The sequence below is a fragment of the Rhinopithecus bieti genome, unplaced genomic scaffold (genome assembly GCF_001698545.2).
Source record: "Rhinopithecus bieti isolate Rb0 unplaced genomic scaffold, ASM169854v2 scaffold_4907, whole genome shotgun sequence".
Taxonomy (NCBI): Eukaryota; Metazoa; Chordata; class Mammalia; order Primates; family Cercopithecidae; genus Rhinopithecus; species Rhinopithecus bieti.
The window spans coordinates 236,770-307,969 of record NW_016804501.1 but is presented as its reverse complement, the minus strand read 5'-3'; the positions used below and the strand labels follow the sequence as shown (position 1 = coordinate 307,969).

The following is a 71,200-nucleotide window of genomic DNA, read 5'->3' as shown; positions in this document are numbered from 1 at the left end:
CCCGGGGAACTGCAGGTGCCCAGTCCCTGGGCCTGGCAGGAGCATGATGTGGGGAGAACAGAGAGGAAGTGAGCGGGGAGGCCCCATGAGTCAGGGTGTGGCAGGGCCCTGGGGTTTATGACAGAGGTCATGGGGTCGCTGAATGCGGGGAGAAGTCATGTGAGGGCCTCACACAGAGGTGGCCGCACAGAGTGGGTCGTCACTGGCCCCTCACTGAGCGCTAGAGAAGGGGACGGAGGGAGGGCAGGTCTGGAAGCCTTGCAGGAATGAGGTGGAGCTGTGAAGACAGGGGAAGAAGGTTGGTGGTAGGTGCCTTCAGGACGCAGGATCTGCGGCTCGGTGACTGTTGGATGGGGAGAGGAGATGGGCATCCAGCATGTCCCAGGTTTCCGGTGTCAGTGTCGGGAGGCTGAGGCAGGACACTGGAAGAGGAAAATGTTCTGGGAGAATCACGAGTGCACCTGGGACTCAATGAGTCTGAGGTCCTCTGAGATGACCCAGGAGCTGTCAACAAGGCAGGGACAGGGCCAAGGCCAGGGTGGAGATCAAGGGGTGTCAGCAGAGGGGCAAGGACTGCATTGGGGGGCTTCCCAGGGAGCGGGGTCCTGCGATCAGTGGGTCACCCTAGGGGGCCTTGTTGAGTCTGGCCTTCAGGGGAGCTGTTTCCGCAATACCCCAGGCACCACTCAGCATTGCACGGGGCAGGGCTGTCCTTGAGTTCTAAGTCCTGGGACCTGGTGTTCAAACTCAATGGACTCACACACCCCACAGAGCCCATGTGCCCAGCCAGGGAGAACATGGGGTCTCTGACCACAATTGGGGTGCAGCCAAAGGGCACCCAGCTCCCCCTCAGCCCCTCACAGCATGAGGTTGGGGGTGGAGTGGACCTGCAGCCCCCAGCCCCACACTGCTGGTGTGGAGTTAGGAGGGCACGGGAAGGGGAGGGCCCAAGGGCCGAGGACCCGCAGGTGCAGAGTGAGGAGGGGCCGAGGCATCCAGGATAGAGGGAGGCCAGGCTGGAGGGCGGCTGAGGGTGGAGAGAGGCCGGCTCCTCACTTGTCTGCCCCCCCGGTGTTTGAGATGCTTTCAGTACCTGTCTCTGCGGACCTTATTCTGTGGCCATGATTCTGGGAGGATGGAATCCTGAGGCCCAGTGTGCAGGGCCCCTGAACAAAAGACCCACGGTGTTCGGGGTCAGGCTGCGTGTGGGATGAGGACAGGAAACGCAGGGCACAGTTGGGGAGGAGCCCAAGGAGACCATGGACGTGGCAGGAAAATCCCAGGCATGGCCCAGCCAGGGCCCCTGAGTCTGCGGGACCCTGAGGTGGGCGCTCCCTCAGGGACCACCCAGGGCATCAGCACGGCTGCCTAAAGTCCTAAAAATACCTGGCTGGAAGGTGTCTGCGGTCGGCTCCCTGGTCTCCCCTTCCCCGTCATGACTTCCCAGCTCCTGCTTTTCCCAGGAAGGACAACCCCCCATCCAAAATCCCCCAGAGGCATGACCTGGGAGGGGGAGCAGAGACCCCAGGGCGCCCTCCAAATGAGACTCCGGAAATTTTCCAATCCATTTCCTTTAAAATAACTCTAAAAAAGTTTGATATATTAATTACATAAATAAATAACATACACCATATTACATATCCCATATGTCAATATTTACGCATGCATTATGTAAATAGATTTATGCCATATATTTATACATATGTAAGCATATATATGCGACGGAAATGTACATATGACATAATATAAATATTTCATCCCTCATGTTGTTTGGGAGAATTGCCTGTTACTAAAAGTGGGACCATAAGCGGATCCAGAAAAGTATTTTAACACTTGGAGCTCTTTAGACACAAGAATTACGTTGCTATTTAAATTTCAAACACGTTTTTTGTTGTGGGGAATGTAATCTGGCAATTAGCAAATACTTCCAGGCATCAAGTACTCACTCCATGGAGAAACGGGACGCAGTGAACGGTGAGTCGGAGTAGAAAGGACGCTGGAGTTTTCCCGCTGTACTTTTAAATGTGGATGGTGAGAAGGGAGTGGCTGTGGTCTCGGCGTTACTGGGGACACAGAGGATGGGGCAGTTTCTAAAATACCAATGTTTATAATACATGGGGAATTACATTTCTGCAACCGTTTCTTTACATTTTAAATGAAAATACTTGATGTGAACAAGTGAGGAGATAAGAGTGAGGGGGTGGAGACTTCATGGAAATGTTTTAAAGCCCACCAGCATGGAGGTGGTGGGGGCGCCTCCAAGCACAGGTGGCAAATCCTGGAAGACAGGAGCAGCAGTTAAGGGGGTTGCGGGTGAAGTTGGGGGGCGGCTGATTGTGTGGGAGCTTGTGGTGGGTGGGAGCCCGCCCTAGCCCAGACCCAGGATCTCCGGAGGATGAAGGACAGCAGATGTGGGAGGTGGGGCTGGTCCCACAGGGCTGGACGGATCCAGGCTGCCAGGTCTGAGTTGGCCAAGGCTGTGGAGCCCCCTGTGTTACTGAAACCAAAGACGATTCTACCTCCCCAGGGAAGGCACGGGAGCCCAGCGAAGTTCGAATCTCTCATGAGCACCACACTCTTCAGAAAATGCAAACACAGAGTCTCTCCCTGTTTAAAAACTTCTTCCATGTTCGGTTCCGGAAACACATCCTTAGCCTGCCTTCTGGGGACGGTTCCACGGCGTGATAAAGGTTTCCGACTCGGACTTTCAGGACAGTGGGAAGGCATCACAAGCTGTGACAGAGGAGCGGCGATCCACCCACGGGGTCATTTCCTGGACATTTGTGAGGCTTAGGATATGCCGGGCCTGGGACCAAACGCCTGCTGCACTCTCTCCTGCAGCCAACAGAGACCCTAGACAGCAGGCACGGCCCTCAACCCCTTTCTCCAGATAAGAAAACCAAGGCTTGGACCTGCCCGAGGCCCCAGCCAGCGCCTCAGCGGGGCTCCTGGGTCCTGGGGTCCTGGGGTCCAGGCCGGGTGAGCCCAGAGCCTGCTGCTCTTCCATGGTTCTGGAATTAGAAAGCAACAGACACATGCTCTGAAAGCGGTTCAGCCCTTTGTCTTTAAAACAGCACCGATGTGGACGGTTCTGGGAGTTCCGGGGGGAGACAAAGTAACTGAGTCTTCCAGAGACTCAGTGAAACCTGCAATAACTCTGGTCCGTCCACAGACTTGGACAATTTCCATCCAATTAATTACCAGAACAAAACGCAGAATCAGAAAACATCTTGGATCACATGACTGGTTCGCAATACAATTTAACTCGTTCCACCTCCGGAAATTAGAAGTCCCATTAACAGCCTTTTAAGTCTGAAACAGCTGATTCCAGCTGAGCCTCCTGAATTAGCAGCACACGCTGGCTCTCTCTTCTCGGGGCTCCTAGGGAGAGGCACAGTCACTCAGAAAATGAGGCCAGGGTGACGAGTGACACAAACGGACCCACAGCCTGCGACACAGGGGACACGTCCACATCCCGTGGGAGCAGGGTGCACCCAGCTGTCTTCCCATGGGCATCTGTGAGCCCCTCCATGCACTGGCTTCCTGGCACCGTCCTCCCTGTGGAACCTGGCAGGCTGCCAGGAGAAGCTCAGTGGGCATCACAGGTGCTGGGTGGGGCCTCCCATCTGCCAGAGGCTTTGATGAGCCCTGGTGACAGCAGCCTGGGAGTCCTGGAGGGAACAGCTGGGGGGCTGTCTCTGCTGCAGGCCACACACCTGGCTTATCTGGGAGTCCCCGGTTCCCTCACTCTGTCCACGTGGTCTGGTCTGGGCTGACTCCACCCCAGGTCAGGTGTGCTCCTGTGACCCAGACCTATGAGAGTAGAACATTCCATTCCCATGGCCTGGGCGATGGGTTCAGGGGTGGGCACTTGACTGGCCCTACTTGGAGAAGTCAGTCAGCTTCAGTGGACTTAGCCCCAAGGAGACACTGGCCTGGGAGGGCCCTGGACACAGGAAACCAGAGCCCTGAGGTCATGCCTGAGCTGCAGGATCACGCTGTGCCTGAAGCTGTCCTGGCCTGAGGATTTCAATGCATTTCCTCTGGTGCCTGGGCTGGTCTGGGGTTTCTGTCACCCACAGAGTCCTGACTCCTGAGCGCCCCCTGTGGCCTGTAGAAGAGGGTGGATGTGGACAGTCTCACACCCAGTGCAGCCGCCTGTGGCCATCCAAGGACAGTGATGTGGTGCTGAATTCACCTCCTGTGTGACATCAGGACCCTGCTCCCCAACGGGGGCCTCCTCCCCAAAAAGGTCTCTGGAGCCTTTGGGTTGCTGCTGTTGACACATGAGATCAGTCCTGCCGTCTGCTGCTGGCCCTGCTGTTGGTCACTCGGCTCCTGGCCACCATGCTGGGGTCTGAGCCCCACGGACGTCCCCACCTCTCAGCCCAGGCGCAGGAGGGACACAGGGAGTAGAGTGGGGTGATGCCTCCTTCACCTCCCGAGGCCCAGGAGTGAGTGCCAGGACCATCTGTCCTCGCCCTCTGCCTCCCTGGGTGTTAACGCACCTAGGCAAAGTGTACAGTTCATTGCTAAGGCCAGGGCCATGGGCTCTGCGTTTCCCTGCCGAGTCCCTGGGCTTTGCGGCCCATCACAGGCTTGAGGATCAGCACCTGCAGCCTGTGGTGGTTGTTTTCTAGTCTGTAAAGCGGATTTGGGTTTTAGAGCTGACACTTTGTCACCGGGAGCACAGCCTGTTTTCTCTGTTCCTTTCCTTTGTGACTCAGAGGCCCTCTGCGCCTTGGTGGGAGGAAGGGGAATCGTCCTTGTTGCTGACGACCTGTGACGGTTACTGGCTGGAAGGGGTGCGCATTGTGCCAGGAGCTGGTCCCTCATTCAACCTCACAGCAGCCCTCCCAGGCTTACTCACTGTGACTTTCACTCCCATTTCACAGACGAGGTCCCTGAGGCCCAGGGAGGCGGAGTGGGCCGCCCTCCCAACTGGAGCGTGGAGGGGATTTGAACTCGGGCCTCGGGGCAGAGCCTGTTGCTGGCTGGGCTGGGCTAAGTTGACTCCCCAGGGCCGTCAGCCCCACTGCATCCTGACCGCTCAGGAACCGTGGCCAGCACTTTCCAGGCTCGAAGGCATGGGAGCTCACAGCATGCCCACGGGTAGATGTCATCGTCCTCACCCTGTGCACTCACCGTGTCCGTCTTTGCAAGGTGAGGACCCTGCCGGGTCCTACTCTGGGCACCGAGGTACAAAGGGCAGCCCTCCTGCCCTGCCCTGGGAGGCTGCTGGTCTCCACCAGGACGCAGAGGGAGGTGGGTGAGGCCACAGCCCAGAGAAGGAGGGCAAGGTGGCAGGGGTGGGGTGTAGAGGGGTAGGACTGAGGGTGGCAGTGACACCGATGAACCCCGGGTGAGGAGGGGCATGGACTCTCCTGCACATCAATGGGGAGCCACAGAAGCTTGTAGAGGAAGGTCATCCTGCCCCAGGTCCCCCAGGGAGCTGAGGTCTCAGCCACATTCACCCTCAAAGCTGGGCCCTCCGCCCCCTCCCGCCCTGGGAAGCGTGGCCTCTGTTTTTGGTGAGGTCACAGCTGCAGGGAGGGCCGGGGGGCCGGATGCTTCAGACTGCAAACAGCTTCGCCCAATACCCCCTGTTGCGGGGCAGAGGCCAGAGCTAGAAATAGACCCACGGTGACCCCCACCCCAGCCACACAGTGCCGGCCTCCTGACCACAGGTCCTGGGCCACCTCTTCCTGCTCACGTGGGAGGAAACCCTGAGTTCGGGGGAGGCTGTTCCCCAAACAAGGCCGCCTTGTGTAGCTCTCTGAGGGCCTTTTATAATCTTCCCTCCCCCGGGACAGCCCAGCTGCAGCCCCTCCTCACCAGCGACCCCTGGGCCCTTCGCCTCGGGGCCAGGCAAACAGGGAGCAGACAGCAGTGTGTGAGGAGGAGAAAAGAGCCGGACTACAGGGACCCCAGCCGCCTGCCAGCCCCTTCCCTGCAGCCTCTCCTCCCAGACGCCGAGGACCCTGAGCTGCCCCGTGCAGGGAGAGTGGCCAGGCAAGGCCCTGTGGAGCGCAGGAGCTGTGGCAGCAGGAGAGCCGGGAGGAGGCTGTGGCTGCTGCCCAGCCAAGCAGAGACACCGGCTGTATGCAGTCCTGGGCCACGTATTGGGTGTGGTCTTAGGAAATGCGAGTGTACACGTGCGTGCCTGTGTGTGCACATGTGCATGTGTGTGTACACAGCCTCCGCCCACATATCATGTGTGTGAATTCAGGAAAAGTGTGCGTGTGGGTGCATGTGCCTGTGTGTGTTCTCATGTACACAGCAGAGCGGTGGGTCTTTGCCATCGCTGCAGGCTGGAACCCCTTGGGGGTGTGGTGGATCTGGAACTCTGACAGGGAATGGCCAGGGGAGCGGATCCCTTGGGAAGCAGCCCGGCAGCGTTGCCCAGAGCTGAAGATCCACTTATCCCGATGCAGCCATTCCACTCTGGGGTGTCTACACCACAGACAGGGGCATGTGTGTTCACCAGAAGGTGCTTTTAGCAGCACATTCGTGAGCGCCAGACTGGAAATTGCTGCAATGTGCATTAATCGTGCGGTGGGTACATGAGCGGAAATGGCCATGCTGGGCCTCCCTGTCCAGGGGAGCCCTGACCCCCTCTCCCTTGCCCCGAGGAGAGGCTGAGAAGCAGTTTCCAGGCCTGGGAGGGATCTGGCCATCCTGGGAGTGACTGGGGAGGAAGGAGAGTGCTGGCTCAGTCCACAGTGACTGCACAGCTCTCCCCGCCACCTCCTCCTCCAGGAACAATAAGGGCCCTTGTGTCTGCCTCCCCCAGGGACAGTGCCCCAGTGAGTAACAGAGCCTGGCCTGGGAGGTGGCCCCAGGGCAGGCCTGGGTCCCAGTAGTTAAGTCTGGCCTCAGCCCTGGGGCTCTGGGCAGGGCTGAGGACGCCCCCGAAGGGCTGCAGTGAGGGGATGGAGCTCTCTGTGCACCAGACTGGACCTTCTGCCCCCTCCCCGGACAGCCAGCTCTGCCATCCCCTGAAAAGGGTCCCTGAGCTGTGGACAGGCACCGTATCATGCTCTGCTGTGTGGTCCTGAGGGGCACCACAGATGTCCCTTGCGTCCATCCAGGACTCACCTGCCTGTCTGTATTTCTCTGCCAGGTCACCCCTACTTGGTGCACGTGATTCAGAGGTGGGGAGCCACGCCTTCCAATCAGCATATTTCCTACTGTGGTCCTGGGATTGGCTCAGGAATGGCCATGTGACCCAAGCTGGTCCAATTAGAATGTGCCTGGGACGTTTTCCGAAACCCCTGGGAAAGGGAGGCTTTTCTCGCAGTTGCTCGGTTAAGAGGAGCTCTCAAAAAAAAAAAAAAAAAAAAAAAAAAAAAAAAAAAAAAAAAAAGGAAAAGAAAAGAAAAAACGAAAAAAGAGGAGCTCTCTGAGGGCCATTTCCAGGCCGCCTTCCCCCATCAGGGACACAGGCAAAGTGCAAGAGCCCTGAGCGTTTCCCGGGCTACAAAAATGTTTTAATTTCTTTTAAAATTAGAAGAAAATAGGAGCTCTTAGGTCAAAGAAAGCATTTTAATATAAAATATTAACCTATTCATCTTTGTACCGGTTGTAAAATAGAAGTTTAAAGGTGATTTGATGGAGGAAGGAGCCCACGAATGCCAAAGGGCCCAGGGCCCATGGAAGCCGCAGTGCAGCTCTGTCTGTCTCTGCCACTGTACGGGAGGGCGCCTGAGATGAGGATGGGGAAGGCAATGCCCAGGGCCGGGTGAGGGTGACGCCGGGGCGGTGCCAGTCGTCCACAAAGTCCTGCTGTGTGTGCACTGGCATGGGCAACCTCATCAGAGCCCCACAGCACCTCACCATGGTCATTTCACAGACGGGGAAAGCGGGATCTGGAAAGGTTAAGCAATGCAACCAAAGCCACACAGCTTGAAAGTGGTAGAGCTGGGTCTTGAGCACTGAGTTTGGCTGCAGAGTCTGAGCTGGGGAACCGCTGAGCTGCTTTCTGTCTGAGGGCAAGTTGAGCCTGGACCTGTCCTGATGCTGCCAGCCGCTTCTTATGGTGCTCGGGGGAGGGGGTTGGTGAAGCACCTTCTGTCACTTGCTTCCAAGAGAGCCCAGATAACACATACGGAGTAGAGGCAGAGGAGATCTGGGCAGTGGCTGCAGCAGCCAGGAAGCAGACCCTGCTCCGCTGGGACATCGGACTGTGTGGGCTCTGCAGCCTTCACCATCCTACACTTTTGCTCTGGGGTCTGGTGAGTCCTCCCCCTGCAGCAGGAGAGCAGGGTTCCCCAGAAGGTGAGTCCCACAGCTGTCCAGGTGTGTGACGGCGGCTTCCTGTGGAGGAACCAGACATTGTCAAATTGAGGGGCCTGGCTTCTTGGAGGTTTGCAGTGTGTGGCAGGTGTGGAAAAACTTGAGGACAAGGAAAGCCCTTTGGAACAGGATTAAGCAGGTGGCATGGCGGTGGTGGTGATTCCAGTACTGTATGTGTGTGTGTGTGTGCGTGCGCGCATGCACGTGTCTGTACATATGCATTCATGTATGTATGTCTGGGTCTGTGTGTGTGGGTCGCTGTGTGTGCATACATATGTGTGCATGCATATGTGTACATGCATTGTGTGCCCGTGTGTGCGCACATGTGTGTGCACCTGTGGAGCCAGTTCTGTGAGTCCCCCCAAGGGCCAGGAGGCCGTGGGCAGGGCTGGTCCTGGAGAGCACTTCGTTTTCTTTTCCACGCACTTTGGCTTCCCCTGCTGAGTGCACCCCCGCACTTGGCTGGCTGCTTTCACCCCAGCCCCACTCCTCCTGTGCCCAAGAATACCTCCTCCTCGTCTCCTCCTCAGCCACACAGCTGGTGCAGCACAGCAGACTGCACTGAAATGCATCGGGGAGCAAAAGGGAGGTGAAGTCAGACATCCCATCCGCTCCTGTCCTCGTCCTCAGGTCCACTGCCAAGTTCCGACACTGCTGACCCCCCACACTGGGGGCAAACGGCCTCCCCGAATGCGAATCTCACTCCCGATTTGCCGTCACTGAGAAATTCTTTCTGGAAGGTGTTTATTGTTTCTCATTCACTCTGCAAAATCATCAGTGTAGAGAGGAGGCCTTAGGAGTTTCCAGAATAAGGAAACGATGGAGCAGCGTCTCCTGTGGGTCCTCTTGGGGTGGCTGAATGGAATGCAGAGAAGGGAGGAGAGTGGAAAATAGTGCACACATTTTGGGAAAATTTCGAGCAGTTTTTCAGGAGCCTTGAGCCTTGGAGGAGGCAGAAAGGAAAATTGTTTTCAGCTTTGTGTACACTTGTTCTCTGAGGATAGCACTTGTCTCTCAGAGGCTGACTTTCTGAAGACTTTGTCAGATTAGAAGCCTGTATGAGAGCCTAGTTAAAAATGCAAATTCCTAGGTTCCAGCGCAGACTCTGGGATCAGAATATGGAGTGTGAGAGACCTAGGTACTCGCGTCTCAGCAGCCTCCCACATGACTCAGACGGTCACTAACGTGGGAAGACCATGCTCCTGAAAGAGCTGAGGGCGTCTGCGAAGACCATGCCCCTGAAAGAGCTGACGGCGTCTGCGAAGACCATGCTCCTGAAACAGCTGATGGCATCTGCGCAGCTGAAGCATTGTTTGTCCACTCGCTCGTTCAGCAAACGTCACTGAGTCTCTGCAGGTGCCAGCACTGTTTCTGGTGCTGAACCAGGGCCCCGCACTCACAGCATTCACCTCCCAGTGGAGGAGACAGCTTGTATCCACGGGAGTCCCCCAGCACTCAGAAGGGACATGACGGGTTCACTGAAGAGGGCTTAATAAAGGGCAGGGGTCGGGACTGAGGCTGTTTATGCCAAGATGGCAAAACCCAAGAGGTCTGTGGGTGGCGACGTCTGAGAATCTAGTGGCTGCCTGGAAATTCCGAGGCTCACCAAGAGCAAACCTGAATTGCTTTCCAGGCCACAGGTCTGTGAACAGCATGGTGCAGAAGCAACTGCCAGAGGCCGCTCCACTCCCCAGGGGCTGGTGTGGGAGGCGGCCGTGGCACCAGGCGCTGCCGCATCCTGCAAGTGCACTGCCCCGTTTCAGTCATGGATGGCATCCAGAATTTCTCCAGCATACTTGGACCCACCAAATCATCAGAGCAGCACAAACGGCCAATCGGAGGCCCTGGGGACAGGACCCAGAGCTGGGAGGTGCACAGGACAAGCCTGGCTCCCTGCATACCTGGGGGGTGGCCTCGCTCTGGCCCCTGTGTCTCCGACTGCCTGTCCTGGAACACATGCCTGCCGTGGTGTGAGGGTGCACAGGGAAGCCTGAGCCCTACCTGAACTTCAGAGACCAGGGGCATGGGAGGATCCTTGGGCTGATATCAGAAACGAGGGCATCAGTGCTGGCGAGAAAGTAAGGGGAGGCCTTGGCCCCCTGCAAAGGATCCCGTGAGTCCCCAGGTAGCTGCTCCCAGGACATGGCACTTGGCCCCCCTCATCCTCACGGTCTCAGACCTGACTCCTCCACATAGCCAACACTATAGGATGTCAACCGTGTCTTTAAATCTATGAGGCTCCCAAACAAACTGTGCTCTTCCCGCCCCAGTCCCTTCCATTCCCAGAACATTCTCGGAGCTCTCACACAAGTGGGACCGCCGTGGTCCTCAGCCGACAGTCCTGGGGTGCAGCCAGAGACCACACTGCAATCTCAGCCCTCTCCTGCCTGCCTGCCTCCACTCTAGTCTCCACCCCCACTTGGTGCTCTGTCCCACGAAGCTGTGACTCCAGGAAGGAAGTGGCTAACTGGTCAGGAGAAAGCCCACTCCAGGCCGTGCATTCAGGAGCTTTCCATGGAAGGAGCTTTCCATGGAAGGAGCTGGGTACACAGGTGGATGAGCAGGACACCAGCCAGGGGCTGGAAGACACTCCAGGGTCTTGGCAGTGGGAGCCTCCAGGACCCTGAAGGTTTATCTGAGCCACTGTGCAAGGGGGTGCCTGGCTCTGTGTGGAGACCTCCCCTTCCCCCAGGACAGAGCGAGCTCCTTCCGGTGGGATTTCCAATAAAGCTACTCAGAACCTAGACGAGTTTCCAACCCAAGGGATTCGTCATTTCACTAAAATGTATTTACTGAGCACCTACTGTATGCCACGTGCCATGCCCGGTGTGAGAAACAGAGGAACAAGAAGGGCAGGGCACATCCGAGGAGCCTGTGTGCTGGGAGGCGGACAGGGCAGGTTCCAGGAGCGGGACGGGGCCACGTGACTCCTGGCTGGGAGGTGCACAGGGCGGGTTCGAGGAGTGGGACATGTGACTCCTGTTTGGGAGGCTTGAGCTGCAGAGGAGGCTGGTGCCACCTTCCTTGGAGGGAGGACAGGAGGACACAAGTTTGTGGAGGAGTCACGAGTTTGGTTTGGGCAGATGCAGGTTCGGCAGCCGCGAGGGCCCTGGATGGGTCTGTGTCTTCTCGCAAAGGAGCTGTTTATGACTCCAGTTATGCACCCACGAGTACTATACCAAGGTCTGTTTCCCAGCTGCTGTGAAGCTGGATGTTTCTGGTGAACAGAGCCCACATCCCACGTGCAGCAGAAACACACGTTCCATGGTTCTGAGCTGAAAGGGAGCAGCCTGGGCAGAGCACATTGTGGGGAGGAGGCCTCTGTTCCCTGCTGTGCCGGGCCGGGGTGACTGGCAGTTGATAAACAGCCCCGCTCCTAACAAAGAGCCCTGGAGCGGGAGCTGGCACGGTCGACGTGCCATTTATCTTAAGGCTTTCAGGGAGGAAAAATGTTTTTTAAAAAAGCTGCCGGGAAATGGACAATTATTAATGAAACTCTTTTATCAGTGACTTCACTCATTTGCGAGGCGGGAGATGCTGACATACAAGAGTGAGGCCAGGTGTGCTTTGGAGGGGGCCGAGAAGGTGGCCAGGAGCACAGCGTGTCCCCTTAGCTGTCACTGGGTCTGCAGGCCCGACGCCCTCTCTGAGGACAGCGTTGGGAGTAAGGGCCGCCGTGAGCTTCATTTAATTCACCTGACATCTGGGGAAGCCTGGGGCTGGCTTGCAGAGCCCATATTTACGACAAAGGGGTGTTGTGGGACCACAGGCTCTTGGCTCCCTAATGGTTCACTGGAAAGTCACTGACATGAGGAAGATTGAGTAATAGGAGAAAATCACACACATTTACTTAACACGTATGCCTGGGAGTCTTTGGAATGAGGATCCAACCCAGTGATAAGGTATGGAAGCTTCCACACCATCCTGAGGCACGGCGAGGAAGGCAGAGGACTCTAAGCACTGCTGGAAACAGGTCACGCTGCAAAGTCAGGCTCAGTGGCAAGACAGGGAAACAGCGGGAGAAAGGAAGACGCTTGGCTGGCACAGGCAGCCTTGTTATGGAGATGAAGCGTCCCTCGGAGACATTACATGGGAAGTGTTTCTTTTCAGACTCTTAACAGCGTCAGACTCTCAATCTCTCCCAGATCTGGGAAAGGCATGGAAAGTAGAGGAGGCCTGGCTGCATTAGTGAAGATTCTCTATCAGAGGCCAGTGGCAGCTGTTTCAAATTATGTCAAGCAAATGTATTTTGGGATCAAATATTTTAATTTCCTCCAGCATTCTCTGCAGTTCTCTGCTGGTGTAGATGGTTCTGCCTGAGAGCCCAGGCAACAGCTCAGATCTCAGGACTGCATGAGGCAGCTTCTTCCAGGAGGCTCAGAGGTGTGGATGAGAAATGCCAGACTCTGTAAAATATTTGAAGAGATATATTCCAGGCCAAATGTGAGGGCCATGACCTATGACACAGCTTCATGAGGTCCTGAGAACGTGTGCCCAGGAGGTTGGGTTGCAGCTTGGTTTTATACATTTTAGGGAGACATAAGACATAAGTTAATACATGTGAAGTGTACACTGGTTTAGTCTGAAAGGTGGGACAACTGGAAGCAGGGTTGGGGGGCTATAGGAGGTCATAGATGGGTTCAAAATTTTCTGACTGGCACTTGGTTGAGAGACTGAGGTTATTATTGAAGGACTTGGAATCAATAGAAAGGAATATATGGGTGGAGATGAGAGGCTGTGGAGACCAAGGTTCTTATTACATAGGTGAAGACTCACAGATGACCACCCTTAGAGGCAAAAGGTGGCAAGTGTTTCCTATTCAGACCTTTAAAAGATGCTAGACTCTCTGGAAAAGACCTGGAAAGGGAATGGGATTCTCTACAGAATGCAAATCTCCCCCACAAGAGACAGCTGTGCAGGGCCACGCCAAAATCTATTAAAGAAACATATTTTTGGGTAAAATACTTAGATTTCTTTCAGGGCCTGCTATCTGTCATGTGATGATTTACTAAATTAGGGTTGGAATTTTTTTTTTTTTTCTTTTGAGATGGAGTCTCTCTCTGTCTCCCAGGCTGGAGTGCAGTGGTGCAATCAAGCTCTGCCTCCCGGGTTCAGGAAGTTCTCCTGCCTCAGTCTCCCAAGTATCTGGGACTACAGGCGCCCGCCACCACGCCCGGCTATATTTTTTTGTAATTTTAGTAGAGATGGGGTTTCACCGTGTTAGCCAGGATGGTCTCGATCTCCTGACCTCGTGATCCACCCACTTCAGCCTCCCAAAGTGCTGGGATTACAGGCGTGAGCCACCGCGCCCAGACTGGAAATTCTTCTTGCTACAAAAGGTCTGTTTGGTCAGTCTTAAAATCTCTGTTTTAATGCTAATGCTGGTCAGTTGTGTTAGAAATTCAAATCAACTTAACAATAACCCACAACTCTCGGACCAACTTGTGTCAGAAATTCAAAGGGAGGAAGGTATCATGAAGCATGTCTGAACCCCCTTCCATCAGGGCCTAAGCCAGTGTTTCAGGTTGACTTTGGAAAGCCCGTGGCTGAGATGGGGGGTCCACTAGTTGGTTGGGGGCCTCAGAATTTTATTTTTGGTTGACAGAGGTCAGCAGTGAACACATGGCTTCCCAGACCAAGTCACCCGTGGATGAGAGGCCTGCTGCTGCTGGAAGGTGATGTTCTCACTTGGCCCGGATGTAACACAGGCAGCCGCTCTGTGTGGAAGTGTAACCAGCGTTAAAAGAAAAACCTTAGACAAGTTAAATTTAACAGAGTTTAATTGAGCAAAGAACAAGTTGTGAATTGGGTCACCTCCAGAGCCAGAGTAGGCTCAGAGGCTCCAGGGCAGCCACGTGGTGGAAGAAGATTTATGGACAGAAAGAGAGGCAAGTGACCACAGAAAAGGGAGTAAGGACGGAACCCACGGGGTTGGCTGCGGCTGGGACGGAACCCGCGGGGTTGGCTGCGGCTGGGACGGAACCCGCGGGGTTGGCTGCAGCTGGGATGGACCCCGCGGGGTTGGCTGCAGCTGGGACAGAACCCTCTGGGTTGGCTGCAGCTGGGACGGACGGAACCCGCGGGGTTGGCTGCAGCTGGGATGGACCCCGCGGGGTTGGCTGCAGGTGGGACAGAACCCTCTGGGTTGGCTGCAGCTGGGACGGACGGAACCTGCGGGGTTGGCTGCAGCTGGGCATTTGCCTTCTTTTTAATTGGCCAGAACTCGGTGGTTGGCACGGGAGTAGGTTAGTCTGTTTACACATCCAGTTAGGTTTCAGTTCTCTATGTACAGAGAAATCTTTAGGCTGAACTTAAAATACATAAGGAGCTAGCTTTAGGCTAAACTTAATTTAACACCAGGGATCTCAGTTTTAAAAATCACACCCTCTCTTTTTCTTCCCTCCCTCCCCTCTCACCCCTCATTCTTTCCCTCTCTGGACACTCCCCTCTAGCGATGCACTCTTACCTAATTAGAATCTTGCTTAAGAAATCCTAGGGGCTGATCTCAAAATAAGCCAGGCACCGAGCCCCCACTGTGGATTCTCCTGCTTAGGGGACATTATGACCAATGAGTCCACCACCACCGGGCCCAAGTCAGCATGCACCGTCCAGACCTCCGTCCACCCAGCACAGCCACTGGGGTGAGACACACAGGCCCTGCACGCTGCGTGGACCCCGTGTCACATTTCCCAGCTCCCTGTGGCGCATTTGAACATTTAAGATGGTGCTTTAGAACATCAGTCCATCTTCTTGGCTTGCTGGCTGTCCAATGAAAGCTGGTTTCCCTCCCGCCACCCCTTGGCCCTCGTGTCTGGCTTTTGAGTGGTGAGTCGCTGAACCTGGATTACAGAGGGTCTAGGGCCCAGCTTGTCTCTGAGGTTCAGACCCAGCAGGCCCCAGGCGGCTGCCACTAGGGACCCAGCTATGGTCTGAATGCTGTGTCTCCCCAAATGCATCTGCGGAAATCCTAACCCCCAAGGTGTTGGTGTCAGGAGGTGGGAACTCTGGGAGGTGATGAGGTCGTGAGGACTGAGCACTTTTTCTGGAGTTAGTGCCCTTCCAAAAGGGTCCCTAGGAAGCTCCCAACCCCTTCCACCACGCAACGACGTAGCCGGAAGGCGTCTTCCATGAACCAGGAAGTGGCCCTCATCAGACACGGACTCTGCCAGCCTCCAGAATGGTGAAAAATAAATTTCTGTTGTTTCTAAGCCACCCATTCTGTGGTTTTGTTTCAGCAGCTCGAATGCACTGACAGACGTGGATTCTAATGTGGCTTCTCGGGGTGGTGCACAGGTGCCCCACTGGTGCCATAGCCCTGGGCGTGGGCACGGGGCCTGTGCCCTTCCCTCCGCTCTGTATCATCAGCACAGTGTGGACGAGTGCGGGCCCCGAAGTGCAAAATGAGAAAATCTTCCCCCAGTGCTGTAGATCCACCCAGCCCAGCGGTAACCAGAGAGCCAGCGGCCCCGCAGCAGGACCCTAATGAGAATGGTGCCTGTGGCAGGAAGGACACCTTGGACTGTGTGTACGTGTGTAGACAGGACACGTGGACATGGACGCTGGATTTCTGCTAACATAGCAGCCTCGGGCCCCAGGCAAGAGAGGGTCAGGTCTGGTCCCCAAATGAATAATTAGAGAGGTTACTTTCGAGAAGACAGCCAGTGGCAAAGTAACTTAATTCTGCAAAGTGTCATGACTCAAGACTCAGGCAGGTGGCAGGAGGGGGTGGGCGGCTCACAGCAGAGCGGGGAAGGGGCAGGACCCCCACGATGTCAGCCGCCAGGTGGGGTGGAGACTGAGGGTGGGACCCTACCCCAGGGGATTTTTCGAGGGTCTCGACAGCACCGCAGGCTCACCCCATCACGATTTGGAACACGTGGCCCTGGGTTTCCCCTGGCCTGGTGGGCCATTTGGTGGGGCACAGAGCCAGAAACAAGTGCACCATGGATCATGCGGCATGGCCACAGGGCCTGGGGGCACAGAGCCAGGGCACAGGGAGCCTGGGCTTTCTTGTGCGGGTGGGTGGGGCCATGCTGGGCAAGGGGAGCAGGCACCCTCGCCGGTACAATGGATTGGAACAAAGGGCCTCTGAGTGGACTCAGCCCACGTCAGAGCCGTGTCCGGGCAGCTGAGTGCAGGCTGGACGGAACCCCACACACCCCGTGTGGCTGAAGGGCCTCTGGTTGGCTTCCCTCTGCCCCAGCCCATGCGAGGCACAGTCAGCATGAACTGAACGAACTAGCGTGGAGTCTCCGATCTACTGAGCCCCAGAGCTAGATCTCAGAAAGCAGAGGCTCATTTAGACCCCAAATACCCACCTACCCAAGGCACCAAGATTTTGGTTGGCTGCAGAGGAACTGAGACCCAGAGTTATTTTTAATGAGTGAAACAGAGGAGATGGCTTCGTCATGGTCTTCCTGTCCCAGACACTGTCTCCCTCCCATCTCCACTGTGCACATGCGAGCCCCAGGCACCAGGCCCTCGTTCCACAGGCACATCAGCCTGCCTTGTGAAGGCTGCTGCAGCTGTAGCAGGTGCCTCGGAGGCTCTGCCCTGCCCTGCCCACATGATGCCCCTGTTCCAAGAAACAGCCCACAGCCTGACCCTGCAAACTAGGCAGCCTGCAGTGTGGCCACATCTCCAGGAACCTACTGTCCGCTGGCGCCTTTGGCCATACCTCCACTGTTCTTGGGCGCATCCTTGGGCTTCAGCTTCTCCATACTGTGCTGCAAAGGAAGTTAGTTCACTTGGGAAGAGATCTGGAGCCCTCACTTTTACCCTCCCCTGGGCAAAATCTCTGAGCCTCCGCTCTGGAGCTGGAGCTGTGTGTAGGGACATTGCCTGCTTCCTGCATCCTGTCCCATCTTAGGGCCCCAGGACTCTATCCAGCAGGCTATGATGTGGGAAGGGATGCTGTTTAAACAAGAAGGCAGAGGAGCTAGCAAGGGGGCCCGAGGGGTGTCCAGAGACATGGGAGAAAACCAGGAAAGTTTAATGAAAGAAAAGGCAAGAAAAGAGAGGGTGCTGGGAAGAGGAGGCCGGCTGCCCCCGCTCTCCCCTGCAAGTGGCTTTGTCATCTTTCCTCTGCTGGTCTGACTTCTCTGCACCTCTGTCCATGAGGCAGAATGTGCTCCCCGCCCAGCACACAGCCCTTGAGGTTCCTCTTACCTTGCTGACGAGGCAGGCTCAACCCGAAACAAGACTCTTGGCTCCCAGACCAGGTGGCCAGGGAGAGGCCTACTTGTGTCAGGGGTCACCAAAGGTCCAGTCAACTGTGCCCTGGAGGGTGGGGCCTCCTCATAGACAGGTGGGATCTGGGACCACTGCAGGCAGACACTTTCCAGCTCCTTCAGACAAACCTGCTCCAACAGACCCAGTGTTGCCATGGGCCGTAAAACAGTGGAGATGCTCCTGTCCCACTGCAGCTCTGCAGGCTCTTAATTAATTTCTGAGGTTGACCATCAGAAGCTTCACATTTGTGGACGAAGACAGAGACGGCCTCCACCAACAGGGCGACAATGTTGTCTTTTTACACCTTGTCCCCTGCCCTCTGGGCAGGTGAAGCCACAGCTGTTTCTTTCATGCTGCTCTTGAGTTAAGGCTACAGGAACACAAGGCCCACCGCACCTGTTTTGTAGCTGAGTTCTCTAAAGCTTTCCATGATGGCCCCATCGCCCTTCTCTCATGATCAGAGGTGCCAGCGTCACCAGCTGCTTCCCAGGGATGCCCTGCAATGCTGCCAAGGAGCCAGGGATGGCTCAGGGTCGCCTTCCCACCAAAACCCCACAGCGAGGTCCCCAGGGTCTCTCATGGTTTGCTGCAGGCAGCCACATTCCTGCCTCCAAGTACTGATTTTTGAGACAACAGAGCACTGCATTAGGCTCTGACTAGCTAGGTGCGCGAGCCCTGCTCAAAATGCTGCTGGAACAGAGAGTATTGCATTCATTTTAATGGCTGAGTAGGACCCCATGGTGAATGGACAGCACATTTTCTTTATCCACTCAGTAGCCGATGGGCAGCAGCTCGGATGGAACCAGGGGCATTATTCTAGGTGAAGGAACACAGGCGTGGAAACCAAAACCACATGTTCTTTTTGTCAGAGGGAGCCAGGCTGACACGCAAAGGCATACGGAGTGACGTAATGGGCTTGAGAGGCTCAGAAGGAGGAGGGCCGGATGGGGGCTAGGGATAAAAAGACTACACGCTAGGTATAGTGGACACCCCTCAGGTGACAGGGGCACTAGAATCTCAGAATTCACCATCACACAATTCATGCAGGTAACAAAAACCACCAAAATACGATTGAAAAAAAAAAAAATCTGTAAAATACAAAAAACAAACCAAACATTTTCTTTCTTTCTCTCTTTTTTTTTTTTTTTGAAAATCAACAAATTTGATTTGCCTGTTAGGTCTCTGACCATAGTCTGTCTGGCCAGAGGAGTCCTTTGCAGGCTGAGCAGGAGGGGCGGCCCCAGCCTCCCCCTGGAGGCCCCTCATGGAACTGCGTGGTTCTGTTCTCAGAACCACAGAAGCCACGTGTCAGTGCGAATATGGGGTGTTGGCTTGGCTCCCCCGAAGATTTTAAATGTAGAAACGTCCCAAGCAAAATATCTGCGTTGTCTATGCTGGAACTTGCCTTAATGATGTTCCTGCATTAGCCAACACCTGCTCCATACCAAAGACAAAATAGTGGTGAGGAGATGTGGGGAAACGAGAGACAATATCCTAAACTGGGCTTAAACATAAGGGATCACACATGGTGTTGTGCTTTAACATAAATTATGCGCGTTTCCATGGACACAACGCAGAAACCAGACGAAGGCAGTACATGCCGAATATAAAGTATTTAATTCTAAACAGTAACAGATTTTAAACTGTTTATTCCCAGAATTGCTTAAAACGGTCACATGGGCAAAAACAAATGCCATTAATATGTTTTTGTTTCTCTCTCATTTGTCCATTGCATTGATTTCCTCTGAAATGCAAATAAAACAATTAAAACAAAATTGATATCGAATGCAACTGAAGAGAAGCAAAAATCTCAAGCCCCAGTGGTATTTTTAATCAGAACTAACCCATCATACATAAGAATTAAGGAAGAATTTGTGCTTGGACTGTAATGTTACTAGTTGAGGACCTTCAATTCTTTATTCTCTTATTTAAATGATCTTTGTTGAACATTTCTAAGAATGAAATTCTTCATTTATAGTTTCTACCACTCAATTTTGTGATAAAACAAAAATGTCAGACCATCCAGACACATGAAAAGGCCAAAATGAAGTATCCCACAAAGACTTTTGGAAGGTAGAAAAACAAACAAACAAACACAATTCATCAAAAAAACCCCAACCTACTGATATTGAGATAAATCACGAAAACAGTCTGAGGATGAATGAAAGACAGCCAGCCCCTCCTGACCTCCCAAAGTGGTAACTATGACAAATTACCACGGGTGACAGCGACTCACCCCCCACCACTGCTGGAATCTGTGGCCTATACACAAAAGAGTCAGGAAAACAACTTGAAGGACCACGTGGGTGAGAAAGAAAAGGAATTCTGTGTGCAGGGGAAGATGCGTCTCTAAGGTCTGGACAGCCTTCCTGCAGGCATCCCTGGTCCAATGTGACCGCAGATGCAAGCACCCGACCAGCCACCGCACGCAAAGGGAGATCTTACGGCCGCCACACTGAGCACGCATTGAAACCGGTGACCCAACGCCATAGGGTCTCTTCCCTGAGGCACCTGCACTCCGTGTGAATGCACAAGACACACAAAGTTTGAATTAGTAATCTCATACTGGTGTTGGTGTGTTTATCGTTCATAAAATACCTCCCCATCCATCATGTTTGCTCACAAGCCTGCTTAATATTAAATGAAATCACAGATTCTCAGAACTGGAAGGAACTTCAGAGGACAGCTAATCTGATTTCAACTGACTCAAGACGTGCCTAAAAATAGAAGATGAAATAGAAATTCAAAACAATGAAGACACAGGCAGAACAGGAATAGTCGTCAGTGGATGTACAAACACTCACTTCTCTTCCTCTTAACTCCCACAGAACCCCCCAGGCAATGTCGGATCCAAAATGTACCTCATGATTCCACTGAGATTAGGTTGAGATCAGTTAATGCCCGAGTTAAACTGGAATAGAATACTAATTGGCAAGTTTGAAAGGATGACTGGGAAGAATTTGAGAGGGGAAACAGATGGATGTGGCCCTCCATGTCTGTGGGCCCCACATCCTTGGACCTCGGATCAAAAATATTAAAAAATAACCCAGGGCTGGGTGTGGTGGCTCACGCCTGTAATCCCAGCACTTTGGGAGGCCAAGGTGGGCAGATCACTTGAGGTCAGGAGTTCAAGACCAGCCTGGCCACCATGGTGAGACCCCGTCTCTACTAAAAATACAAAAATTAGCTGGATGTGGTTGTGGGCATCTGTAATCCCAGCTACTTGGGAAGCTGAAGCAGGAGAATCACTTGAACCTGGGAGGTGGAGGTTGCAGTGAGCCAAGATCGCACCACTGCACTCCAGCCTGGACAACAGAGTGAGCCTCTGTCTCGAAAAACAAAAAACAAACAAACAAAACCCAATAAAAATAACAATACAGTAAAAAGTAAACAAAAAAGCAGTGATAACAACTATTGACATGGTATTTATGTTACATTAAGTATTACAAGGAATGCAGAGACAATTTAATGTATACAGGAGGATATGCAAATAATACACAATTTTATAGAAGAGACTTGAGCACCCTCAGAGTTTGGTATCCATGGGAGCCTCAGAACCAACATCCCGAGGATACTGAGGGACGACTACAGTTAGAGGAAGTTGGTGAATTTGTGCAGTTGGTAAACGGGGCACAAGAACGGTTTCACAACAGTACTCTAGGGTGCACGACAATGTCAAATGTTCCTCTGTCTGGGCATGAAACTGCCTGTGCAAAAATTAGAACTGAGAAAATTGCGACAGTGAAGCGGATCTGACCTAACTGACTCCACCTTGCTTCTTACCTCCAAGCTGTCCTTGTTCATTCCTGGGCATAGGCCGAGCTTACTCTGGAAGGAACTTAAACTTTGAAACAAAGATGATAACAGCTCTTTCCCAAAACAAAACCCCTTCTTGCCTAGAGACTTGACTGCCTTTGCTGGACTTACAAATTAGAAGATTAGAAATTATAGTTTATAGTCACTTGTCGTAAAACCTGAGATCAGTGCTTCAGATATTTTGCAGACCCTGCATTCTGATGCACCAGCTAGTTCTACCCAGAAAAATAAACTGGCTCATCTGATCTTGTGGCCCCTCCCCAGGAACTGACTCAGCACAAGATGACAGCTTTGACTTTCTATGATTTCATCTCTGACCCTACCAGTCAGCACTCCCCACTTTCCAACCCTCTACTCACCAAATTATCCTTGAAAACACCAATCCATGAATTTTTGGGGAGGTTGATTTGAGTAAAAACTCCATCTCCCACATGGCGTGGCTGGCCTCATGTCAATGAAACTCTTTCTTGACTGCAATGCCATGGTCTTTATTTGTGCAGTGGGCAGGAAGAATCCACTGGATGATCACAGGCACTGTTAGCGGACCCAGATTTTCAGTTATGCATCTGAATTAGACCTTGGCCCGGAGGGGAGAGAAATGTGAGCACAGTTCCAAAATTACACTCTCTAGCAGAAAAGACCTCCCACACCTGTTGAGATGCTTCTGTCCTGAAACCTGGGGGAATGTCCTTAAGGAAAAAGTTGGAAAATATTAGATACGGGAAAGCTCCAGGAGAGTAATGAAAACAAAACAAAACCAAAACCGTGGAGATTATGATGATTTTGTTGTTGTTTTGCACTTGTTTTGAACCTTAAAACCTTCTTTTTTGAACCTTCTTGCTGGGAAAAGAAGGGGACGAAAAGAAGTTGCTTGGAGTTGAGGTTTTTAAATATTATTGTTGATGGTGCAGGGACTTTCTTGTTTCTGAGGTTTGCTCTTCTGAAAATAACAAAGTAGAGCAGGGGAAGGAAAGAGGCAACTGAACTCGGCGTGGGCTCTGTGGGGTCAGCAGGGAATCCCCTCTCCAGGGTTAAAGGTGAGGGAAGTGTCAGAGGCATTTGAACCAGAGCGACTCCATCTTAAACAGGGGCTGGGAAAGATGAGGCTGAGACCTACCGGGCTGCATTCCCAGACGGTGAAGGTGTTCTGAGTCACAGGATGAGAGAGGAGGTCAGCACAAGACACAGGTCACAAACCCAGCTGATAAAACAGGTTGCAGTAAAGATGCCGGGCAAATCCCTCCAAAACCAAGATGGCTACGAGTGACCTCTGGGGTCGTCCTTCTTGCTTATCAGTGACATGACGGTTTTAAAATGCCATGAATAATCATGAGTTTTCTGGGAAAGGGGTGAGCAATTTCCAGAACTGAGGGCTTCTCCTGACTTTTAGACCACAATCCACCCCTTGTTTAGCATATAATCAAGAAAAAACTATAATTAGTAGAGCAGCCCACACTACTGCTGGGCCTATGGAGTCGCCGTTCTTTATATTCCTTCACTTCCTTAATAAACTCCCTTTCACTTGACGGATTCACCTTGAATTCTTTCTAGCACGAGATCCAATGACCCTCTTGCGGTCTGGATCAGGACCCCTTTCAGGTACCAGAAGGGCTGTGAGCGAGTGACAGGTCCCGGCTCCCAGTGGGTCAGCAAATGGCTCTCAGTGCCCACCCACAGCCATGTTTTCTCTTGAGCCTTCTAGAAATTTTGATATGCAGAGAAAACCCCTCTCTCACTTTTATTTTGGATGAACTAGGATTAAACACTACAATTTTTAAAAAATCAAAGAACATTCTGAAGGTGGGGTTTATTCCTTCTTCTCTCAGACTTTAAAATTTTTTTGTTCTTTGTGTTAAGAATCTCCCAAGTGCAGGAAGCAGAGTTCCTCAAAATTCTGATCCCAGAGGCAGCTCTGGATTTCTGCGAGGCTTTGTTGGAGCTGAGTTGATGTTTAGATCTAAGCTGCTTCCTCCACCAGAAGCAATTATTCTGCAGTCCAGGCTGACAACGGTGCACAGCCCTGTTTGTGGTTTCCATTACCTCCCATCCACCGTCACCTACTCTGCAGCTCGTGTTTAAAATTTAATTTTTCTTCCCTGGCAACAGGCTATTTGGCCGAGACAGAATGTCATATTGAAGGGTATAGCAGGAATTTTTTTTTTTTTTTTTTTTTTTTTGAGACGGAGTCTCGCTCTGCCGCCCAGGCTGGAGTGCAGTGGCCAGATCTCAGCTCATTGCAAGCTCTGCCTCCCGGGTTCACGCCATTCTCCTGCCTCAGCCTCCGGAGTAGCTGGGACTACAGGCGCCCGCCACCTTGCCCGGCTAGTTTTTTGTATTTTTTTTTTTAGTAGAGACGGGGTTTCACCATATTAGCCAGGATGGTCTCGATCTCCTGACCTCATGATCCGCCCGTCTCGGCCTCCCAAAGTGCTGGGATTACAGGCTTGAGCCACCGCGCCTGGCCAGCAGGAATTCTTAAATGCAGCTGAGGTTCTCTGAATCTCACTGGGATTTGTTTTTACTCTTTCTGAAAAGTTGCACAGTGAGCTGTGGTTGGCCCCTGCAGAGCTGGCTGGTGCTGAGTGGAGAGGCATGGTGGGGCAGTGGGAGGGCACAGGGCTTTGTGACGGGCTCAGCAGTGTAAGAGTGCCAGGCAGGCAGGGGTGTGGGTTGGAGATCCTGGGCTTCAGTCCTGTCTGGAGGCTTCCTTGGCTGTCAGGAGGGTGGGCTCGGGGAACTGGAGCGTGGGAGCAAGGTCTTTCCTGCAGCAGGAAGAGGCTCTAACCACTTTCTTGCTTGGGTGACTGAAAGTGAGACTCTGCGTTTAATGAGCCTGAGCTGCCAGGTCTTCCCCGGAGTGCTGTGGAGGAATGAATCCAGGCTGGGAAGCATGGCCCCAAGACTTCTGCTTTCTGGTGTACATGGCCTGTGAAATCCCCTTCTGCTGAGTGTGGGAGGACTTATGAATAGGATACAATTTCACTCTTGTGATTAGGTTATGGCTTTTTTGGCAAAGAAGAAATTTTTCAGATGTAATTATAGTTGCTAATCAGTCGATTTTGAGTTCCTCAAAATAGAGATTATCCTGTGTGTTCCCGGTCAAATCAGATGAGCTCCTTGGAAGTGGTACAACTCACTCCTGGAACTGAGCCTCCAGGCCGTGGGCAAATTCAGGCCCTCGAAGAGGCCACAAGTAGGTGTCTCAGCTAACAGGTCCAGTGATGGTTGTTATAAAAGGAAAATAAAGGTCTAGACCTTCCCTGAGTTGGAGATTCAAAGCCACAGTCTCTCCCCATTGCTGGGTATGAAGAAGGAAGTTGCTGCAAGCTCTACAGCTGCAAGGAAGTGAATCCTGCCAACATCCTGGGAGGCTTGTATATGGGTCTTATAGCTGAGCCTTCAGATGGGAACAAGGCCAGACAGCACCTTGGTTTCAGCCTCGTGAGGCATGAGCAGAGGACCAGGTTGGCTGGGCCAGGACTCAGACCTGACTGAAAATGTGTTGTTTTATGCTGCTAAGTTTGTGATGACTTGTATACAACATAGACCCCTAACATAGGCCCCAAGGCCATGGGGAAATGCTGGAGTACCTGACCTGGGCCCCAAGACCGTGTGGAAATGCTGGAGTACCTGGCCCAGGCCCTGAGGCTGTGTAGGAACAGTGGAGTACCTGACCTGGGCCCCAAGACCGTGTGGAAATGCTGGAGTACCTGGCCCGGGCCCTGAGGCTGTGTAGGAACAGTGGGGTACCTGACCTGGGCCCCAAGACCATGTGGAAGTGCTGGAGTAGCTGACTGATACGGTTTGGCTGTGTCCTCACCCACATCTCACCCTGAGTTATAATAATTCCCACAGGTCAAGGGTGGGGCCAGGTGGAGATAATTCAATCATGGGGGTGGTTTCTCCCATATTGTTCTCATGATAGTGAATAAGTCTCACGAGATCTCTTGGTTTTATAAAGGGCAGTTCTCCTGCACAAGCTCTCTTGCCTGCTGCCATGTGAGACACGACTTAGCTCTTCCTTCTCCTTCCCCATGATTGTGAGGCCTCCCCAGCCATGTGGAACTGTGAGTCCATTAAATCTCTTCCCTTTATAAATTAGCCAGTCTCAGGTATGTCTTTATCAGCAGTGCGAGAACAGACTAATGCAGTAAATTGGTACCGGTGGAGTGGGGGTGCTGCTGTAAAGATTTCCAAAATGTGGAGGTGACTTTGGAACTGGATGACAGGTGGGGTTGGAACAATTTGGAGGGCTCAGAAGACAGGAAGATGTGCAAAAATTTGGAACTTCCTAGAGACTTGTTGAATGGCTTTGACCAAAATGCTTATGGTGATATGGACACTGAAGTCCAGGCTGAGGTGGTCTCAGATGGAGATGAGGAACTTGTTGGGAACTGGAGTAAAAAGTCACTCTTGCTATGCTTTAACAAAGAGACTGGCGGCTTTTTGCCCCTGCCCTAGAGATCTGTGGAACTTTGAAGTTGAGAAAGATGATTTAGGGTCTCTGGGAAAAGAAAATTCTAAGCAGCAAAGCATTCAAGAGGAGGCAGAGCATAAAAGTTGGAAAATTTGTAGCCTGAAGATATGATAGAAAAGGAAACCATATTTTCTGGAAAGAAATTGAAGCTGCAGAAATTTGCATAAGTGAGAAGGAGTCAAATGTTAATAGCCAAAACAACGGGAAATGTCTCTAGGGCATGTCAGAGACTTTCACAGCAGCCCCACCTATCACAGACCTGGAGGCCTAGGAAGGAAAAATGATTTTGTGGGTTGGGTTCAGGGCCCCCCTGCTGTGTGCAGCCTCAGGACATGGTGCCCTGCGTCCCAGCCACTCCAGCCATGGCTCAAAGGGGCCAAGGTACAGCTCAGGCCATGGCTGGAGAGGGTGAAAGCCCTAAGCCTTGGCAGCTTCCATGTGTTGTTGAGCCTGTGGGTGCACAGAAGTCAAGAACTGAGGTTTAGGAACCTACACCTAGATTTCAGAGGATGTATGGAAATATCTGGATGTCTAGGCAGAATTTTGCTGCAGGGGTGAGGCCTTCATGGAGAACCTCTGCTAGGGCAGTGTGGAAGGGAAATGTGGGCTTGGAGGCCCCACACAGAGTCCCCACTGGGGAACTGCCTAGTGGAGCTGTGAGAAGAGGGCCACTGTCCTCCAGACCCCAGAGTGGAAGATCCACTGATAGCCTGCACTGTGAGCCAGACACGCAACGCTAGCCCGTGAAAGCGGCCAGGAGGGGGGCTGCTGGACCCTGCAAAGCCAGGGGGCAGAGCTGCCTAAGGCTGTGGGAACCCACCTCTTGTATCAGCATGACCTGGATGCAAGACATGGAGTCAAAGGAGATCATTTTGGAGCTTTAAGATTTGACTTGCATGGGGCCTGTAGCCCCTTTGTTTTGGCCCATTTCTCCCATTTGGAATGGCTGTATTTACCCAATGCCTGTACCCCCGGTGTATCTAGGAAGTAACTAACTTGCTTTTGATTTTACAGGCTGATAGGTGGAAGGGACTTGTCTCAGATGAGACTTTGGACTGTGGACTTTCGAGTTAATGCTGAAATGAGTGAAGACTTTGGGGGACTGCTGGGAAGGCGTGACTGGTTTTGAGATGTGAGGACATGAGATTTGGGAGGGGCCGACTGACTGGTATGGTTTGGCTATGTCCCCACCCAAATCTCACCTTGAATTGTAATAATCCCCACGGGTCAAGGGTGGGCCAGGTGGAGATAATTCAATCACGGGGGCGGTTCCCCCATGCTGTTCTCGTGATAGTGAAGAAGTCTCATGAGATCTGATGGCTTTTTCTAAAGGGCAGTTCCCCTGCACACACAGTCTTCCCGCCACCACATGAGACACGACTTTGCTCTTCCTTTGCCTGCTGCCATGATGGTGAGGCCTCCCCAGCCATGTGGAAGTGAGTCCATTAAACCTCTTTCCTTTGTAAATTACCCAGTCTTGGGCATGTCTTTATTAGCAGCGTGAGAACAGATCAATACGCTGACCTAGGCCCCGAGGCCCTGTGGAAACTCTGGGGTACCTGACCTAGGCCATGCTGCAGCACTTTTATGACACATGAATGACCCCATCTCCCACGCCCACCACAAGCCTTGGGGGTGCCCGTGGGGTCCTCCCTTCATGGCAGCCACACTCCTGACGATGCCCACGGTGTGTTTTCTAGGGGGCAGCTGTGAGAGTGGGGGGGTGGTACCGTTGACAGGGCCCTGACTTAAGGGCGAGGAAGGGGTGGGGAGGCAGCACCGTGGCAGGATGGATGTGGCGGGCATTGGAGGGGGCAACACATCATCCAACGGTGTTGTCTCCCACCCCCACTGGCAGGTGGACCTCCCCAGACAGACACCTCATCTGGTCTGCTCGCCGCTGCCTTCCCGGCACACAGCAGGTGCTCAAAATGCATTGCTGAATGAGTGAATAATTGTGACCCAAATGGGAGCAAGCACGCAGCGGCTTCACGTGTATCTATTTTCCTTTATCAGAAGTACTTCATAACGACCTGCTTACTTCAAGTAAGCTTAGTGGGATGAAGTGTGACTCATCTGAAATGATATAATTTACTACATTTAGCATCAACTGCAATCAGGGGTATTGCTCTGAGCCTTGGAGCCTGAAGTCTGCAGGTGGGGTAACCGGGAGGCTCCTGCTTCTGCTAGCTAATTAGGAAAATGGGCATTTTATTTCCTGCTGACAGTGCCTAGTGCATGGATTCAGGGAAAGACTGAATTTGGCCCCAGGCCTTCCTTTGGATCTCAGGCCAAAGGAAGAGTGAAGGTGAGGACAAGAGATGCCCTGCGAGGATTCTTTTTGCTCATTCCGCAGTGAACAGTGCGGCCAGGACCTCTCTGCTCATTCTGCAGTGACCGGAACAGCCAGGGCCTCTCTGCTCATTCTGCAGTGAACAGCACAGCGAGGACCTCTCTGCTCCAGGCGGCGTTGCAGGGCTGGGCGCCTGCCCCTGCAGAGCTTAGTGTCTCTCTGGGGTGAAAGACGCGTAATACAGCCCCTGCAGTACAATTTGATGGATGGCATCATGGACACGGGGTGGGGAGCACCTGACCATACTGGGGGTGGGGCCCAGTGCAGGCTCCAAGAGGTGACATCGGGGAGGCCTCAGGGACACAGAGGAGTCAGCCCTACAGAGGAAGGAGGGAAGGACACTTTGAGTGTAACAGCAGAGGTGCTTTCTGAGAGAGCAGGGCCTGTGTTGAGTACACACCAGGGGCTCTGGGGCAGAGAGGGCTGTGACTCAGCGTGCACACCAGAAGGGCCCTTGGGATGCCATCTGTGTATATGTGTTTGTGTGTGTGTGCACACGCACCCAGAGGTGAGCAATGCCACAGGCAAGGAGATGGGTCAGAACCTCACTGCTCCATGGGCGTCTCTGGACCAGTGTCACTGCCACATCAGGGTGGTTAGAAATGCAGGACCCAGAAGTGCTGGATCAGAACCCAGCTTGAGCTCCCTGTGACTCATGGCACATGCATGTTGCGGAAGCATGGGGTGGAGGGTGCGGCAGTGACCTAGATTAGAGGCGGTGCTGGGTCACACCAGGGGTCGCTCCAGGGATGGAGAGAAGGCAACTAACAGAGTGAGAAATGCGGGCAGGGGGCCTTCAGGGCTCAGTGTCAGAGGGAAGGAGAGAAGGGTTTCCTTTCAGTTGTGCACAGGAGTTGATGAATTCGATCCTGGAAATGTTGCATCTGACATGCCTGCGGGGAATCCCTTCAGACAGGACTGGAACTACTCCGTAAGGAGATCAAGTGATCTGGGTGGGAGACTTTAAAGGCTGATGGGAAAGATACAGGGAGGGTGGCTGCGATTTGGTGAGGAGGGCCCCACCCCAGGAGGGGAGTGGAGGGCTGGGGCACAGGTCCCTGAGGAGGACTGGTGGCCCCGGATGCAGATGTGGTGACGGGCAGGGAGGAGGTGAGGAGGGCAGAGCTGAGGTGAGGAGGGCGGAGCTGAGGTGAGGAGTGCAGAGCTGGGGTGAGGAGGGCAGAGCTCTGCCTGCTGGGCTCCCTTCTCTCCATGGAGTGGGGACCAGGTCACCTGTGGGACTGAAGTCAGAGGCTGGGGCAGGAGGCCTGAAGCTGTGGGGCAGCTGGGAGGTGACTGGGCATGCAGTGTTCCTGGGAGGCTCTGGGGGAGGCCCTGTCATGCCTGGAACCAAGACAGAAGGCCAGTGGGGTCTGAGAGGTGCCTCCAGCAGAAGCTGCCGGCTCTGAGGGGGGCCTTCTCCAGCCCACGCTGGGAGGTGGCACCGCTTACAGGTTGTCCAACGTACAGTTCATTGACTGGGTCTTGTTTGTTCTGCTCTCTGATCCCGAGGCCAGAGACAATCTGTCTCCCCATCCCCAGAGCTAGTGGTGTCTTGTCTGTGGCGTTTAAGTGCTACCTGGTGTCAGAGATCCTGGGATGGAGTCATCTATCTGTTCTTGGAGCTGGCAGGCCAGACTACATTTCCAGCACCTGGCAGGTTCCTAGAACATATTTTGGGGTGAACTCTGCTAAGCTCTTGCTGAATTTTTCACCCAGAAGTTGGAAGCATAGAAAACAGTTCCGCTTGGCAATGTTTTCTTACCGTATACTGGAGGGATCCTTGCTGGTCCTGCTTCCAGAATCAAGGGCAGTTCTACCTGGACCTATTTAGGACCCAAGTTCTCTTCAGACACCCAACATTACTAGAAAGTTCCACATTCCTGAGCAAGATTTCCAATGTAATTGTTGGGTGATTAGGGTGACTGGCAGAGAGGCCCATGGTGTGTGCCTTCCAAAGAGATTCCTTGTTCCTTCCAGCAGCGAGTCCATGATAAGGTCTGCACACAAAAGCTCACAAAACCCAGGGGGTCCTTCATGGTGGAAGCTGCCGTGGAAGTCGGATGATCATTCATTCCTCTGTTGGTGAGCACAGCGCTCTGGGTGGACAGAAGAGTAACAGCCAAGCTCGCTGATGGACAGTCCCCAGCGAGGCTGAGCCTGGCCTTGCCCTTCCTGGCCCCTCCACATAAGGCTCGTCGAACATACCTCACACAGAGCAGGGGCTGCTCAGAGATGGGTTTTACTGTCCTGCACGGCCTCGACCTATGCATTGGCTGTTTATTTCATACGTTTGAATTAGTGGTGAACACTCCCAACTAGAAAATCCCACATAAGAATCAGAACTTTTGAGCTTCTGTTGGGAATAGTACCGCTTGGTGTGCAGGGTTTACTCTCCCCTGATGACGGCAGCTGGGCTGAACCCTGGCTGCCCCCAGGGTCCTCAGCTGCTCGTCAGCGTCACTGTCACCATGGAGACCACATCCTCTTGTTGACTTCTGCCTCCTCCCTGCGTTCCAGGTTCTGGGCATGGGAGCACGGATGTGTTGGTTTCAGCCTGACTGGCCAGTACCTGTGCCCTGCCAGTTCTCAGATATTTTGATCATCACCTTTGCTTGTTGGTGTTAGAGTTTGTGCCTCTGTGTTAAAATAGCCAGGACTGTCTGAATTGCTTTTGAGACTGTGGGATGTGGGCAAAGGGCAATGTCTCTCCCGTGCACAAAGGATGGGGAAAAGTCTGGCCTGTAACGTGACCTACATTAGGACTCAACAAGATCAACCGTGACCCATCCTCTTCAGAAAGGGGAACGTGCTTAAAGGGCAGAAACACCAGTATCCATGGGCTCATTCCCACAGCACTCAGAATGGTGATCTTTGTGATTTCCCAGGCTCCTACTGGATTCATGTACAGGCCATGTGGACATCCAAGACGGGTCTGAGAGTCTATGCCAATGGGACCCTGAGCACCTGTGACACAAGAGGGAAAGCGTCTCATGCCTATGGGGATCCTGATGTCAATCTTGTGATGGGAACTGAGCAGGACCGGACCCAGCATTATGATAACAGAGCTTTGGATGAGTTCAACATCCAGGGATGGCCCTACCTCTGGATGAGGTTACCATGTACTTCACAGCTGCTGCTGGTCAGTGAGGGATGAAGGGCTGGGGCATGTCTGCTGGCTACATTCCTGGGGGGCACCCTGGTATCCACCCCCTTTTCCCAGCATTTCTCATCTCCCCGCTCTCCTGTCACAGCCATCAGGACTGCAGGCAAGAGCTGTGTCCTAATGAACTTCATTAAACAGTCATTTTACTGGAACACCTGTTCCCTAATGGAGAAACCGACAACCCACCTGAGACGCTGGGATGAATATTCTCCTGGGGGTGGCAGGGTCTCAGGGTGTGTGTGACAGATGATGATGGAAGGCTCTGGGTGGCAAACATTCTAGGGTTATTACCTCGTTTGATCCACAAACACCTACCTGGAGCCTCCTGAACTCCAGACCCTCTGATGGGTCCTTGGAGAGCCCAAAGGACGCCTTTTCCTATTCAGTACCAATGGCTGTTCCTAGCAGTGGCCTGGGGCAGGTGGCCCTGGGTTCAAATCCTTGTCCTGCCAGGAAGAGCGATGGGACTTGGGAATTCAGTTGTCGGTTCTCCAGGTTTCAGTTCCCCCAATGGCAGTGAGGAGGCTGTCCGACCCTGCTGTGGGGTCTATGAAAATACAATGGGAGGCTGTATACCAGGCCCCAGCAGAGCAGCCCAGGACTCAATGCAGCTGTGGTTCTGTTAATTTGGCCTCTTTGCTCCAACAGTTCCATTTTAATTTTACCAGCGATAAATGCATATATTTTAAAAACCCTGATACTGCTTATTAATTTCCACATGCATTAACCTGCCAAAAAGCCTGCTATTCTGACATCCAGACAACAGGGGGAGTTCAGGCCGGGAGGTGGAAGGAGGCCGGGGCTCCAGACCTGGCTCGCCCTTGCTCAGGTTCTGACCTTGAGTCCCTCTCTTGACCTTGAATCACGACTCTTGGTTTCTAGTGACAGAAAACCTATCTGAAAAATGACTTAGGTGAAAAAAGAAGAGGTTGCTTTTGGCACGGCTTCCTCCAAGGGCTCAAATGACATCACCAGAGAATTCTCCTTCCTTCCTGTAAGCAGTACTATGTTGGGTGGGGGCGGGGATCTCTGTGGAGCTGAGATGCCTGCTAGGTGCCCTGGCTTCTATCCTTGCTTCTCAGCAGCCTCAGCAGGACATAGAGAGCTTCTCCAATCGCTGCCACGAAGGGCTGGGCCTGAGCTTTACTGGCTAAAGTGGTCTGTTACATGGTGTAATGCTACATGTGATGTAGATGAATTTCCACCCTGCCCTAACTCTGCTTATCTTTAAGAAACAGGACACCATCGATAAAAATTTACCTTTGTAACCAGACCAGCTGAGACTGGTTAGAACAAAGATAGCCGGCTAAACAACTTCAAAAAGACCTCAGGCTTCATTATCATCTCATTTCCATGCTCAATGATATGCCCACCAGTATCATGACAGTTGACAATCGCCATGATAGTGACCAGAAGAAACCATAAAAGCACAAAAAGAAGGTGGCACTCTCATTCTGGGAAGTTCCCTGCCCATTTTTGGAAAAGACTTGAATATTCCTCTTCTCGCTTTTTTTTTTTTTTTTTGAGATGGAGTCTCACTCTGTTACCTAGGCTGGAGTGCAATGGCATGGTCTTGGCTCACTGAAACCTCTGCCTCCTGGGTTCAAGTGATTTTCCCATCTTGGCCTCCCGAGTAGCTGGGACTATAGGCGTGTGCCACCACAGTCGGCTATTTATTTATTTATTTATTTTGTATTTTTAGTAGAGATGGGGTTTCACTATGTTGGCCAGGCTGGTCTCGAACTTCTGACCTCGTGATCCGCCCACCTCAGCCTCCCAAAGTGCTGGGATTACAGGCGTGAGCCACCGCGCCCGGCCTTCCTCTGGCTTTTAATGTCCAACCCCTTCATTAGAGAAACCCTATATTTTAACCCCCTCATTCCTCACTTGTCAAGAAGTTGACTTGTGAGTGATGCTTCCGTTTGTCAATTCCATGGCCATCGAATAACACCTGCACTACTTGACACTTTCAGTTTCATCTATTGGGTTAGTGACACCCAACACTAACAGGGAAAGACCCCATCTTTTGGGGGTCCAGCTTTGTCAGTAACTGCCTGTGTGTCTTCCATGAGCCAGTCACCTTGACTGGGGAGAAAGGGGTGGGATGAAATGTAGATGCTGGTTGGTGTAAGCCTGGTTCAAAATCCACCTCTGACATGGTCCTGCAGTCAGGCTCATCCCAAAGATGTGGAGGAAAGGGGACTCCTCAGAGAGGGACCAGCCTCTGGCAGGGAGAAGCAGCATGTGTCCATTATAGCCTTTGACATTCTCATTTTCCAGCTTCCACTGAGAAAAACAGATTTCATTTCCTTTCACAGAAGTGACATAAGAACAAAATATAGTGTCCTTAAAAGAAAAACGGATATCAATCTACTGTATTTTATTGCCTAGCATTTGGAGAATTGTCACTTTGTGACCAAGATGTCACTTGTATTTGTGTTATGGAAAGCCTCAAATCCTTTCCTGATAGTTTACTGTTTTAATAACATTGGGAAGAGGTGCCATTGTTTCTGGTTTGTGTAACTGTCACAGCAAACCCTTGTCATTAGGACATCTCGGCTCAAGGACACAGAGCCTCAGTGCCCTCTTCGCAATGCAGCATTTCAGGAAGCTTCTGCTACTCAATAATGCACGCAGTTCAGTCCCTGCACTTGGTGAAGGTGACATTCGATTATTGGGGGACTCAGGAGAGAGTTCTATTAACACTGACATTCCCAGGGGAGCATATTCCCTGCACCATTCCTAGCCCAGTCTAGATGCGTTCCAATCCCAAATGTCATCTGCCTATTGGGATGATCAAATGGGTCCCTAAGTATAAAAGGCATAGATCAGTGTCTGCCACATAAATGAACCCTTTTTACGGGTTTTCTCTCCTGTTTTCCTTGCTGAAGATGGATCCAAAGAAACACACGACGAACCATGCGTTCAATAGGCCCAGAGTGGTGGGAGGCACCCATAAACCTCCATGAGGCCAGGGAAGCTAGTTAGACTGCTCAGGTTTCATTCATTCATTTAGACATAGAACGTGCTAGGTTCTGGGGGTTCAGGACGACCAAGCACCACTTTCTGCTTTGAAGAGGCTCAGGAAGTTCAGGGTTGAGGGCAAAGGCAGGACACTGAGAAGTGCTGCGAAGGGCTGTGCATGGAGCTGCGGGAGTCCAGTGGTTCTGGAGTCAGCCTTGGGTTTAACTCCCAGCTCCATCACTCCCAGGTCTGTATCCTTGGTCAAGTTATTTATCTCTGCAAACCTGTTTTAACACCTGTGACAAGGGGATCATTAGATCATAAGTCATAAGGTCTTAGATGCTTCTGGCTGCAAGTAACGGGACAATATGCTTAAAACAGGCTTAGGTCATTGGCTCACTCTGCCTGACAAGAAGCCCAGAGGCAGGTGACTCCAGGGAGGCCTGAATCCAGTCCTCGGGGGTGGGGCAGGGTCTCGCTTGCTACCAGGCTCTGCCTCCTGCCCGGGGCCCATTTGCAGGTCTGTCTGAAATTATGGTTTTAGCACTGGAAGCATCACCTCGCGGGAATTGTCTCAGTCCCAGGTAAAGCCACACCGTTTCCACCCAGCTGCAGGCCCCCAGCACCTGCCCCCCAGCACCTGCCCCAACCCACAATGGCCAGCAGAAGAAAAAGCGGTGGGCCGGGCCTTCCTCCTTACCAGGGTAAATCGTTCTCATGGTTCCCCTAGCAGATAGCCCCTGGCATCTCATTGGGCTTAGCTGAGTCATATGACCATCCCTGGACCAATCACTAGCCAAGGGGAGTGGGATTGGCTGGATGGCTCAGCCAATCATAAGGAAGCTCCTCTCCTGTTTGTACACTTGGGGGCTCCCACCGGAAGGGTGGGGCAGTGTTGGCCGGGAAAGAATCTTCCGGAAGTCTGTGTCCTAGAAGGTATGGCTGTGCAAGCCACAGGCCCCTGAGCTGTGCGTGGTGGGAGAGGGCAGGGCTGGCAGAGCCTAGGAGTGAGGCGGGGACAGAGCGAGCCGGGCTGGTGGGACTCGGGGCCAAGGCGGGACAGGCGAGTGCAACAGCCACAGCCAAAGCCAGGGTGGTGCCCCTGGACCCTGTGTGGGTTGCAGGTATCTGGCGGGGGCGGGGTGTGTGCGAAGCGGGTGGAGACAGAAATGCTAGGGATGTCCACGTGGGAGCAGAGGAGTCAGTGCAGAAAACGCTTCTCCCTGGTGTTGGCAGCTGCAGGAGAAAGGAGACCGGCCCCTCAGCGGGGTGTCCTCCTGCAGTGACCCAGGGGCCCCGGCTCCGTCTTTCCTCTGATTCTTCCTTCCCAACACTTGGCTTCCAAGGTTGGACTGGAGCTGGGATCCGGTCCTGATTGAACCCTTCGGTCCCAAGTACCCAAGTGTAGAGGCCGTGGAGCCGCATGCTCCTGGTAACTGGGCCGTGTGACTCTTCTGTGGCCCCCTCCTGACCTGAGAAAGTGGTGCAGACATCCCCTGCGTCATCTGGTCGTTGGAGCACAGAGCCTGACCCACGGTAAACACCACACGGATAATAAATGCTGCTGTTCTTTTTGTTTGCTTCAGTGGGATGTGGACAAAACCTTTAAATTTGTTTTCATGCATTCAGTGCATCCAGCTGTTGTGATTCTGAAGCAAGTGTGATTTTCAGTCTTTTGTAGTTGTTATTCAGGGCAGTCCTGTTGTTCTGGGCTTGACTGAAGTGGTCAACACGGTTATGTGTGTGTCTCCAGGCAGCAGCCTGCAAAAGTGAGCCCAAGATGATTGTCCAGGGCTCCTCCTCCCAGCAGGGAGGAACTGTCTTCAGCATCATCTGAGCCCCAGGTGTGCAGGGGGCAGGGGCAGGTAGAGAGAGGGGAGGAGACTAATTGAGAAAAAATGGCTATTGGTTAGATTTCCTTACCCCAACCCTGACACAGGCGCCTCACACATCATTGGCTGAGATCAGTCTCTCCATTTTCGTAATCGATTCTTCATGCAAAGCCACATTTTACAGAAAAGGCATTGGTTAGAATCACGGCAGGTATGTTTGGTCATGGTGTGTGCTCAGGATCCGGTAAACATTTCCTGGGAACTTGGGAGCCAAGTTCATGTTGTGTGACTATCAGGGTAGGAATTGAGAAGCAGCAGCTCCTTCGAGTGTCTCTGGAATCAGTGGGGACAGAATGGGATTCCTAGTGTCAGCTGGGGTCAACTTGGTCTGAACCTGCTTTTCCAAGGTATGGTGAGACAATCTGGTACTCCACGGCCCTTCTGTTCTAAGTTTATATAGCAAGTGTCAGTGCTCACATCTCCTGCAGGAGCCCATCGGGTAACATAAGCTGGCTTGCTTCACCTGAATTGGTTTTGGCGGCAGCTCATCTCCCCAGGCGAGGCCCGTCTTGCCTCTCTCATCCCCTCCTCCAGGGTCCTCCCTGTGACACACCCACTGTGACACCTCAGTGCTCACTTTCCAGCCCTCAGGAACCGGCTGATGCCTGCAGATGTGACCACAAGTTGTCCTACCTATTCCTGCAGGAGTGGCTCTGGGCTAGCATTTCTCAAAGTGTGTCCTCAGTATGCTGTCATCAGAAGCACCTGGGAAAATAGTGCAGAGTCCAGCCCCCTCCGGACCTACAGAAGGAGAATGTGAGAGCCTGGGAATGTACATTTTAAGCATGTGAATCTGCCCTGGGGGTGGAGTGTAAGGACACCTTCCTGAATCCAGACAACTCATTAGCTTACTTTATATTGGCTTGGGTAACTCCAAAGGATGGTTTTACAATATTTAATCATTAGGAGTGTTTGCTAAACAGCCTGGCTGTGGGCTGGATGAGGGGCTTTGTCTGTTCAGGGGCTCTGGACTCTGCTACTGTCCTGGCTGAGTCCAGTCCCCCAGTGAACCAATGGCCAAGGGGCTCCAGTGCTCTCTCCGTGGGGTGTCCCTGTGTGCTTTCTGGAAGCCTGCTCCTTTGCTTAGATTCTGTTCCCCGTTGCTTTGACCCTTTCTGTTCCCTGACAGCCGCCTGTGCCTTCCTGCTGGGCCTCAACTTAGAGTGTCTGTTATTTGTGGTCAAGTATTATATTTCAGCCTCTTGGTATCCCCTGCAGGTGCCAGAATAGAGGCTTAAGTGGAGTAGGTATTCAATAACAGCACTGAACGTTTCACCCAAGAGAGATCACTCTCAATAATTTGAACTTTAATATTAAATTCCAAACCCAGTTTCTAGCTGAGTGCCCTCCTTTGCCATTTTGTAATAATTTGCCTTTTATTTCCAAGGATTGCTGAGGCAGTGAATTGGAGCAGCTATGTAGTGCTTGCAACCAGTTACCGTATTTCCCTGAAGGAATCGCCACCAACCAGCTCTTCCAGAATTTATGAGGTGCTTCCCTCATCGCCAGCCATCTCACGCACAAGTGGGTGAGTTTCTCTTTGAGCTGGTTTTCCATGTGATCTTATAAAGAATTTTTGATGGTGGTGCTGCTGGCCTGCACTGTTGTTCTTCTTCCGCAGGAGGCCTTTCATCTTCTTGATCTGTGGCACAGAAGCCCCACAATTGGTGATAAGGGCTGGTCTCAGGGTATTGGCATTCAGTAAAAAGCATCTGAAGCCAGACTGAAGCTTTCATATGGTTTGTGCAGCAACTGGGAATGTTCCTCTGAATAGAGAGCGTGTGTTTCGAGGAGAGAGGCTTTTTTGGGAAGTGGGAGTAAATAGTTTAATTCTCAGTTTTTTTGTGTACTCACTGATGGTGAGTGAAGCAACGCCTTTTCCCTAGAGAAATGCGTGTGAGAGCTTAGGTTTGCTCTGCTGCATCATAACTCCACTTCTTTTCTACGTGGAATTTTAATTTTCCCATGAATGAGAATGACCGAGTTACTGGTAATGTGGATGTGCACGACCTACTCACTTTAGAAGAGTTTCCTTCTGGGCTGGACGGGCAGGGTGGCTCACGCCTGTAATCCCAGCACTTTGGGAGGCTGAGGCAGGAGGATTACTTGAGTCCAGGAGTTCAGAACCAGCCTGGGCAGCATAGTGAGACCCCATCTATACTAAAGATGAAATTAGCCAAGTGTGGTGGTGCTCACCTGTAGTCCCAGATATTTGAGAGGCTGAGGCAGGAGGGCCACATGAGTCCAGGAGTTCGGGGCTGCAGTGAGCTGTGGTGTCACCACCACACTCTAGCCTGGGTGACAGAGTGAGACCCTGTCTCTAAAAAAATAAATAAATAAAAATTAAAAAGTTTCTTCCTGCTTGATTAATTATACTCACAGAAATCGTGTGACTATTGTTGCACTTATTGAAAAAGCAACTCACAGAGCCAAACATGTTCACGAAATGCTTGTTGACTTTAAGGTTGTGATCTTACCGAGATAGTTGTTAAAGAGAATCCCAACATATGCCACGGATAGAAGTGATGTTAAAGAAGTATGCTGCAACGGTCGTTTCCATTCCATTCCGTTCTTTTCCCTTCCATCCTGTTCTGTCCCATCCCGTTTCGTTCTGTTCCATTCCATTATATTCATTTTGTCAGTTTGGGCTAATATAACAAAAATACCATAGCCTGGAATAGTTTGGGCTAATATAACAAAAATACCGTAGCCTGGATGACTTAAATGCCAAGCACTTATTTTTCACTGTTCTGGAGGCTGGAGAGTCCAAGATGAAGGGCTTTGGTATCTGGTGAGGGCCCACCCTTCTGGGGTCATAGACGGTGCCATCTCGCTATGTCCTCCCGAGGAGGAAGGGACGAGGAGCTTTATGATGCTTCTTTCATGAGATTGTTCATCCCATCATGAGGGCTCAGTGCTCATGATCTAATTGTCATGAGATCTTTGGGGTGTCACTTTTCTGGCCAGAAGCCTGTGGCTGATAGTGCCTTTGCCTGAGTTGTTTTGGGGTCTGTTGGGCTCGTTCCACCCACTCAGCCTGGCAGACGGCACTTGGCTCACACTCCCGGCCTGGATCCCATGCCTCTAAGGGAGACTTCTGAGTCAGGCATGGAGCAGTGAGGGGTGTGTGAGTGAGTGTGGGGTCTGGCCACTGTGCAGTCAGACATGTCGGCTGCTGCTGCGGGGTGGGCAGCTTCAGGTGCCGGCATGGGGGCTGGCTCTCTGTGAAGCTGCGGCTGGACCAGGCACACCACAGGCAGCTTCCCTGGCTGGCACGGGGGAATGTGGTGGTGACTGGAAGCTTGGAGACACCAAGAACCACAGGGCCCCAAAGAGGGCGTCATAGCCCTGATGTGGGGAGCTCCCAGGTTGGGGTCCCTGAGGGCTGCAGCTTTTCTCTCCTCTTTGCCTGCAACGTGGCAAGCAAGGGGCATGTTTTAGCCCTGTGTGTGTTACAGCTCTTTTAGCCTCGCCTTTCAGCGGGTCCTGAGTTCCTGTTCTGTGACCGGGAAGAATGAGGTATGCAGACAAGTGGAGGGTGAGCGAGACAAAGAGGAGGATTAATGAGCAATAGAACAGCTCAGAAGAGACCCACACAGGCAGCTCCTTTCCACAGCCAGGGTGTCCCGATGAGTGTTCAGCTGTCAGCAGAGAGGTAGCTCCTCTCTGCAGCTGGTTGTCCCTTTGCTTGCTCTGCTCTGGCTGAGCCTGGGGCTTTTATGGGCCTCAGAGAGAGGAGCAAGTGTGTACCAGTCAGTCCATGGGCAGCCATGGGCTGGCCTGGAAAAGGCACCACAAGTTCCCACTCGGGTCCGTGGGACTGGCAGCCTGGCGCCCAGCCTTCAGGCCCTCACCAGGGGCCCCTTCCTCCCAGGAGCCTTCTGCCTCCTGTCACTGTCCATGGTACCCAGGCTGCTGACGTCAAGGAGCATGTGCAAGCCAGGGCCAAGCAGCCCCCAACTTGGCTTCCCTGCTGCTCTTGTCGGCACCCAAAGTTTGGAGGGGTCCAGGGCAGCAGGGGGCTGGTGTGTCAGTGCTGCCCCTAGCATGTGCACACCTAGCTCCGCTGTGACAGTGCCCAGCTCAGCGCCTACCTTGCTCTGAGATCGGACCAGGTGCTGACAGTGAGGCGAAATCAAGCAGCTGGAGCAGGTGACCTCCATCCCACAGTGGGGCAGGGGACCTACCTAGGCCCCTGCGAGTGCAGAAATGCCTGGGTCTGTGGTGGTGGCAGGACAGCTGCAGCTGCACCCAGGGCCTCCCCGTTTGTCCCCGGCTTTGCTGGCTCTGTGGAGCGTGCAGCCCCGACTGTGCTCCCTTGAGGCCTGGGGTGGTAGCTCCAGGTTCTCTTTGGTTCAGGGCAGAAACATGTGGCCGTGAGCTCTTCCTATGGCCCCAGTGCTCAGGGGTGGCCAGGGGCTCCCCCTTGTGTGATTTGTGGTTCTGCCTGGGAAGGGGCATCTTCAGGAGTGGATCATGGGCCCTGGGCCCAGCCTTTTGGGGGCATCTGGCTCGGCAGCCCCCCTGATGTGGGTTGGACCCCTGGGAAACAGCCCTGGGTGGCCCGCACAGAGCCGCCTCCCAAGATGCAGGGGTGAGCATTGTGGCCATGCCACTGGCTGGGTCCCTGACGTGGGTGCCGCTCCCACTTCCCACTCCAGGCCCCCAAAGTGCAGCCCCAGCTCCACGCCCTGGGCCCAGCCCCGGCACGCTGTGTGTGCAAGCGCAGCACCACTCTGAGCCCAGCTTTGCCTTGGGGACTCTCTCTGCTGGCCCCTCAGTGCCTGACCATGCTGCTCGCCTGCGGGAGGGTGACTCGGCCTGGTCCCCATTGCAGTGGTCCCCAGGGTCGTAGGCTCTGGGGGGCTCCCAGGGGTGGACTCTGGGGACTGTAGGCCTCCTCCTCATAGTAGGGTGGGCGAGAGTGGTGAGGCGGGGCCAGGGTCCAGAGCAGTGGAGGCGCTGGGCCTGGGGGCAGGTCCTGCCTGGCCATGCAAGGGTGGGAATGGTGCTCAGAGGACACAGGACACAGGGGTCCCACCACCACCACTGTTGCTCCCACAGGTGCTTCTGTTCCAGAAAGTCACTGCTGCCATCATATTCATCTCCAAAGGCCCCACCTCCTAAAACCATCACCTTGCAGGTTAGGTTTCAACATGCGAAGTTGGAGAGGACACAGTTCCTAACACCACTCCTGGGTCTTTTTCTGAATCAGTTGGTATGATCATATCCTCATTCTTTAATCTCCTAGTGTTGTTACCCGAAAAGGGCAGACCCAAAGAGAGGGCTCCTGGATCTTGTGCAGGAAGGAATTCCAGGCCAGTGAAAGAAGTGAAAGGAGCAGGCTTCTTAGAAACTCCTTCATTGTAGAGGAGGACACCCTCAGAAAGCAAGCAGAGGAACGCACCGTCTTTCTTTTGAGTTTTTCTTGTATGGGGTCTTGTCTTTGTAAAGAGTAAGCTGTGGCTACGTGATGGTGAGCAGACTGCACAACCAAATTTATTATTCTATTGATTTAAAGAAACTACCCTTGACATTTTAGCGTGTGAGTACATCAAAGTGTAACTGTCATTATCTGGAAAGCGTATGTTGTTATGGGCACCAGGAGGTCTGGACTCTTCACTGTTGGAGGAGGGTGTCCTTGGAGGTATTTTTAGGTGGTTTCCTCAACTGCGAGCATCTTAGGACCGTGGACTGTGATGGGTGAGGAGCTGCCTTGTTAGTCTCCAGATGGAGCTGAACTGAAAATGGTGTCGCTTCTCTAACAGCGTGATGGGTTACACTGATTGATTTTCAAACGCGGAGCTGCTCTTACTTCCCTTAAATACTCTCCCTCCCCCGTCACGGTGCCCTGGTATTGATGAGTTCTATTTGCTAATACTTTGTCTCCATGTTCCTGAAGGTTGTTGGCCTTTGTTTTATTTTCTCTATTGTCTTTGTCTATTACCGACTGTCTGGTCTTACCAGCCTCCTGAAATGATTTGGAAAGTGTTTCTTTACCTTCTCGTTCCTGGAAACATTGTTTTAAATTAGTGTTAATTCCTATTTAAACCTTTGGTAGGAGACTCCAGTGGAATAATCTTTCCTGTAAATTTCTTTTTCAACAATTTTTAATTACAAATTCAACTTCTTTATTAGGTCTAGAAATAATCAATGATCTCGTTCACGTTGGGTTGAATTACGGTAATTTGTGCTTTTCAAGAAACTGGCCCGTTTCATGTAGTTGTAAAATTTGTGTGGAGAGTTGTTGATGAGCGTCCTTTGATTACCCTTCTGATGTCTGCAGGGTCCTTAGTGATGCTCCCGGCTTTATTCCTGATAGTGGCAAATTGTTTCTTCAGTGTTTTTTTCAGTCTTTCTAGAATTTGTCAGATTCAGTGATCTTTTCAAAGAATCAACTTTTTTTCTCACAAATTAAATACATTCATATCAAGTTCTGTCAAAACATTATGTTACAAACCATAAATACATACAATTTTTATTTGTTAATTGTATCTCAATAGAGCTGGGGGAAAAGAACAAACTTTCTGTTTTATTGATTTTCTCTATTGTTTTTCTGTTTACAATTTCATTGGTTTTTGGCTCTTCTTTCCTTTTGTCTTGGGCTTATTTTGATCTTTTTTCTGCTTCGTTTCAGTAAGAGATAAGAGGGCAGCTGAAGTACACGCTTGGCCTCATGGGTGTGAACCAAGTAGCAGGTGCAGCGAGGCCTCCACTGAGGGACATCGGATGAAGTGATGGGATTCGTCACCCGTCATCATTGCGTTGGTTCTTTACGTAGCGATGTGTGGGCTAAACCCAGCAGCACACTCTGTATTCTGTGCACTTAATTACATTTAATGTGCCGTGGTAAATTAAGTTTCAGCCACGTGGTTGGGGGACCGGTGTTAATTATCTCAACCCTGGCACTGACACTAGTGTATATCAGAATCATGCAAAATGAAGAGTGCCTGTTTCTAACATTTTACTGTAATAGTCGGAGATTCACATGCTGCTGTAAGACACGGTACAGAGACAGACACAGTACGGAGAGAGACAGACACAGTGCAGAGACAGGCACAGTACAGAGACAGGCACAGTACAGAGACAGAGACAGACATAATATAGAGACAGGCACAGTACAGAGACAGACACAGTACAGAGACAGGCACAGTACGGAGACAGGCACAGTACAGAGGGAGACAGGCACAGTGCAGAGACAGGCGAAGTACAGAGAGAGACAGACATAGTACAGAGACAGGCACAGTACAGAGGGAGACAGGCACAGTTCAGAGACACACACAGTAGAGACAGGCACAGTACAGAGACAGACATAATATAGAGACAGGCACAGTACAGAGACAGACACAGTACAGAGACAGGCACAGTACAGAGACAGGCACAGTACAGAGGGAGACAGGCACAGTGCAGAGACAGGCGAAGTACAGAGAGAGACAGACATAGTACAGAGACAGGCACAGTACAGAGGGAGACAGGCACAGTTCAGAGACACACACAGTAGAGACAGGCACAGTACAGAGACAGACATAATATAGAGACAGGCACAGTACAGAGACAGACACAGTACAGAGACAGGCACAGTACAGAGACAGGCACAGTACAGAGGGAGACAGGCACAGTGCAGAGACAGGCGAAGTACAGAGAGAGACAGACATAGTACAGAGACAGGCACAGTACAGAGGGAGACAGGCACAGTTCAGAGACACACACAGTAGAGACAGGCACAGTACAGAGACAGACATAATATAGAGACAGGCACAGTACAGAGACAGACACAGTGCAGAGATAGGCACAGTGCAGAGACAGGGACAGTACAGAGACAGGCACAGTACAGAGACAGGCATAGCACAGAGACAGGCACAGTGCAGAGATAGGCACAGTACAGAGACAGGCACAGTACAGAGACAGGCACAGTACAGAGACAGGCACAGTACAGAGACAGGCACAGTACAGAGACAGGCACAGTACAGAGACAGGCACAGTACAGAGACAGGCACAGTACAGAGACAGGCACAGTACAGAGACAGGCACAGTACAGAGACAGGCACAGTACAGAGACAGGCACAGTACAGAGACAGGCACAGTACAGAGACAGGCACAGTACAGAGACAGGCACAGTACAGAGACAGGCACAGTACAGAGACAGGCACAGTACAGAGGGAGACAGGCACAGTGCAGAGACAGGCGAAGTACAGAGAGAGACAGACACAGTGCAGAGACAGGCACAGTACAGAGACAGACAGACACAGTACAGAGACAGGCATGGTACAGAGACAGGCACAGTACAGAGACAGGCACAGTACAGAGACAGGTACAGTGCAGAGACAGACACAGTACAGAGACAGGCACAGTACAGAGACAGACAGACACAGTGCAGAGATAGGCACAGTACAGAGACAGATAGACAGTGCAGAGACAGGCACAGTACAGAGACAGACAGGCACAGTGCAGAGACAGACACTGTATAGAGACAGGCACAGCGCAGAGACAGGCACAGTACAGAGACAGAGAGACACAGTACAGAGAGAGACAGACATAGTACAGAGACAGGCACAGTACAGGGACAGACACAGTAGAGAGACAGGCACAGTACAGAGACAGGCACAGTACAGAGATAGATAGAGTACAGAGACAGACACAGTACAGAGAGAGACAGACATAGTACAGAGACAGGCACAGTACAGGGACAGATAGAGTACAGAGACAGGCACAGTACAGAGAGAGACAGACATAGTACAGAGACAGACAGACACAGTACAGGGACAGACACAGTAGAGAGGCACAGCACAGACAGACACAGTACAGAGACAGCCCACGCACACCACCCAGTTTCCCCTCAGATAATATTTTGCAAAAGTGCAGTGCCATTAAAGCTGCTGACAGCATTCATTCATGTTTTTGTGTAAGCATTTGTGTGTGTGTGTGTGAGGTTTTTTTTTTTTTTTTTCTGGGACAGTTGTCTAAGAGGGCAGTTGCTGGACCATATGATTGTCTTATGTTTAGTTTTATAAGAAACTGGCAGCCTGTTTTCCAGGGCAGCTACAGCATTTCAGCCTCCCATCAACAGTGTGCGTGGTCTAGCTCCTCCGTATCCTCACCAGCATTGGGATTGTTTCTGTTTGTGATTTTAGCCTTTCTGACTGGTGCAGGGTCGTGCCTCACGGTGGTTTTAATGTGCATGTTCCCGATGGCTGGTGATGCTGGATACCTTTCTGTGGGCTTCTTTGACATCTGCTTGTCGTCTTTGGTGAGATGTCTGCTCGTGTCTGTTTTCTCATTGGATTGTTTGTACTTTTAACAATTGAGATTTGAGAGGTTGTAGTGCATATTCTGGATGCCAGTCCTTTGTTACATATGTGGTTTGTAAAACTGCTATTCCAGTCTGTGCCTTATCTTTTCCTCTTCTCCATGTGGGTGTTTGCAGAGCAAAAGTTTTTCATTTTGATGAAGTCCCTCAGTAAATTCTCACTATCCTGTGATTTTGCCTCTAGAATTTCCCTGGAATCCACCCTCTTTCTGCGTCTCCACAGATGCACCTTCCAGGGCACTGCTCACGTGCTGCTCCATCTCCTCCATTCCCTCTGGCGGTGCTGGTGGAACTCTGGAGAAACTCTCTCCAGAGACCACCCCCTCACCAGCCCAGCCCTCCCATGCTGGCTCCTCACCTTCCGTGCTGTCCCCATGGGGGTGAGGTCGCCTACGGATCTGGAAAGAGACATGGACGTTTGCTGTTGGTGGGCTGTAGAATGTGGGGGCTATCGAATTTGGTGCCTCATTTGGAATTTTCAGTTTATTATCCTCAGAGTTTTATTTTGAGGGATGGCAGAACAGTGTCGTGTCCCTTCAGAAGAACTTGTTCTCCCCTTGCTTTTGAGTGATATACTTACATATTAGACAAGAATAATTCTATTATTGTTTTCTTTTTTTTAAACAGTAGTGGCAGGCACAGTAGTGCATTTAGGGTTACAAGCGATTGCTTGTTGGACTTCTCTGCTGGGCTCCTTACTCACTTATCACCCTCCAGGAGCAGGGACCTTCATTAGAGAAGTAGTGAGACTTTTTCAGTTTCAAAAATTTAGGTCAGTGCCAGACCCATCAGCATCCTTTGTTTGAAGGCAACAGGAACAGGCTCAGCTGATTGGAGTCAGTTATTGGAAGCTCATGGAACTGAAGGAAAAAAGCATGGAAAGTCAAATAACATGGTGTCTTAGAGTTTCAACGGAAGGAGGGCTGGGGACAAAGCAGGTGATCTCAGATGCCCGTAGACCCAGAAGCCTCGCTCAAAGGACGAGAGGCTTTTCATTTTCTTTTCTAAGAACCATGGAGAATGTGTCTTTCTCCCTGTCTTCATCAAAGCAGAAGAATGCACGCATCAGTGCCGCACATGCACCCAGGCCCACAGCGGCCTCAGAAGTGCGTGCAGACAGACAGGGAGACCACGCAGCGCACGCCGGCGGCCACGGCTGGAGAGAGAGGCCAGAGGAGCCAAAGTTGTGTTTTTCTTCATTTTCTTCACTTCAGACCATCTGACTGAGGGCAGATCAGCGAGCCCAGGCTCTCAAACCCAAACCCACTTGCATCTGCTTGAGAGGAGCGGAGCACATTTACGCCTCAGCGCCGGACTGCTGGGCTGTGCTTCCCTTCACTGTCTTTGTACAACACACGAGGCTGAGTCCATGAACAGACCCGGACTTGCTCTGCAGAGTTGAAGCAAGCCTTGTGCTTGACCTTGTGCCCTCACGGGGGAGGTCATCCGCTAAAGCACGTGTCTGATAGCTCTTGATTCATTTCTGATCTACGATCATCTTGTCCTCCAGTTTTCCAGGAGGCCATTAGTGTCAAGAAGGAAACATTCCCTGTGGCAGGAAGAGGGTGTGTCCTGGTGGGCAGGTTAGAGTCGGAAGCCTCTGGGTTTTCTGCCAGGCAGGCTCCCGGAGGCCCAGAGGCAGAAGTGCTGCTGCCTGGACCAGCTAGTGCAGGTGAGTGATGAGTCCGCTTACTGTTAACAAGAGCTCTTTGGCCTATGAAGACATTTAATAACTATTTTCAATGATTCAGAGAAACAATATTCAGTTCTCTTTGGGAAGACACTTGCAGGAGAGGGGCGGGAATGTGGAGTGGGGTGGTGGCCCCTGCAGCCCACAGCACCCTGATCCCGTGACAGCAGGGCCGAGAGCTGCTGGTGACTGCGCCTGCACCTTGTGCCTTGTGGCATCACCTCATTCCATCCACTCAGAATCTCGCGTCCACCCCCTTCCTCTTCGTCAGAACTGTCGTGGTGCGTGCTTCCTAGCAGGTGTGCTTTTCTAGTCCTAATCAAACAAAGATGCAGGAGTCTTAGTTATTCTTGAAAAATCAACGGATTTGTCAACACCAGACTTGTGTTTGCACGGTAAGAGCAGGCTGCAGCTGAGGGGACACTCTCCTGGTCCCACAGGCTTCTGGGGTGCCCTTGTTGCTGGAGTCCGAATCCTCATCCTTGACAGCAGTTGCCCCTCCCTTTCCAGTGCATTCTGCCACCCCCCCCGCCCCGGCAACTGCTGCAGACCTGTAAGAAAGCATTCCCCAGTCTCCCACCTTCCAGTGACTGTCCCCTTCTTTCCTTGCACAGCTGACCTGTCGGAGGTCGTCTCTGTTTCTGTTTTCTCATCTTCTCCTCACTGTCAACTGCTCTATCCTAGAGCTTCCTAATCCTCAGCCCCACCAGCCCTCAGCCCACCATGCGGCCCCTCCCACACCCTCAGCCCACAAGCTCATCCCACCGTGCGGCCCCTCCTACACCCTCAGCCCACACCCTCAGCCCACTGTGTGGCCCCTCCCACGCCCGCGGCCCACGCGTTCTTCTTGCTCAGCCGCCAGTGACGCGCTCATCTCCAGGACCTCCTCCGGCGTGTGCCACGGCCTCTCACAGCGTCAGATGCTAGTGGTGACCCCTCCTCTTTCAGCACCCTCTTCTCTTGGTTTCGGTGTCTGCCCACTCCCTGGCTGTTTTCTATGTCTCAGGCTCTTTTGTCTCGGTTTTCTTTCCAGATGACATCTCCTCTGCCTGGGTGTTGGGTGCTCCCAAAGGCTCGTCCTGGGCCACCTTCTCGTGTCACCATATTTATTTTCCTAACTTATCTCACCCATTCCCTGGGCTTTCAGTGCTGTCCATATGCTGGTGAACCCCAGATGATATCTCTAGAATATTCCCCTCTAATTTAGCTCTAGACTCTGAATCCAGTGGCTACTAGAAGCCTCTGTGGATGGTTCACGGGCAGTGCAAATTCAGCAAGGCCAGGAGTCAACAGCCGGTCTCCATCTAGACCTTCCTGTGTCCTCCCTAAGGAGGGGCCCACAGTCCCCCAACTTGCGTGGATCCAGAGGCTCCGTCCTTCAGGCCCCTTTCCTTTACTGCCTTCAAGGTCCATGCCTCACCAGCCTGGTCACATTACCTCCAACATGTCCCTGGACCCCACCTGCTCCCCGTCCTCAGTCCCCAGCCTCCTGAACACAGGCACTCTCAATCAGCTGGCGGAGTTTCTTGTTTTAAGACACCAGAAGGTGGATTCACTGCAGACGCCCCTGACAGTGACTGTCCACTGACAGCAGTTGTACGAGATCAGTGTCATTCACAAGAGAAGCAAGGAGAGGCACACAGCTTTCTAGACGCTGGACCGCTTAGTTACAAGCGTACGGACATTTTGTAGAAGAGTAATTATATTGTAGATACGGTTTTTATCCTCACAGTTATTTTTGTACAATTATGAAACGCAGAGTTATTGCTGAGAGATCCATGCATGCTACAGCCACTGCGAATTGTATCTTGTCACCAAGAAGGTCCCCCACCTCCTTATTTTTTCTTATTAGTAAAAACATGTTTGTGATTTAAATCCATGTCATTTGACATGGTGCAGCATGAGCCAGGCGCTTTCTGGCCCCTTGAGGTTGGCTCCTGGAGAGGTACGGGGCAGCAGGGCTCGCCCCTGTAGCCTCACACAGGGCACTGTGTCTTGCTCACTGAGTTGGGTCTTACTGCACTGCACTGGGTGTTGCTGTCCCGGGTCTCACTCACTGCGGCGGGTCTCACTCATTAACGGCAGCAGGTCTGTACTCACTGGACTGGGTCTTACTCACCGCATCGGGTCTCTCTCATTGCAGTGGGTCTTGGTGCAGAGCCCAGGAGCCCCTCTAAAGGGACACAGCACTGTTCTGCCATCCCTCAAAGTAAAGCTATGAGGATAATAAACTGAAAATTACAAATGAGGCACCAAATTCGATAGCGCCCACATTCTACAGCCCACCAACAGCAAATGTCCATGTCTCTTCCAGATCCGTAGGAGACCTCACCGCCGTGGGGACGGTGCAGAAGGTGAGGAGCCAGCATGGGAGGGCTGGGCTGGTGAGGAGTTGACAGTGAGGAGGAGGCGAGAAAACTGTGCATTGTTTTGGGGTTTGACCCCTTTCCTCTGTGCATTTTGCTCCAACTGTTGAGACGTGAGGACGGTCATGAGGCCTCTGTGGAGGGGTTCAAATGAAGCAGCAGCCCTGGACTTCCCCTGTCCACTTAGACCAGCGTCTTCACAGCAACAGGGGGCCTGTGTGCGCTGAGCCCAGGGCAGGTGACAGGTGGCAGGGGGAAGCCGCGTGTTAGGATCCTCTTTGCCTCCCAACCTTGGGTCTTTTATAACCCACACTTTTTATTGCTGGGGTTTACTCTATTCCCCTGCATCTCAGAGCTGGCATTCCTGCCCTGCCATCTGTCTGACCGTTTGTTTATCCCCTGGTATCTATGGGCACTGAGCCTCTCTGCTTGGATCATGTCTGTGAACACCACAGTCAGTGTGCCGCACCTGCGTAGGCTGAAACCCTCTGGGTGTTGGGGTCAGTGTGGACAATGCCTGCTCCAGGTTGGGGACAGCATGGGAGGTATGAGTGCGGGGCTCTGCCCAGAGCTGAGAGCCTGGAGAAGTGGGACTCGAGTCTGGTCACTTGAGGCTGCTGCTGCCCCAGGTGTGACCCAGGGAGGTGCTTCTCTGCCCCTAGGTCTGTCCTGTCCCTCTGAAAAGTGGGGTGCCCCACTTGTCCCAAGTGTTCACATCACCCGTTGGCTGCCGATGCTCTGAGTTTGTGCAGGAACCACTATCTGTTCTTGCTGGACAGTGCTCCCCACGCCTGTGGCCTTTGGTGACCCACTACATGACCAAAGTCCCCAACTCTAAATAGGAACAGCCTGGGTGTGCTCAGGTCCCTCAGGTCCGTGCCCCAGCAGGGCCAGGCTGCGCTGGGCCTTCCGAACAGTGTCCGGATCCACCCACTCCCCCTTGTTTGCTGTCAACTCCAGACACTGTAGACTTTGTTTTTTTCTTACCTTATTCAATTTGGAATATAATTTGGGCATTTATGTTTAAACAGACCACTTCCATTGAAAATCATCGTGTAAACAAGTCAGGCAGTGTTGGTAACAGCTATGGGTTTTGGATTTCCTGGAGTTCTCTTAATATTTTTCAGCTAATAGGTGACTGTTTGGAGGAGGAATAGACATTTTCTTTTTGGGGACAATGGATTGAGGCTCGGATTTACAAGAACTCAAACTTGTTTTAAGACAGGATCCTTCTAAGCTCTTATATTCGTCTCACTTTTCGGATGAAATGGTTTATGTTGCGATCTCCTCCTGGTGCTTCAGAAATCACGTCTTTCATAACCCTGCAGGGTGAGCTCTGATCTGAAAACTTCCAGGTCCTGGGCTCTGCACAGGACCCTCCTTTGTCAGACCAGGAAAGACAAATGACCCGGAGAGAAGGGGCTCACAGGAGCGGAGCTGAGCGGGGGCTGCTGGTGCATTGCACGTTGGAAAAAGCTCTGGCCAGGAACACTGGGCCCTGTGAGCTGCCCCCAGACGGGCTTACTTTCCGCCTCTGACAGCACCAGCCTCCTTTGCGGCTGCTTGTTCAGGATCCAGATGGGCTCCGATGTCTGAGGGGTGGAGCAGGACTGCAGCAGCGGCAGGGAGGTGCTCTGAGACCCCTGCACCGTCCCGCCCTCTTCAGGGCCCTGTCCTGAGGCTGCTGTGGGTGGGGACCTGCCGGCTTCCTGCCGTTTCACCCTGATCTTGTGGCCACATTGCCCATTGCCGTTGCTTCTCGTGTCTTCTCATCTGTTCCTGAACTTGGTCCCCAAAGCAAGCTCTTTTTCTGTAACTGGCACAGCTTCCAACTGGGGCAAGAGCTCTGTTCTCCCTGAGGGCTCTCGCTTCACCTTCACGGAGGAGTTAAATGCAGCTTCCAGGCAGGGCTCTCCTGGAGGTGGGCAACCAGGCCCCTGCCTCTGCCAGGGCCGGCACGGGCTTCTCTTCCTTGCGATCCTGGTGAGGGTGTTGGCGTTCAGTCCATTTCCTCCCTGCTTTCTCCTCTTTCTGTGTGCATCAGTCAGGACAGTATTGATGGCAAGTGACAGCAAATCTGACCCAAGCTTCATGATATGCAAAGGCGATTCACGGGTTCTCTAACCCAGCAGGCATGGGTTGGTCAGGGCTGACGTGGCGCCTCTGGAAGCCCCCTCTCGGCTCGGATCCACTGCACTGTGCCCACTATCAGAACAAGGTGGCCCCTGCGGCCTCCGGCCACCCTTTCCTTGTCCCAAGCAGGAGGTACAAGAGCCTGTCACGCTTCCTCAGCCTGAGCCTCACTGCATCTCACCTACCCTGACGATGCCACTGCCCGACCATCACGGGGGCCAGAAGGGAGCGGCTCAACTGGCTCAGACCCAGTGATGGGGAATCTGCTCAGTGGGGAGCTGGGGGGAGTGGGAGAGAATCTCCGGGTGCAGAGATGCTGAGCAGCCAGACAGCGGCCGTCCACCGTGCAGCCCCCTTCCCTGCTTTATGGGCGTGACTGATGAGATGCTGTGGCCTCCGGAGCTCTTTCAGGGCGGGGCCTCTGGGAGGGAGCAGGGAGAATCCTAACAGATGCCTCGTACCAACGACCTTCCCCAGCACACATTTACATCTGGCCACATTTCCTTCAGATACAATTTTAACAGCTTTCTTGAGGTATGGTTGATAGACACAAACCTGCCTGTTTTTAACGTCTGCAGTTTGATGTGTTTAGACACTCGCGTACCCTGATGAAGCCGTCAGCAGTGACAGCGTGACAGTGTCAGAGGTGTGTTCTGAGGAAGTGCTGTATTCAGGTAGAGTTGAAGCCTTCTCTGCTTCTGCTTCAGTTTTTTCAACCAGATGTAACTCCTACCTTGAATTTGGTGTCTGTCTTTCCTTTGCAGATTCTTACGCTTCTGCCGTACACGAGTGTGTCTATAAACCATGCAGAGAATTGCTTTTTTGGTTTTAACTCTCAATAACAAAACCTAAAATGAATAAAGTACAGCTTCATACACTCACATGGGTAAGTCTCAAAAAACAAATTTCCCTCAAAGGGAAATTTAATTATATGTGTTTTAATTTATATTTAATTTAATTTAATTAAATATATATATTTAATTATATGTATTTTCTACATTAATTTAGTAGTTTTCTTCCTGGTAGGTATTTGGCTAGTTTCAAATACTTCATTTTTATTTTTGCTACTATAAACAAAGCTGCTGTAATCCCGCTGGTGTGTCTCAGTGTACACATGTGAGTTTCCAGGGTGCCCGCCTGGGCACGTGGCCGGAGACAGGACCACGCATCAGGATGGCCGGTGTCTGCCGTGTCACTCTCCAGAGTGGCCACACCCACACCAGCAGCGCGAGGGGCAGGGTCACTCTGCACCACAGCACCGCATCAGATTTTAAATGTCGGTGTGACACAGTGTCCTGTGAAGGTTTACTTAGCATTTTCATACAGCATCGCATCGGATTTTAAATGTCGGTGTGACACAGTGTCCTGTGAAGGTTTATTTAGCATTTTCATACAGCACCGCATCGGATTTTAAATGTCGGTGTGACATGGTGTCCTGTGAAGGTTTACGTAGCATTTTCAGGGCTGCAGGTGGCGTTGAGGGTCTTCTGTGTTCTCAGCTCGCCCTAGGCTGGTGGCGCTCCTGTAGCCCTTGGGGGCCAACTCCCGAAGCTGCCCACAGGTCTCATGATCCTCGGGGGCCGACTCCCTAAAGGAGCCCACAGCCTGTCCGGACCAGAGTCCCGGCCAGGAGGCTTCCCTCTGCCTCTCCATTCTGGGTCCTGTCCGGATCAGAGCCCCTCCTGGCCAGGAGGCTTCCCTCTGCCTCTCCATTCCGGGTCCTGGAGACGTTTGTCTGATCTTGGGGCCCACAGGGTCTTATGGTTTGGGGGTTACATTTAAAACATCCCCCTTAGAAAGGGGAAATGGAGGGGAAGGTGTTTGTGTGTTCAGTGGGTGTAAGAAAAGCATCTTCCTGAGATCAGGGCCTGGGGAGTTTGGGCTCAACTATTCCATCTATGAACTCACATGGAACCTGGAAGGGGCAGTCTGGAACAAAGGAAGCCAGGGATGGGACGTGCTGACTGTCACCTCCCCAGGCAGCTCTGGCTGTGAGTGGGCAGCTCCTAGAATCCTGCTCCCTACCCCGGCTGGAACTGACTCTCTTCCATGGGGCATGAGCTCCGGGAAGTGTGAGAATCCCACAGGTGTATCTTACCTGGACAGCCCTAGAGCCAGGCAGGGATGTGGATCAGCATTTCACAGCAGCTGAAACCTGTCAGCCTTCTGATAGGAGAGGAAACATTGCAGAAGGAAGACTACGATGCACCCTGGGAGCTGCTGGTATTGCCCCCACGGGAGCTGTGCCTGTAGTTGAGAGTACGATTACCTGCTAATCCTCCCTCCAAGGAGATGTATTAGGGAGGCCTGTTGTGGACTTTGTGTTATTAAAACAATATTTTTCCCATTTGAAGGCCATTTGAGAGAAAGACAGAAGAAGATTGGGAGAAAAAGAGAGAGAGGCTGATTCATAATTTACCTGTATTGATCATAAACTCCTTTAGTCATAGGTTAGAGCCTATAAAGCAGTTTAATAAATTAGAAGGAAGATTTTTTTTTTCTGGCTGTAGAAAGCTGCGTCTCCTGAGAAGTGGCCTTGGGAATGAGTACCGATTAGGAAGGTCGGTGCCGGGGCCACTGCCCGTCCCTTCACTGCTGTAAGAACGTCCTCATTGAGGCTGGTGCCCAGAGCCAGCCCCCAGGAGTCCTGGTGCGGGGAGGAGTCCACGTAGGAAGGCCGGGAGGGTCTTTCTGAAGCCACCTCGCTTAGCTGTTTTCTTCTCACATGGAGTGTGAATAGCATGAGAGTGTAGTCTGCAGAAGGCTCTGGAGGAATTCAGACCAAATGATTATTATTTTTTATTTATTTATTTTTTGAGACAGAGTCTTGCTCTGTCACCAGGCTGGAGTACAGTGGCGCAATCTCAGCTCACTACGTTCTCTGCCTCTCTGGTTCCAACGATTCTCCTGCCTCAGCCTCCCGAGTAGCTGGGACTACAGGCACCCGCTACCACGCCTAGCTAATTTTTGTATTTTTAATAGAGATGGGGTTTCACCATGTTGGCCAGGCTGGTCTTGATCTCCTGACCTTGTGATCCACCCACCTCAGCCTCCCAAAGTGCTGGGATTACAGGCGTGAGCCACCATACCCAGCCTAAATGATTTGTAACCCACCTGTTCCAGGGGCAAGAGGCCCTGGGAGAGAAGAGTTAAGAATGCCTGAGGGTGGCAGCCAGTGAGGCTTCTGAATGGGTGGAGGCGAGACTCTGACCCAGGGCCGGGGGGCCCCGGATGACACTGGCTGGAGCGACTGCCTTCTGGGCTCCCACCCAGGTTGCGCCTGGGATACTTGTTTCCTAATAAAATCAAAGCATGCGCCTCAGGAAGCAAGCGGGGTACGGATGCAGCTGTGGCTCCAGGAGGAGAGGGGCCCAGCCAGACTGTCCTGGGTGGGGAACTGGTCACAACTCAACCCTATGTGGGCTCCTGTGTGTGGACAGTCCCTGCACGGCGAGGGTCGGGATGCCAGGGAGGGAGAATAACACTGATGGAAGCTGGATTACCCATGCTGTCCGACCGAGGTATGGGATGAAATGAGGAGAGATGATCCTTTGGTAACAAGGTGTGAGTAACCTGAGTTGAGGGGCTCACTGTAGAGCTGGCCGTGCTCGATCCAGGACAGCCGGAGTCTGCAGACCTGCACCGCATCTGTTTCTCAACCACTAACCTGTGTGAAGACTTCTTTCTGAGGCTTGTAGACGTGGATGGGATGCATCTGAGCAGTCTAGCGGATTGAGGAATACTTTTGGATCACAGAGATCTTGGAAGGGGACTGACCTCCAAGATGGACAGGGTGGAGGGGAGGGCTCAGGTGGCCACTAAGTCCAGATGGACACGGTGCCAAGATCGAATATTAGAACAAGAGTGCATCCGTTACTCCCACCTGCTTCACCAGCTCCGAGCTCAGACCCCCACCCCTGCCTGGAGAACAGCAGATGTCTCCTTTTTGGCCCCTCTTCCATCTTACCCACCCTTAGGAGGTAGACACACCAAGGAAGGGGAAGGCGGGCTAGCCTCTGGAATCCTTACACCTGTCTGCCATGGGCACCTCCTAGGCAGAAGGGATATGAACCATGCCCCCCGCACAGCCGAGCGCAGTGTGCTTACCAGCGAGGTCGACCCTGGACTTGCTGCTTGTCAATCAGAGCTCATGGGGTCAGCGGTTCCCACAAGCACTAGGGCAGAAATGCTGGAGTTTAGTCCTCATTCCATGGCCAACCTCATCACTCTCTGGCAAGGATCTTGAGGTTCCTCCCATCTAGGTCTGCTCCCCTCTTCCTGCTAATTGCTTGTATGAAGAGCCGCTGCTGCTTCCTTTGGTGGACAACTTTGGGATGTGGGATATAAAATCACTAACGATCTTGCTGCCTGCTCGTGCCCTGGATGCTCAGGGCCCATCTCAACCATTCTGCTGCTTGACCCTTGGGCCGAGCTCATGGGATGTGTCTTCTGGGCTCTTGGAGACTCAGTCCATCCACCCATGTTACCTGGATAGAGTGGACGGAGTCTTGAAGTCCTCTCCTCCTGGAGTGCCTTTTATGGAACATTTCCATCCTGTAATGGAACATTTGCTGTCGGGGCCTGGACACCCCCATGAGACTCAACCTCATGACAGAGCTCGGAGCTGTCCGTGTCGCGATGTTCTTCCTTCAGCCCCAGCTGTTGCAGGCCTCAGACCAAATCCTGCAGGTCAGCGGTGTAATTATAAAGAGGTTCAAAACGTCCGGACCCATGGTCAGGAGCCCCAGCCTCTCAGTGTGGCACCGACGGCCCCGAAAATCCCCTGGAGCTGCCTCCTCCAGTGACCTGGGGTGGGATTATGTCCTGAGGAGGGGGAGGAGGGCCCATGCCACATCCAGCCTGGCCTCTTGAGAATTTTAGACACGGGTCCTCTTGGAATCAATAGCAGTCTGTTACCTGCTGCCCCTTCACTTACTTACTTGGTGGTCAGCTCTATGTGCACAAACAGAATCCAGCTCAAGAGAATAAAGTCCCAGTATAATGGCAGAGGTGGGACACAGCCAGCTGCATTTCCTCCAGCGGCAATACTGAACCTGGGTGGGAGGAAGAAGGGACACAGCCTTGGGCAGGCAAGGGCAGGAAGTTGAGTTAATATGCTGAGGTGGCATCATCCACTCCACAGTCAGATGAGGCAATTTTATTTTAACACAACCCTACAAAGTGGGTCCTGTTGTTTCCACACCAGCAAATCAAGTTCAGAGACGTGAGCTTCCATCCAAGGTCACAGAGCTAATGTATTGCTGAGCTGGAACCTGCCTCCTAGGTCTGTCTGACCTGTCATTTTCATAATTCCACAGGGGCTGCTTTCCTATGAGAAGAATATCTCTAGGAGGGTGGATGTTTGTCTCTTGTTTCTGGTGCATCACCAGGGTTTGGAATGCTACTGGGACATAGCAGTGACTCAGTAACTGAAGAATGGACAGATGGATGGATGGATGGTGTGGGTGGATGGGTGAGTGGGTGGGTGTCATGGAGGATGGATGGGTAGATGGGATGGATGGGTGCATGGATGGATGAATGGATGGTTGGATGGAGTGGGTGGTCGTGGGTGGATGGATGGATGGAGATTGGGTGGATGCATGGAATAGTGGTGGATGGGTGAAATGGATGGGTAGATGATGGGTAGATTAATGGGTTGATGGTGGATGAATGGAGGGATGAATTAATAGATTGAATGGAGGATGGATAGGGTGGATGGGATTAAAAATGGATGAATGATAGATGTCGATGTTTGGATGAGTGGTGTGGGTGAAGTGTGGATGGGATGGGTGGATGGATGAATGGATGTAGTGGGGATGGAATGAATGGATGTACTGGGGTGGATGGGATGAGGATGGGATGCAATGGATGGTTGGGTGGGATTGATGGAATCGGACAGGATGCGGCATTAGATGGGTGGGGTGGATGCGTGAGTGGGATGAAATAGAATGGGTGGGTGGGTGAGGTGGATGGGGATGGCATGGATGGAGTGGGATGGATGGATGGATGGGATGGGACAGGTGGATGAATGAGTGGGTGGATGGACAAACAGGTGGATAAGTGATGGATGGATGACCGGTAGATGGAGAAATGGATAGAGGGTAGTTATTGAGCTCGTACATGGACCTTCAGTTCTATTTTTTTTTCTCCTGATTGTGCTGAGTTGGACTTCCTGAGCCTTTGCCAGTTGTGAGTCTTTTCCAGTTCTTTACATATATGTATCTGTTTGTGCACATCTAAAACGGGTGAAGATTCAGATGTCTCCAGGGGCCAGGGAGGAAACATAAATTAGGGGAAAGAGAGACAGGTGAGCACAATAGGGAGGGTGGCAAGGGCATGTGCATGACCTGCTAAAGATGTTGAATCCCAAATTAAAATAACAATGAAATAAAAAATAAACTGAGTATCAGTTGACTACATGGAGTGCTCAGTGTACCCCCTTTAGGCTGCCAGTGTCTTTTATTTGCAAACTGTACTCTCGTTAGAGATGGTTTCCTGGGGACTCAGTTGGACCCTGGTTACAGCCATCAAATGCTACCTGTGCCTTGAGTGCATCTGCGGCCACACCTAGTGCGTAGACTGCCTGGTGATGACGTCATCTGTGGATGCAGGAAAAGGAAGCATGGCTTTCTGTCTGAGAACGGAGGAGACTTGCTGCCCCGCCCGTGGCGCGTCAGTAGTGTAATGGACCTCACACTTAAAAAAAATCCATCTTCTAATGGGGAGAGACAGTCAAAACACGAGGACCCTGTAGTTTTCTGTAGAAAAGAAATTGGTGGTGCTTGAATGAATGAAGCAAATCCTAATGTTTCTTGCATTTGTCTCTTGCATTAGAAACGAAAGGAGAGGGTTTTCTCGGAGAACCAGTTAGTCCTCGAGTGTTCAGCTGGCCCTTGGAAGCACAGTGGCCTGAGCTTTCCTTCTTCTCATCTCCAGCTGGTGTGCCGGTGGGCAGGCCTGCTGGGCAGGACAGAAGGTCTAGATTGGAAGTCACCTCTGTTCCCCTAGCCTTGTCCACCCCTTTCTCCACTCTCAGAAGTCCTTTCTCGACAGATTTTCCTTGGGTTCTGGAGTACTAGATGCTGTCCTGCGATCTGCTTTATGGTTAGACAGTGGTGTCGAGGTTTTGATTTTTTTCTGCACCAGGTGGGTGGCTCAGTAGAGGTGAGAGAAAACAGCATGACAGATGGCTTGGGACGTGATCGATCAGAGAGAAAGCATACCTGTTGGTGTTGCTTGTGCCTGGTTTGATTTCTGAACCAAAGTGAACCTTGTCTGAAAAACAGTCATGGAGAAGGCTCAGGTCCTGCAGTAACAGACTTTTCATTTGTCATCCACAGTTGACAGGCAGCTGTCATGAGGGCCACAGGGGCAGCTTTGGGACGGGGCCGTTCAGATGTGCTCCATGTGGACTCTTGGTTCCATGTGCCGCAGCCGCTGACTGAGGCTGACGTGCAGTGCCAGAGCCCAGCTCCCTCTGGAGCCAGAGGTGGAGTCACCCCTGTCCTGTGGGAGGAGGCGTCAGAGACAGGCCTTGCCTGTCACTGTGTTTCTTGATGCGGATCTGTCCTGGGTTGGGAAGCTTCCCTTGTACAGACCTCAGGCTCTGGGTCCCTTTGGAGACCAGGCTGGAGTCTGTGATGGGAGCGAGGGGGTCAGGGTGCGGGAAGGAGGCCAGCTGTGTTGAAAGGTGTGATTCCTCAGCTGTTAGTATGTGTGAGAGACTGAGTGTGTGTTTGTTTTTATCAGTAAATGAGGGAGAAGTTTGTCTCTCATGTCTCCAAATATGGCTGTAAGTGGATGTCCCCACAGACCCTCAGTTCCTGCCCCAGGCGGTTTGATGACACAGGTGGAAACCTTCCCTTGTTGGGACACTCACACATCTCACCTGGGAAGCTCCAGGGACGACCAGTAAGTAGGTCACAAAAACATGGTAAAATAAACAGCAGAATGAAATGTACACTAAACAAACAAAAAACCATTGAATACAAAAGAAGGCAGTAATGGAGAAAGAGGAACAAAAAAGATAATTGCTTCTAAATAAAATGTTTAAGAAAGAAGAGAAGACAGACAGAGTGAATAAAACATATACCATGGTGTCCATTTGTGTAAGAAAGTAGTGTATTTTTCAATAAGCATTTACTGACCATCTACATTTTGTTTATTCTTTATCCACAAATCTTGCTCAATAGTGATTGAAGGTCTGCTATCCACCAGACACCCTCCTGGGGGTGGGGCTACAGGTCCCATTTCCGTGGGAGCCCTCGGAGAGCCCACAGGGAGGGCAGGGGGCATGCGTGTAACAAACCACCGTCCCACGTCCCACCCGCGGCGCCACGGCTCCTTCAGTTGGGAGTCCTTTGATGCTGCTAGGATAGGCACCGATGAGGCTGCCCTTCAGGATCCCCTCTCCCCGTGCAAAGAGCAGCGACTCGGGATCACGTCCAGGAGCTTGGTCCTTTAATTAGAGAACCAGGAACAGCAGTCAGCTGGGGGCCAGGCCAGCGTGCACAGAAAACAGCCAGCAGGGATGCCTGGTGCCCAGCCTCCCCACCTGCCTCGCAGAGGCTCATGGACCTTCCTGGCTGGCATGACCTTCGTGTCCCTGGCTGCCCCTTTGCTGTTCCCAAAGTTCTTCCCCCCTGAGCCCGTTACGGCTGACGAGTAAGCTCATTCTCCCAGGCTGTTTGTATCCTGTCTAAAGATCAGTAACTCCATTCGCCAACTCTCCCATGTGACAAAGCTCTCCAGACAGTAGCCACGGCTTGGCCACCTGGGTACACCCAGTGCAGAGCTTCTGCACCTCTGGCCACATGAGGATGACACACAGGGGAGCCCGTTACAGCACCAGGACGTGGCGCTGCTTTCAGTCTCCCACGGAGGTGGAGCCCTGGACAGGCACTGGGGCCAAGTGGGGCTGAGTGACGGCACACTGCAGCCTGCTCTGTTCTGGAAAACCGTGTTGCTGGGTTTGATGACGCTTGTGTCTTATGGGTGAGACTTGAACGGTCAACTCCGGGCATTTGGGTTTTTTTCTCTGCCTTTGACCCAACATTAGACAGACCAGAATCTCAGATATTCTACTAGGAATGACAGAATGTTCATCTTACCCACCAGACAGGGGCCGGGGAGGGAAGGCTTGCAGTAGGATGGGCTTGGTCACTCTCGGTATTGGTGGTGTGCCTTTTCCAGTGTGAAGAAGCACCATGTGGCTGAGGCTGTTGGGTAAATATTTAGGCCAAGATTTGTTATCTGATTGCTATTGACAGACATTTCTGTAGCACGCGTGTCTCTGGAGGCCGCTTCTTGTTGACATTGCTTAGAGAAAGGCAGCCGTTAGCTGTCTAATACCTTTACTCCTTAAACCCTCCGGCTGGAAGCCGCAGGGGAGTGTGCTTCTGTTTACGTGCAGAGACGTTCTCGCATTAGCAATGGTTCTTTCCCATCTTATTAATTTCTTTGTATATCTTGTAAATGTAAATTGAGTAGAGGTCCGTTTTGGCTGAATAAAGAAAGTAAACACTGATAGATTGGGTCCTATGGACTTAACGCTTTGGCTAATTTAATGACAAAAAGAACAAAGGGGAAAAAAGCCCTCTAACTGTATTGCTGGATGAAATTTCAGCTAGCAATGGCCCAGGAGCCAAACTGAAAAGCTCTAACACTTTCGTAGGTGTTTTCAGATATTGATTTTGTTGCCTGACTTCAGCCCTGAGATTAGGAGAGATTGCTCTTCCGATGAAAACGTGTTCATTCTGGGCACAGCAGCTGTATGGATTTTCTGTTCTGCCTCTTTCTTTACCCCTGAAAAATGCCATTAGATGGAATTTGGATGCTCTGAGGCCATGGCCTTCCACATTCTGGGAACCATGTGGATTCCTGTGGATCGTCCCCCCCACCACGGGCTCCTGGAGCCGACAGAGCTGGGGAACCCAGCAGGCCCATCCTCCATCTCTGATGTCACAGGCATCTGAGGGCAGGGCCATGCACTACAAGTCCATGATGTACCAGGCCGGGGGAACCAGCGGCCATTCTGGGAAAATTCCATCCCCAGGGCATGAAGAGACAGATAAAGATCAGGTGTAACTCACCTGTGCTGAGTGACATGGTGGGTCAGGGTGGGGCTCTGGAACCAGGAAGTCTTGACCTGAGTCCTGAATTGGCCCCTTCCCAGTTCCGTCACTTGCCGTGAGTCCTCTAACCACCATGTGGCTTCGTGGCTTCATTTGTAAAGTGGGGCAAGAGTGTGTGCAGCTGGCAAGGGCTGAGCATTGCGTGACTTCACTCATGTAAAACAGCAGGACCAGGCGCAGGGCAGGTGCTTGGAAAAGGTTAACTATTGCCATCATTAGGAACCATCAAGGGGCTCACACACATGATCTCAGTGGTGGCTTCTAGCAGCCTGTGAGGGGGTGCTAGAGATGTCTGGATGTCAGCAACAGATGCTGACTCTGGTTCTCCTGAACGGAAAGGTAGTTTATTGGAAGGATAAGGGGAGTACAATGTATCAAAGTGAAGGCATGAAAATTAGACAAAGAAAGACAATATTAAGAATTACATTATATATTGGTGTGATACATTGTGTGTGAATTGAGACTTATTTTAAGATAATTGAATATTCACACGCAGTTGTTAGAAATAATACAGCGAGATCCCCAATACACTTCCCCGTTTCCTCCAAGGGTAACATCATATATGACTGCAGTACATCACAGCCAGGAAGTTTACACTGATGGAGTCCACCACCTTCTTCAGATTTCTGGCTTTATATGCACTCGTTTCTGTGCATTTTAATCACATATGTAGATCCTGTGACCACCAGAATCACAATGCAGAAGTTGTATCACAAGGATTCCTCCTGTGTTTTCTTCTAACACTTTTATCGTTTTAGCTGTTACATTTAGGTCTAATGAATTTTGAGCTATATTGTTATGTATAATGGGAGGCAGCCGTCCAAATTCGTTTTTCTGCATGTAGATGTCTAGTTGTTTCAATATGACTTTTTGAAGAGACAATTCTTTCTCCATTTAATTGTATTGGCACTCTTGTTGAAAACCAACTGACCATAGATACTAGGGTTTATTTTTGGTCTCTCAGTTCTAGTCTACAGATCTATAGTCTGTCCTTATGGCAATACCGCACAGTTTTATTACTGCAACTGTGTAGTTAGTTTCCACATAGGGAAGTGTGAGTCTTCCACCTGTGTTCATGCTTACCAAGATTTTTTGGCTGGGCGCGGTGGCTCACGCCTGTAATCCCAGCACTTTGGGATCCCGAGGTGGGTGGATCGCCTGAGGTCAGGAGTTTGAGACCAGCCTGGCCAACATGTGAAACCCTATCTCTACTAAAAATACAAAAATTAGACAGGTGTGGTGGTGGGCGCCTGTAATCCCAGCTACATGGGAGGCTGAGGCAGGATAATTGCTTGAACCCGGGAGGTGGAGGTTGCAGTGAGGCGAGATTGCACCACTGCACTCCAGCCTGGGCAACAGAGAGAGACAGAGAGAGAGAGACTCTGTCAAAAAAACCAAACCAAACCATAACAAAAAAACAAAAACAAAAACAACAACAACAACAAAAAAGATATTTTGAAAGGAGAGTCTTCTGTCTTTTCCTTTCCTCATTTTTTTTGTCTAGCCAGTCTAGACAAAATTATTCCTCCATTTTGCTCCTCCTTTCTTTTATTCTTTCTGGTTCACTTTCTTTGTTTCTGTGGATTATATCACCATTTGCTGTTGTTTCCTTAATCCTGTTCTACTTTCTTCTCATCTGCCTCTTTGTGATGATACTACATTTAAATATGTTATAGGCCCCAAAATACAATTGCCTACAACTTTATGCAATTGCTTATTAAGTGAGTTAATAGAAGAAAGGTGGTAGCAATGTATTACCTTAGTTTTTGTTTATTTCTCCTTTGTTTTTTAAAGATAGTTTTGCTGGATGTACAATTCTTGGTTGCCTGCTTTGACTTCCAGCATTAGAGGATATTTTCCCACTGCCTTTGGCCTCTGTGGTGTCAGGTGAGAAATTGCCTGGTAGTCTTTTTGAGGATTCATTTTACATGATGAGTCACTACCTTGATGCTTTAAAGATTCCTTCTTTGCCTTTTGACAACTTGACTATGGTATGTGCAGGCACAGATACTTTAGTTTATTCTAGTCATAGTTCACTGAACTTTGTAGATGTGCAGTTTAATGTTTTTCATCAAATTTGGGGTTTTTAGCCATTATTTCTTCCAACATTCTTTTGCTCCTTTTTCTCCTTTCTGGCAGAGGCTGCCATTTTGTGCATTTGATGTGCTTGATGGTGTCCCACAAGTTTCTGAGGCCATGCTCATCTGTATTCATTCTTCTTCTTTTTTCTGATTCTCAAACTCCATAATCTCAATGGATCCATCCTCAAGTCTACAGAATTTTTCTTCTGCTGTTCAAGTTTGCCATGGAGCCCCTCTAGTGATTTTTTATTCCAGTGCTTTTTAACTCCATAATTTCTACTTTGATCTGAAAAAAGTAATTTATGTTTGTGGATATATTTAGGGAGACATTGCGCTCATACTTTTATTAATTCTGTAGACGTGGTTTCTTTTAGTTTTTGGAACATATTTGTAACAGCTGACTTAAAATTGTCTAGAAACTTCACCTGAGCTTCCATAGGACAATTTCTGTTGACTGTTTTGTGTTTGTGTGTGTGTTTGCATGCATGTGTGTGTACATGCCATATTTCCTTTGCATGTCTCATTTTTCTTCAAAATTGGACATTTAAAATTATATAAATTACAAGGCTGGGCATGGTGGCTCACGCCTGTAGTCCCAGCACTTTGGGAGGCTGAGGCGGGCAGATTACTTGAGGTCAGGAGTTCAAGAGCAGCCTGGCCAACATGGTGAAACCCTGTCTCTATTACAAATACAAAAATTAGCTGGGCATGGTGGTGCATGCCTGTAATCACAGCTACTGAGGAGGCTGAGGCAGGAGAATCGCTTGAACGTGGGAGGTGGAGGTTGCAGTGAGCCAGGATCATGACACAGCACTCCAACCTGGGTGACAGAGTGAGACTTTGTTTCAAAAAATAAATTATATATGTAATTAATACAATCTTTTCCTGGACATCAGTTCCCACCCCGCCAGTGTTTGTTTCTTGAGCTGTTTATTGCTGTCATTGTTTTNATCTCTGATGTCACAGGCATCTGAGGGCAGGGCCATGCACTACAAGTCCATGATGTACCAGGCCGGGGGAACCAGCGGCCATTCTGGGAAAATTCCATCCCCAGGGCATGAAGAGACAGATAAAGATCAGGTGTAACTCACCTGTGCTGAGTGACATGGTGGGTCAGGGTGGGGCTCTGGAACCAGGAAGTCTTGACCTGAGTCCTGAATTGGCCCCTTCCCAGTTCCGTCACTTGCCGTGAGTCCTCTAACCACCATGTGGCTTCGTGGCTTCATTTGTAAAGTGGGGCAAGAGTGTGTGCAGCTGGCAAGGGCTGAGCATTGCGTGACTTCACTCATGTAAAACAGCAGGACCAGGCGCAGGGCAGGTGCTTGGAAAAGGTTAACTATTGCCATCATTAGGAACCATCAAGGGGCTCACACACATGATCTCAGTGGTGGCTTCTAGCAGCCTGTGAGGGGTGCTAGAGATGTCTGGATGTCAGCAACAGATGCTGACTCTGGTTCTCCTGAACGGAAAGGTAGTTTATTGGAAGGATAAGGGGAGTACAATGTATCAAAGTGAAGGCATGAAAATTAGACAAAGAAAGACAATATTAAGAATTACATTATATATTGGTGTGATACATTGTGTGTGAATTGAGACTTATTTTAAGATAATTGAATATTCACACGCAGTTGTTAGAAATAATACAGCGAGATCCCCAATACACTTCCCCGTTTCCTCCAAGGGTAACATCATATATGACTGCAGTACATCACAGCCAGGAAGTTTACACTGATGGAGTCCACCACCTTCTTCAGATTTCTGGCTTTATATGCACTCGTTTCTGTGCATTTTAATCACATATGTAGATCCTGTGACCACCAGAATCACAATGCAGAAGTTGTATCACAAGGATTCCTCCTGTGTTTTCTTCTAACACTTTTATCGTTTTAGCTGTTACATTTAGGTCTAATGAATTTTGAGCTATATTGTTATGTATAATGGGAGGCAGCCGTCCAAATTCGTTTTCTGCATGTAGATGTCTAGTTGTTTCAATATGACTTTTGAAGAGACAATTCTTTCTCCATTTAATTGTATTGGCACTCTTGTTGAAAACCAACTGACCATAGATACTAGGGTTTATTTTGGTCTCTCAGTTCTAGTCTACAGATCTATAGTCTGTCCTTATGGCAATACCGCACAGTTTTATTACTGCAACTGTGTAGTTAGTTTCCACATAGGGAAGTGTGAGTCTTCCACCTGTGTTCATGCTTACCAAGATTTTTTGGCTGGGCGCGGTGGCTCACGCCTGTAATCCCAGCACTTTGGGATCCCGAGGTGGGTGGATCGCCTGAGGTCAGGAGTTTGAGACCAGCCTGGCCAACATGTGAAACCCTATCTCTACTAAAATACAAAATTAGACAGGTGTGGTGGTGGGCGCCTGTAATCCCAGCTACATGGGAGGCTGAGGCAGGATAATTGCTTGAACCCGGGAGGTGGAGGTTGCAGTGAGGCGAGATTGCACCACTGCACTCCAGCCTGGGCAACAGAGAGAGACAGAGAGAGAGAGACTCTGTCAAAAAAACCAAACCAAACCATAACAAAAAAACAAAACAAAACAACAACAACAACAAAAAAGATATTTTGAAAGGAGAGTCTTCTGTCTTTTCCTTTCCTCATTTTTTTTGTCTAGCCAGTCTAGACAAAATTATTCCTCCATTTTGCTCCTCCTTTCTTTTATTCTTTCTGGTTCACTTTCTTTGTTTCTGTGGATTATATCACCATTTGCTGTTGTTTCCTTAATCCTGTTCTACTTTCTTCTCATCTGCCTCTTTGTGATGATACTACATTTAAATATGTTATAGGCCCCAAAATACAATTGCCTACAACTTTATGCAATTGCTTATTAAGTGAGTTAATAGAAGAAAGGTGGTAGCAATGTATTACCTTAGTTTTGTTTATTTCTCCTTTGTTTTTTAAAGATAGTTTTGCTGGATGTACAATTCTTGGTTGCCTGCTTTGACTTCCAGCATTAGAGGATATTTTCCCACTGCCTTTGGCCTCTGTGGTGTCAGGTGAGAAATTGCCTGGTAGTCTTTTGAGGATTCATTTTACATGATGAGTCACTACCTTGATGCTTTAAAGATTCCTTCTTTGCCTTTTGACAACTTGACTATGGTATGTGCAGGCACAGATACTTTAGTTTATTCTAGTCATAGTTCACTGAACTTTGTAGATGTGCAGTTTAATGTTTTCATCAAATTTGGGGTTTTAGCCATTATTTCTTCCAACATTCTTTTGCTCCTTTTCTCCTTTCTGGCAGAGGCTGCCATTTTGTGCATTTGATGTGCTTGATGGTGTCCCACAAGTTTCTGAGGCCATGCTCATCTGTATTCATTCTTCTTCTTTTTTCTGATTCTCAAACTCCATAATCTCAATGGATCCATCCTCAAGTCTACAGAATTTTCTTCTGCTGTTCAAGTTTGCCATGGAGCCCCTCTAGTGATTTTTTATTCCAGTGCTTTTAACTCCATAATTTCTACTTTGATCTGAAAAAAGTAATTTATGTTTGTGGATATATTTAGGGAGACATTGCGCTCATACTTTTATTAATTCTGTAGACGTGGTTTCTTTTAGTTTTGGAACATATTTGTAACAGCTGACTTAAAATTGTCTAGAAACTTCACCTGAGCTTCCATAGGACAATTTCTGTTGACTGTTTTGTGTTTGTGTGTGTGTTTGCATGCATGTGTGTGTACATGCCATATTTCCTTTGCATGTCTCATTTTCTTCAAAATTGGACATTTAAAATTATATAAATTACAAGGCTGGGCATGGTGGCTCACGCCTGTAGTCCCAGCACTTTGGGAGGCTGAGGCGGGCAGATTACTTGAGGTCAGGAGTTCAAGAGCAGCCTGGCCAACATGGTGAAACCCTGTCTCTATTACAAATACAAAATTAGCTGGGCATGGTGGTGCATGCCTGTAATCACAGCTACTGAGGAGGCTGAGGCAGGAGAATCGCTTGAACGTGGGAGGTGGAGGTTGCAGTGAGCCAGGATCATGACACAGCACTCCAACCTGGGTGACAGAGTGAGACTTTGTTTCAAAAAATAAATTATATATGTAATTAATACAATCTTTTCCTGGACATCAGTTCCCACCCCGCCAGTGTTTGTTTCTTGAGCTGTTTATTGCTGTCATTGTTTTCTTGCTTTAGACTTCCCTGGACTAATTCTGTACAGTCTGCTTTCTTTTTTTGTGTGAAGACACGGAAATTTAGGCTTTAAAGTGGGGTCTTTTTTTTTTTTTTTTTTTTTTGCCGGCGAAGACACAGAAATGTACCGTACCTGGTTAGCTTAGTGTCTTTTTTGTGTGAAGACACAGAAATGTACCTGGTTAGCTTAGTGGTCAGATAATGACTGAACAGAGATTTCCTCAAATTCCTTGAAATGAGGATTTTCTCAGAGTCTGCTGATGGCTGTGTGGGTGTGTGTTGGGGAATGCCTTCACCATCCTGGCAGATGGCTTACAGCTCTGCCTTAGCTGGTGCCCACGCTGGCAGGGAGCTTCCCAGTCAGCCCAGGTGAGCAGGGGCCCTCTTAGATCTCTCCCAGCAGACACACAGCCCTGCATGTGCACCTGGCCTTCTAAGTTCTCAGGAATATATCAGAGCTTTTCAAAGCTTTATAAGAACATGTCATTCCACAGTACTTCCTTTTAATTTTTTGGGGGCCAGCCTCTTCCCAGCTTCAACTTGTATCGCTGCTTCAGGCAACTACGGTAATAAACGATCCCCACTGATTTTTTAGGACAAATATCCTAGGATAGTTAGGGCTGGTGCACAGAACAAGCTCTGATGAGGTCAAGTAGCGAGGAGAAAGCAGCTCTTCAGTGAGAGCGCAGCTCTTCCAGGAGCTGTCAGGGTGGTCAGATGACAGCGATTCGCTGGAAATGGGCCTTGTGGAGAGTTCCAGTCCTCTGTGTTCCTCCAGGGGCTGCCAGCCTGCTGGTTTTTTACAGCCACTCCTTGTTTTTTAGGACTACTGTGGGGCTGAGAGAAGAGGTATGAAATTGGGCAAATTAAAATGCCACCCAATTTGCTTTTCTTACCAAGATTCAGCCATTGTTATTATTTTGAGAAACGCATTCACCCTATTGCCCAGGCTGGAATGTCATAGCACAATCACAGCTCACTGCAGCCTCGACCTCCTGGGCTCAAGCAATCCTCCTGCCTCAGCCTCCCAAGTAGGTGGGACCACAGGTGCACGCTACCATGCCTGGCTAATTAAAAACATGTATTTATTTTTTTTGGTAGAGATGGGGTCTTGCTATGTTGCTCAGGCTGGTCTAGAACTCCTGTACTCAAGTGATCCTCACCCCTTGGCCTCCCAAAGTTCTGGGATTACAGGCATGAGCCACCAGGCCTGGCCATTATTATTATTTTGAATACATGCTCTTCAGATTATTGCAAGCCTTTAGCTAGTTTTCGGAGCTCTGAAACAGTCCTTTTGACATTTATTCCAGTATTCTGATTGCTTTTATGGAGGGAGAGAACTTTGGAAGCCTTTACTCTGCTATCCCAGAAGTGCTTCTAGTATCACATTTTGTACTCAGCATTGTACCCTGCAAAGGCAATAATGTGAAAATATTTTAAGTGGGTTGACAGTTGCCAAATACTTTCTAAACTGTTATTGTGAATTTTTACCATACATATTAATGCATGAAGGTTGCCTTTGCAGTTTAATTGCTGGAATTCTTATGCAGGGCAATCATGGGCCTCCTGCTGTGTACAGATTTGCAGACAATTCAGAGTGTCACTCATCCACTACGATCCGATGTGGAGGTTTCTATTCCCACAGAGATGAAGCCACAAGCAAAGGCCTGTTCGTGTGCAGGTCTGTTCTGAGCATGAACATCTTGTCCCAGAGAGAAAATGCTCCCTCTTGGAAGAGCCTCCCTGGGCACCTCCTGATCCTTGGAGCCCTTTTGGGCCACATCTCTGCTTAGCGTTGGGGGACCTGTCACACCCGAATAGGATGACCAACAAGCTCCGCGACCTGGAGAGCGGAGACTGCCAGCATCCTAGGGGTGACCGCAAAACCAGCCACAGCAGAGACCGCCTTCCTTCCAAGAGCCTTCCTGTGGCTGGCAGGGGTCTCCAGCAGCTCCGCATCCCCCGCGAATACCCCCTGTGCATGAGTCCACTATACAGACAGAGACGAAGGGCAGCGACGCCGTTTTTCTTTCTGAAATGGGAGGGTCGTGTGTTCCGCCACTCAGGAAATGAGGGGTCCAGCTTGCCGGTGGGTAGGAGTTTGTTTTGGACTCGAGCTGGAGCCCCGGGACTTCTGCAGGAGAGCGGCTGAGCCACAACTTTAGAAGTACCTGCTGCTCAGCGGGACCTCGGTGCAGGTGACAGGGTGGGAGCTGCTGCATCATCCAGGTGAGAGGAGAGCCGGGCGCAGTGAGCCGAGGTGGGGAGGAAAGCGTTGCCAGGGAGACGAGGGCTGTCCGTCATCGCAAGGCTTCCACCCACAGCACTACTCTGGGCAGAACCTTCCCCTGGCCCCACCCCAGCCTTAGCTGAATTGGAGTGTGGAGCACATGGACCCAACAGGGCAGCATTCTTTTAGGTCGCTGGCCTCTCGTGAGCTTGCCCATGTGGCCATGGAGCCTTGCCGGGGGGGGACGTCCTGGAGAATCAAGGGTGAGTCCGCCATGCAGGATGGTGGAGAAAAGTCCTGGGGTTATGGGCCTGAGAAGGGGCTGTGGGTCTCACCATCAGGGGCAGGGCCATGTAAGAGGGTGTGGAGCCACTCGAGAGGAGTGGGGCCATGTGAGTGGAGTAGGGCCATGTAAATAAGGAGCCATGTGACAGGTGGGGTCCTGTAAGTGGGGTGGGGTCATGTGAGTGGGGAGCGGCCATTGAGTGGGGCGGGGTCTTGTGAGTGTAGCAGAGTTATGATAATGGGGCAGGGCCTCTGTGGTTAAGTCTTACGTTTGTCTTTGGAGATTCCTCTTTGTGGCTCCCAGATGCTCAGGGCTTCTCCCCCATGGACAGAACACCTCCACGAGCCCCATGGCCTCAGCACCAGTGACCTCAGCGTTGCTCTTTCATAGAAGGCAACTTGTACGTGCACTGGCAGGTCCTGCTTGTTTAGGAAGGAGAGCTGGAGGCTCAGATGTCGGGTTCAAGGCTCACCGGGGATGCGGGCATCACGGTGCTCCCTCCCCAGCCTTTGGCTGACAACACTGAACTCAGTCACCTTGCCCAGCTTCTGGTAGCTTCTGGTCCACACTCTACCCTCCTCTGTGGGCTCCGTCTCTGCAGGTTTCTCGGAGACATCGCAGCTGCTAA

At 51.2% G+C, this 71,200-nt stretch overlaps 1 long non-coding RNA gene across 3 annotated transcripts; it reads left to right on the top strand.

Annotated features, from left to right (window-relative positions):
• Positions 1-27,460: 27,460 nt before the first annotated feature.
• LOC108527497 (uncharacterized) lies at positions 27,461-52,539 on the top strand. Of its 3 annotated transcripts, none has more exons than XR_001884828.1 (5): positions 27,461-27,506; positions 31,061-31,314; positions 37,582-37,722; positions 52,269-52,364; positions 52,455-52,539. It is a non-coding gene; the product is annotated as an uncharacterized LOC108527497 (long non-coding RNA). The 3 variants fall into 3 exon arrangements; XR_001884829.1 differs by lacking the exon at positions 27,461-27,506 and adding an exon at positions 27,812-27,865; XR_001884830.1 differs by lacking the exons at positions 27,461-27,506; positions 31,061-31,314 and adding an exon at positions 36,903-36,950.
• The last annotated feature ends 18,661 nt before the right edge of the window (positions 52,540-71,200 follow it).